This window comes from Cibotium barometz, chromosome 5, assembly GCF_041138505.1.
Source record: "Cibotium barometz isolate CiBa-2024 chromosome 5, ASM4113850v1, whole genome shotgun sequence".
Taxonomy (NCBI): Eukaryota; Viridiplantae; Streptophyta; class Polypodiopsida; order Cyatheales; family Cibotiaceae; genus Cibotium; species Cibotium barometz.
In genome coordinates, this window is record NC_141050.1 from 31156945 (window position 1) to 31229033 (window position 72089).

At 39.6% G+C, this 72089-nt stretch overlaps 2 pseudogenes; one reads left to right on the top strand and one right to left on the bottom strand.

The window, feature by feature from the left end:
• The first annotated feature begins 4085 nt into the window (after window positions 1-4085).
• On the top strand, window positions 4086-11542 carry LOC147638354 (uncharacterized; annotated as a pseudogene).
• On the bottom strand, window positions 5636-8667 carry LOC147638355 (uncharacterized; annotated as a pseudogene).
• Window positions 11543-72089: the final 60547 nt, after the last annotated feature.

The following is a 72089-nucleotide window of genomic DNA, read 5'->3' on the forward strand; positions in this document are numbered from 1 at the left end:
CTGATGAGCATACCCAGTATCGTGGGCTGTGGGCTTCCTCCCCGTAACCCGTTTGCTGTATCATAATCAACACAATTTGTAAGATTAAAACAATCATAGAATCAATGAATTAAGTAAACAATCAAATAAAGTGGCAAGATACTTACGAACTCTACCTCCCATGACTCGACACCGCCAGATCCGAAATGCGAAGATCCAATGGTCTCCATCTGCATCCGTCGTGCCTCCACATGCTGCCTGCTCTTTACGCCACCCTTTGCTCATTTCTTTGCCTCCTTCCACTCGCGTTTGTGCGCGCAGTGTGGCAGGTTTCTCGACAGGATAGCCACCCATAGCTACATTTAGCCCATCATCATACGCGAGTTTCTTAAGGTGAGATCTTTTATTACTTAAGATCTCCCTTATTCGCGTCCTTCCCCATACATCTGAGAATGTCGCATGTGGGGGATTAGGGTACCAACTATGTACAACATCTATCAGCTCCCCAACTAATCGGCTATTTTGATCTTTAAATCTAATAAAACAATTTCTATACAAGTTTGAAACTACCCCACGCATGTACTCCATTACCTCTTTCCCCCTCGCATCCATCACTACCCCGCATTTCCGTTGGCTAATTTTACTGTTGGCTAATTTTTTTATGCCTTTTGTAACCGTCTTGAAATCTAAATATTCTCCTATCTGAGTGTTATTGCACATGTCTGGCATTCCTTTGGCATCTTTATGTACATACAAATGTGTGACATATGTAAGCATGTCCTCCGGGCTTATGTCTCCTATATATCTTGTGTGTGGCTGCTTGTTGGATATCCCATGCAGGTGGCTCCCCATTTGTAATATTCAATGTTAAGTGGGGGGCTGATAGTATGCTGTTGTGGTTTGCCGGTGTATGTATGTATTGATCCAGGCAATCAGCCATAGCCTGTATTTTCCTGTGCATTCCATAGCCTCTAGTGAGCTTGTTTTTGACTGCATGATTCCACATGCGACCTAACCTGTATCTCTTTGTGTTGGGTTTTCTATTGGGTTTACATGAGCTGGTACCGTCCATGGGTAAAACGACTGACTCCTTTGATCAATTTGATGCTCCCATGTTAGTAACCATTGCATGGGTCTAGTGGGGACTGTGTTGAGTTCCATGAAATCCCCATACTCACCAAAAATGAAACATACACAAGTATTCCAATGTTCTTGTTGATTGTGCTCGTCCTCTACGTTAATCATGCCATTGTTTGAGACGATCCAATGCAACATTCTAGAACACCAAACTTGATGGCACCCAAGCTTAGTTGTGTTGTGTGTCACGACCCTGTGTTTTTCTTTGGACAGTATGTAGGTGTGCACGGGGATGTGGTGGATAGTGTGAATGGCATCAGATTGGAGTTAAAAAGGAAGCCCATGTGTGGACAACCCCAAGTGTGAAGGAGGCAAAGAGACTTTAATTTAAAAAGGTTTTATATCCTTTGGTGGGCAAAAATTAAAGTTATAAAGGTTTTAAAATCTTGGGTGGCCCAAAAGCTATTTTGGCAGGCTACTCCACTTTTGGAGGATGTGTTTTTCTTTTCTTTCTCATGCTTTTTGGGAGGCGCCTACTTAATCTGGAGTGTGCGCCTACTTAATCTGGAGTGTGCGCTTTTCTCCTGGAGAAGGCTGCTGCACAGGGGCTGAAGTGTGTGTGGGTCTCTCCCTCTCTTTGGTGAAAAGCTGCGCAGGGCTGCAGGATAGGAGGTGGAATGAACTGCAGGTGTGCTTCAGGGCTGCAGCAGAGGAGGGTGTGCGTTTTCTCTCTCTGGAAAGAGGCAGCACTGCAGTACATACAGGGCCGACTGAACCTCTCTCTCTCTCTCTCTGTGGCGACTGTCTGGATTGCACGTGGCTAGACTACACGTGGACTGAACAAAGAGTCGAATATCAGGTTGTCGGGCTGTTTGCAGGTGGCGCACAGAAGCTGAACTGCACGTGGGGGTTCTCCCCCACTTGCTACTAGTTGGGCTGAGTGCTGAAGGGGTACACATGCTTATGTGGAGGGGCTGGCGGCCTGTTTTTGGGTGTTTTTCTGTGTGCACAAAAGTTGAGGGCTGAATAGTAGGAGGGCTGAATTTGCGGCACATGCTCTTCTCTCTCTCTCTCGCTTGTGGTACACAGGAGGGCTGGACTGCAGGCGCTCAGGGTTGCATGCTCTTCTCCTAGGTGGCAAGAGGGCTAGTTTCTCTGGACATAAAGGCAGACAGGGCTGGTTTTTCATGAACATAGACATCATGTCGATAGCGTTCAATCGATGGAACTTTCAGCTTCTCTTTGCTTTGGTTCGAGACTGTTTTGAGATCAGTTCGAGGACAGTTTATGGGCCGTCTTTGTTTGGCTGCAAATTCAGCTATGTACATGGGTTATTGGCTGCAAGTATAAGGTCACCTGGTTATGTTTCTTGGCATGGGAGTGATGCAAGCTCGCATGGCTACGTGCTCATGGAGCAGATTGTTTTTCTTCTTGCTAGAAAGGAACAGAGGGACCTACAGTTATGGGCATCTCTATGTTGCCAGATGTTTCATGAGAGAACAAGTAACTAGATGTATGCTGTTGTTGGCTGAATGGTGCCATGAATGGTTCTGTATGGAAACATGACAGAAGTTTCAAAGGGAAACAGGCCTAAAGGTTTCATGTGGAAACAGGTCGTGGGTTTCTCGAGGAAACATGTTTTTGGGTTTCTCCAAGAGATAGGTCGCATGCAGGCAGAAGGTACATGAATGGACACATGTTTGGTACAACCTTGCTACTGGTTGGACAGGGAATCCATGACAGAGATGGATAGTACCCTTGGAAGGTAGAGAGGGTTGGTACAGGTGTGTCGACTGTATGGTATGCTGTGCTGTGATACGAGTTCTCTTTTGAGAGACAGTTTGGGAGTCTGTGTTGTGATGCAGAAGCATTGGATGTGTCAGGGTGTGATGCTATTCATAGGGTGAAAGAATTACTACGTTATGTGTCCATAGCCCAGTTTCACCAGTCGCCTTAGGGTTGCCTCCCAAGCCACAAAAAAATGGAAAAAATAAGGGAAAAAATACGGAGAGTGAGGATGCAACCACCAGAGGAATGGAGGATGGAGGTTTTGTATCTTAGCTTTTCATGAGAGTCGTCTCATGGCAAGTTATCATGTATCTCCTGGCTCGGGTTTCGAGTTCCTTTCCAGCCAGGATCTATTCTACACCCACGATCCGTCCATGAGAACTCCATTGTCTGGCCGTCCCCATTCTCCTTTATGTGTGGGCGTTTGTTTTCTACAGGGAGCCTCCTTTGACAGGAACAGGAGCAGCTAACTGCTGCTCCAAAGCAGGAACAGGTGAGGGTAGTTACCTCACCACGTAGGTGTCCAATTCAGCACTAAATCAGTGCTGTTTTTGCACTGTTTAGGGGCTATTCCAAGGCCCAGTTGATGCCAGATTTCAGAGGGACCTTGCTAGGGTCTACCAGGACAGTGTGGTGGTTGTACAAAGCTGAAAACAAGTCTGTACAGAAAATACAGCAAGCTGAAATTCACTGTTTGGGACTCAAATGTGTATGTTGAGACCTGTGGAAGTGAACTCAGTCAGTTGGGATTCATTCTGAGTTGTTTTGGGACAGTTTTAGTACTGTTATGCTGGCAAAATTCTTCCAGAACTTGTAAACTTTAGCAGGAATAGGTAGAGTGCCCAATTGCACTCCCACTTTCTATTTTCAATCTCTTAATGAAGAAATAAATACCCCAAGGGGTGCCGGACTTCGGGGCCAATCTGGTGTTGAGCGAGGGAGCGAGGATTTTGTTTGTGTGTGTGTCATAAAGTCCAGGTATTTAATTGAAAGAATTACTGTGTTATGTGTCCATAGCCCGGTTTCACCAGCCGCCTCAGGGTTGCCTCCCAAGCCTCAGGGTTTCACCGTGGGTAATCTTTTAGCCCTTCGCTCTCTTATGGTCAGCTGCCAATATGAGCCTTGGCCCGATTGAGCTCCTCTCCAACAATGTATTGAGCTCCTCTCTAACAATGTATTGAGCTCTTCTCTAACAATGTATCTTTAGTCTGACATATAGTTGTTTTAAATATATAGATACGATGAGTGACCACATCTGTAAAGTGAAGTTGTCGATCATCAAGTCTTTGCTACGAGGCACTGGACTTTCTGGAGATACATTGTCAGAGGCCATGAAAGATTATGTGGAGATGGATGATGCGGGTTTAGACGGCGTGATTGAGATTCTTGCGAGATTCAGTATGCCCGTATGACCTGGAGAGGGTACATCCTCCCAGCCACATGCAAGAGTGGAGACGTCTTGGCATGCACATACTACTACGCATCGATAAGCTTCTTGATTGATAAAATAGTAATGTCGTCCATTTTTTACATATAGAATTCTTAATATATATATCCTTTTGATGTCTTTGTTTGCTTAGGACTCCTATCCCAGTTACATCACATCACGAGAGTTAGCGGCTTACTCCTGATGTACCTCCTTGTACTCAGGTGACACTTGATTCATAGGGTAGTGGCCGTTCCTCCCACAGGTATATCTTTTATGGCGATTACGGATTAAATATCAAGTATTTTTTACGAATTCACATCTCAATATATCGTATGTTTGTATTGCGTGTAGGCATCAGTGGAGCGGCAGAGTACCACACCACCAGTGCCCCCACCACCAGTGCCAATACGCACGTGCACTGGGACTTTGGGTGTCACATGTGACATCACACCTGACGGGGGTATCCTTCAAGTCAAAGCCGGCATCGCCTTCTGACCACGAATGAGAGATCTTTGCATGTCATATCTACAGAGAGTTCATATACCATGGCAGTACGTATTATTTACCATAAAGAATATGAATTATAGTTTTTTATTTGAATTACTAACTGACTTTATTTTGCAATGCAGCGATCAACTCAAGGATGACAAGAAATATGTCATCAACACACTGGAGATGGAGTTTCGGGCAGGATGGAGTCGGAAGTGGTTGCTAAAACAAATGTGTAAACTCCTGAGTCATCGACGCGACAATGCACGATAAGTAGAGAGAGAGAAATGAAACAAAATGAAATGCTATATTTACGTCTTCAAAAGGCCAAAATGACCTATGAGACCAAAAAGTTACCACCAGAGAGCTCTGATACCAATGGGCAGCATGGGGTGTGTTGCGGTTAAGGGTAATGCGGGTAGTCTGAGGGTGTTGCTGGAACTACTGCCACGAAATGCTAGAAGACTGCTGGCTTCGATGGTCTACTGCTAGGCCAAGTCGATCCAGGGAACCTTGCTTGATTGCGGGTACTGAAGGTTGAGATGCTGATACTGGGGTTGAAACGTGAGATAGAAGCCTTGGTAGAGGAGGGGAATCGAATCCTTGGTAGAGGAGGGGAATCGAATCCCGATACGAACTTTCTTTCATTGAACTTGGAGCTAAAATTACCTTGTACACAACTAGAGTAAGAAAAACGAGTTTGAGGGGAATCGAACCCCGACACTAGCCATATGAGGCTATCACCACACGAGACTCCCCACTACCCACCCTTGTTAGTAAGTTTATAAAACAAAAAAAACAAGACTTCACAATGAATGATTTTGAGATTAAATCTTACCGAACATAGGCTGATCCGTGAGTTGATACGTAAGACTAATGGTCCTCATCATCATCTCTGAGATAAACCATCAATAAAATTTCATCTTCATTATCCTTGTTGACTTCTTCAAACTCCTCGATCGTTAAATTTGTGTTCACGTTCATTTCCTCCGTAGGCTCGACATCCATTGTTTCCTCCTCTTCGGTGTCTGTAGTGTCACAGTCTGGATCGTTGTCGTTCTCATCACCTACAATGTCATCATGATCGACGGATAGAAGAATTCTACACCTCTCTGAGGTCGATGTGTCTAGACTCGAGGATGTAATCAAATCATCTTGATCCGCTGTCTCAGAGTCAACGCTATCAAACAAGTGTCGACCTCTAGGTTGGACATGCACAACTTGCCACCATGGATGAGCATCTGTATTCTTGTAAAAGAATGCTTGTTTTACATGAGTTGGCAGAATGTAAGGCTCTTTTGTTGCACGCAATAACTTCGAGGAGTCGACGGACCAAAATCCGGACGGTTCTCTTTTCATTGTGGCATTATTGCCTTTATACCCGGCACGGAACCAATCCACCTTCAAAACCACCTGTCAAAATATACGAATCAAAACTTTAAAATTATGTATAGCTTTAAGAAATCTACATGTTATTGTTGCATGAAGAGAGATCTCATTTACCTGCTTGAAGATACGATATGATACTTCATAAATGCCGACTATGGTTCCCACGTAACCAAGTTCACTGTCGATAAGATTTCTGTCTCTTGAACTTGCACGTGATAATTGCTTAAAAGAGGCAACAACGCAAGAATCCTGAGTTAGACATAAGTCGTCGATAGATTTTATCTGAAGATGTCCATAAGCCCACATGTTGGTATACATTCGAGCCTACACCAAAACATAAATTTCTTAAAAAAATTTGAGATTCATTTGTTTAGTTCAGAGTTTTCAAAACCAAACAAGTTACCTGTTTTTCACACCCGATCATAAACTCTCTTTGTTCCGTAGAGATTGTCATGATCACTAACTGCACGTTGCATACGGGTGTATAACCAATCCATGAAAGTAGGTACGTCCCCGTCGTTATTTACATTGGTTTGACGTCTGGATCTCCTCTTTTTACATCTACCAACTCGTTTGCTTGCAAGTTCCTCCTCGTACTCATCAACGAATTGTTGCATGCATTCTCTATTATATAGAATGAAAGTAGAAATATCCAATTTATCTTGGATCTTAAGTCGAAAAGGGACTCCCTTACCGGACAATACCTCGTCATACATGGTAGAAGACGACTCATTTGTCCATACGCGTGGAGCTTCAAAATCGATTTTCTCAAGGTATTCACAAACGTAATACATGCATTCTTCAAGCATCCATCCCTCCGCCATAGAACCCTCTAGTCTTGCTTTTTGACGTACATAATCTTTCAATACTCCCATAAACCTCTCGACCCAAAACATCCATCGAGTGCTAACAATGCCAGCGAGCTCTATCTCGTCTACTAGATGGATTAGAAGATGAACCTAGATATCAAAAAAGGAGGTTGGAAATTCCTTTTCAGTAAAACAAAGAAGCTCTATACATTCACGCTTCTTTTGTGGAATTGACCCTTTCACAATCTCTTTAGATGTAATCCATCTATCAGTAAAAGAAAGAAGATATTAGAGATGTTATTGAATAAAGAAGATATGAAATAAAATTTTATACTAAAAATTAATGAGCGATAAATACCTTGCAAGTGATCCAAGGCGATATATCACATCTCAGACTCCTCTTGTAGTACATCCATCAATAACAAGGGGTAGAACATGCTACATACATGATTAATCCGATCAACCAACATACAAGAAAATAAATATTTCAAAGATCTGAATAGATTTACCTTCACAAAATTGTGCCAATCGTGTGTTTTTAAACCAGACAAGATCTTGTCATCTAGAGTGAACATGTTTCGACAAGATGCTCCATATCCTGTAGGCGTACGAATCGACTGAATCTTCCTGTTGATAGTCTCTAGCTCTTCTGTCTTGAGCACCCATGGGGCAAGCTCGTAGGTTGTCTCACGTCGAGTTTCATCATAAAGTGGCCATAGACTGGGCTTTGAGTTTTGATCCTTTAAGTCATTTCTTACAGCCGCTGTGTCTTTCAAGCCAACGAGGTGTTGCCATAATGTTTGACCAACATTCTTGAATATGTGCATGGGATCAAGAAGATGACATATCCTCAAATCCTTCGAATATTCCAAAGTATACCATATCGAAGGACTTTGAGCTACAGTACGTTTTCCTCTCACTCGCTACTTTAGAGCGTCATCATCATCGCCACTTATGATCTCCGACTCCGGATCGATAGCGGGTCCAACAGTCCACTTTAGATACCAATCCTTTGGTATCATTGGTATTGGACATCTCCCTTCTTCTACCTTTCCATTAAAATGTATGGCTTGCCTTCTGTCTCGTAGATAATGATCCTTAGATAAAAATCGTCTATGTCGAAGATATATATTTTTGTTGAGGTTTTTGCTATAAGTCGATCTCAACCAATCACCACAAATTGGACAAGCTTTATAACCCTTGGTAATATCCCTGCATGGAAAACATAACAAAGATGATTAGCGTAATGAACATCGTACAAACTTATGAAAGAATATATATATTTAAACCATTTACCTGAGCAAAAACCATATCCTAGAAAGTCGTGGATAGTCCATGCAAAAATTCTCCACGAACAATGAACTGTCTTTGACCGATGCTTCTAGACATATCCATGACATCAATCCCTCTCCACAAATCTTGAAGATCGTCGATGAGAGGAGCCAAATAAACATTCAGATCTTTAACTTGTCGTTTTCCCAGAATTAAGAGTGAGAGAATTAAATGCTCTTTCTTAATGCTGAGATACGGGGGTAGATTATAGTTAATAACTACCACTGGCCATGTAGACCATTTACTTGATCTCATTGAAAATGGATTCACGCCATCCAATGCTACACCCATCTTTAAATGGCGTGGTTCTTTTGCAAAATCTGGCCATCGCAGATCAATATGCTCAAATGCAGAACAATCTGATGGAATTCGCATTACTCCATCTTTTCTCTTGTGCTCCGCTCCCCATGTCATAAGCTTAGCTAATTCGGGACTTTGGAACATATGTTTTATATGCGGAGCCAGGGGAAAACGTCTCAATACCTTTCAAGGGACCTTACCTTTCTCCTCTTTATAACGAGGAGTTTGACATTTTGGACATGTCACACCGTCCTCGTACTGACCTCTATATAAAATACAATCGTTGGGACATGCATGTATAGAAGAATAGTCAAGTCCAAGACTACTTATCATCTTCTTCACCTCATCATGTGATGTAGGAAGGGAATTGCTTGTCGGCAAGAACTTCTGAGAGAGTAGCCTGCAAAGTCCATTAAAAATATGATCAATAAGAACAAAACATATTGTGATTACTCCTAAAATATTTAGATTAAAAAAAATGTTAGATTGTTACATACTTCAAAAGTGCTGAAATGGATATATTACTCCATCCAAAACGGTTTTGAAGATTCAGAATAAGTAAGCTTGCACTGGGTCGTGTCAGTTGGCTTCCTGCGTAGATACGCTTTAGAGCTTCTTCTCGAAGATACTTCTCGTTGTTATTAGGAATATCACTCGCACTATTATTTTGATACCAATCCTCAATAAAATCAGACATGCCATCGTCGTCATCAAAGATATGGTCCCGCACATTATTGAAGTCCTGAGAATATTGTTTTTTTAGTCTTGCATACGAATTAGGATCACTCCTGCGTAGGATCCTCATGCACTCTATTGACATGTGAGATGCGTCATGTGAACGTTGATTTGTGATATTGTCGATGTCACAATCCGGAATCTACATATTTGAAGGCAATATCAATAGCATGCTTCTATATAAAAGGAAATATAGGTACAAAACAGTTACAGACAATAAAAAATGATTATCAAATTAAAATAAAGACAGTAGAGAACGTGGTGTAAATTAAACTATAGAATTAGGGTACAAGAGATCCAAATAACATTAGGAAATGTATACAATGAAGCTCTAAATCCTCATCTAGTCACGATGCTCGTGGAGGTCTACGCCATCCATAATTGACCAGCAATTCATCACCAGCACGTAATGATCTAATAGCATTGACAACTATGTATCTTTCTACATCCCTGCTCATATGTTCTGGTTCATGACTATTCTCACACTCCACAAACGTGCAATTGGTTCTTGAACTCATCCCTCGACTACTATTGATTAAACCTGCTATGTCTCCTTGAGAGTAAGGTCTTCCATCAACATAGAGTCTTTGTCCTTCTGCATGTGTCATCCCTCTATCAGAAAGAGAGGCTACATTGAGACATAATCCATAAGTACTCATGCTCTGAATGTAGCAAGTAAGCTGATGCCATGGACCCCATCTAAATATAGGTTCACAGAAAGACATAAGGGTGACCTCTGAACGAGGGGGCACATGTAAATCCTGTGCAATAAAGAGGCCTCGTCGTGCTCCACTAATGGTAGATGGAGCAATCATGTAGCGAGTGTCCTAGAAGCTGAAAACCACTCCATCTAAAGGAAGTGATCCTCTCTGCCATCCTCCGTATCGTCTGCGATCATATGTCTGTACTAGAGAATGCAAACAAGTAGGCAATGGATGATCTCCACCCATCTCGGCCTCCAAAGCAGGAGGTAGAGGATGTCGAGAAACCTCGAGCTACAGCTGACAGGTGACCTATCCGTGCCGTGTGCGAGGGACATGTGCACCACTGATAGTGAAGTCATCCTCATCATCAAGTGAATATACCTACATATATGATATGGTTACATTATATATGAGACTTTGATTTATAAAATAACCAATAATAAAACTAAGGGAGAATAGTCACATACCATAGGTCGATGTCGCTCCTCAGGTGGTGGCGGTGCTCGCTCAAAAGTACCATGAGTCATCTCATGTGAAAAGCACTCCCGTCGTGGCCTCCGATATGTGCCACGACAACAAGCGCACCAGCATATAATAGACTCTTCGTAGTAGAAATCATCATAAACGGGTTCATGTGCAGTATTGAAACTCTGTGCACCCCAATCACCACGAGTAGGAGGTGGTGGTGTACCCTCTGATTGGTCCGAATCTGATTTTCAAGTACCATAAAAACACGAGTCATTAATCAAATGATCGAGAAGAAAAAAACAATGCATGAAAGAAAACACTGAAATCTAACAAGTTCTATGGTATGCAATATGAAAAATAAACAGATGCTACTGTATGGTGGTGGAGACAAACAAGAGGAGGGCTAATATGTGCATGGAGACATGGCAATACTTTCGCAAGGAGAGATGCCTACGCATCACTTTTCCTCAACAGAAGGTGCGTGCCTTTGCTAATGTATATTAGAATTAATTTGAACTTTGATGGATTGATTCTAAATATTCTCTAACCGATGTCATTTTGTTTAATGAAATTTACATAGATGGTAGCATGAAAGAGACTGCAAGTTGGTCACACATCTAGACTAGGCCGGCGGATGGGTCGAGATGGATTTGTGGTCACATTTGTGAGTATAAATCGTTCTAATTTTAACTTTCAAAGATACTATTATTGAATGAAGAAATCAATAAGTCTTTGGTTCTGTCTTATTAATCTAGACCAAAGACTATGGTCGTGCACCTACGGCGCAGGAGATGGAGTACGCTACATACTACGGGTACCGTGCTTTGCAGGCGACACTTCCGGACACACCTGATCCACTTGTGGGTATCACTGATTTATTTTGTGGTTTATTTTCATATTAACTGTAATATATTCTTATTTGATTTCACTAAGTAATGCAAGAGCAACATGGTGAGGAGGACATGACAGAGGTGGCTCGACACAGGAGGCCGAGGGGTGATGATGAGAGTCTGAGGCGGGCGGCGGCGGCGGCAGCGGCGTGATCCCGGGTGGGGACACGGGTGGTGGCGGTGGTGATGGTGGTGTTGTGGTTGGGGGCATGGGTGGTGGTGGTGGCAGTGCTGATGTTGATGATGATTCCGAGTCTGATAGTAGCGACTCATATAGTGATGGCTCACGTAGTGATACTTAGTGATCTATTTTGTATATGAGAGGATTGATCACCACACACTATTGTAGACACATGTACATATATTTGTTGATGATATATATTGACATATGTTCTGGTTGCATCGCTGAATTTGTCTATTGTCAAACAATTAATTATTTGTCGGTAAGTTAATTAGCCTAAGTATGTGCGAGAAGCTAGAACGTTATTTATTTATCTGTATGTTTTAAAACAAAACAAATCCTAAACAAGAAAAGAGGTGAGCCCACAATGTAACACATCAAAAGAAGCAAAAGATTGGCAAGCATCACCAATTTCTCAAAAGCTCTTGGAAAGCTAGATAGAGACAAATCAAAAACTTTATCGCAGTTCTAGTGACTGTTTTTCTATGTTAGGCTCTAATATTAACAAGCTTTTGATTTTCATATTTTTTGCAGGGGTCCCTAATTGTACGATACGTATCAACTCAAGCTAACTTTCAAGCTTAAAGATCCGAACCATGAAGTTTCAAAGCACGTGATTTCAAAGTACCAATTTATGTACCACGTACCTGTACCATGTAACCATTTGAAAGTACGAGGTTTCAACATGATACCCAACTTAAGTACCAAGTCTAACACTAAAAAGCTTTCTTTGTTCCCATGTTTATTGTTTAAGGTACCCCAAAGTTAGACCGACCAATTGATACCATATATCATGTATCAATTGCGAGTTCGAAGTTTCATTATGGAGTCTGATACTAAATCAAGTACCAAGCACCGAATCTAGTACCAAGTATCAAGTACCATGTACCAATTACTATGGACAATGTACCAATTATCAAGTACAATGTACCAATTACTATGGACTATGTGTACCAACTATCATGTACCATGTACCAATTACTATGGACCATGTACCAATTATCATGTCAATTACTATATGGACCATGTACCAATTACTATGGACCATGTACCAATTATCATGTCAATTACTATATGGACCATGTACCAATTATCATGTACCAATTACCATGTACCAAGTACAGTGCACCGAGTACCATGTACCAAGTAGCTTGAAAATAGTTATTATTAAAAAAGTTTTTAATTGCCGTTTTTTGTCCATCCCCGTTTTTCGTTCGCCGAGATTGCTTACATACATACATACATGCATGCATGCATGCATGCATGCATACAATGTGCATGCATACATACATGCATGTATATACATACATACATATGATATACATACTGTAAGGACCCTTTTTTGTTGGAGCTCTATATATGGCTCACTCTACCTAACTTGGTCTCACCTATATATATGTATCTTATCCTCAATATGAATCAGTCTTTGGGAGCGTACATGATGTGTCTCTTGTCTCGTCTCTTTCTCTCTACATTTCAACATGGTATCAGAGCATCTATGAGGGAAGCATCTATGTCTTCTTGTTAAATTCATGATTATAATTTCATGTCTTACAAGATTGTTCTTTGATTATGTGTTGTCTACATGATTTTATAGCTTAACTTGTTGTAATTAGAGTTGTTTCTTAATCGCGTCCTTAAAACCAAAATCGGTGCAGGTGCGTAGATTGTATTGTGCTGGTGAATCCTATCAAAAAAGTTTGTCAAATCGAGTTGTGAGTCAAAAGTTATGACAGTTCAGGCAAACTGCATCTGTAAAACAGCAAAACAGGTTCTTTGTGTGAGCACATAGGTTTCGTCTTCATCAAGTGTCTTTGTGAGCACACAGGTTTCGTCTTCGTCAAGCGTTTTTAGCAACCCGCCCAAATCTAGCTTCTTCGTCAAGCGTTTTTAGCAAACCGCCAAATCTAGCTTTTTTGTCAAGCGTCTACCAATGAATCTTGCGTCCCACGTCTCGGATTTTGCTATTTTTAGCAAAGCGACCAATCTAGCTTTTTCATCCAGCGTCTACCAATGAATCTTGCGTCCCACGTCTCGCTATTTTGAGGACTCTTTTCTTATTGACGTCTCTTATCTCTTGCAGTCGTCCTTGTCTATGGTGTGCAAATTTTGTGATTTTATCTTATACGTCTTCTCACAGATAGATATGGCTATGACTGTTCTCGTCAATGGTTTTCCTTCTGGCCAACGTTCTATTCCTTATTTTCAAGGCCAAGGGTTTCCCGGTTGGAAAGCAAAGATGCTGTTAATTCTTGAAGGCGATGAGCTCTCAGATGTTGTTATTGGCAATTCTCTATGTCCGTCTCAGCCTATTATTCCAAATTCTGACAACGTTCTTATCACGGAAGGCCCTGTTTTTGATGCATGGCGTCTTGCTTATATGGATTGGCAGAGGCGTGATAAAGCAGCTCGTCGGTATATTCTTTCTGCTCTTAGTGATTCTCTCATGCTTGATGTGTATGACTTTCCTACTTCCCATGACGTATGGGAGTATCTTATAGCAAATTTTCAGAAAAAGTCTGTTACAGAAACACTTTATTTGAGAGGTTTGCTTTCAAAGTTACAGTATGAAGTTGGTACTGCTATGACGGGACATATTGATTCTTTCAAATCTATTATTAATCAACTTGCTGCTGCGGGTGATCCTGTTCCACGAAAGCAACTTATTACAATTCTTCTTGATACAATAAAGGATCCGTCTTATGACAACATTGTTACCATTCTTTCTAACAAGGACGGTCTTGATTTTGACCAAACTTGCATATCTTTGATTGAGTATTCTCAACGTCAACAACGACGTAGTGTTGGTCATGATGCAGTTATGTTTTCACAACAAGAGGAGCCTCAGTCACAACAGTTGGAACGGGCCTTTAATGTGCGAAGGCGTTCTTTTCAACGAGGCAACCGTAGAGGTGGTCGTGGTGGTGGTAGTTTCTCTCGTCTCAAATTTCCTAACAAGCATTGTTCTTACTGCAATAGGAATGGTCATACTGAAGATGACTGTTGGGCACGTCAATATGATGAAGAACACAACATTACCACAAAACAACCACGTTTATCTAGAGATTCTTCTTCTTGTGATTATTGTGGAAAATCTGATCATCCCTCTTCCATGTGCTTTAAGCGTCGATTTGACGTAGATCGAAATTGAGCGTATGCAGCCGAGCATCATGATAATGTTATGCCTGAAACAAGTTGTGTTTTATGTTCAGTTCCCCCAGACAGAATACTTCATGTACGTGATGGTTCACTTTTCATTATTGATTCTGGTGCTATAGGAAATATGACATATGAATCTAAGTGGCTACATAACTATCATTCTTTACCTGTTAAGCGTGTTGTTTATCTTGCTGATGATACAACTTGCCAAGTCAAGGGCATTGGAGATTTATATCTTGGCACCTTGTCTTCTTCAACTCGAGTTTTACGAGGGGTTTTACATGTCCCAGAACTTCAACGTAATCTTCTTTCAGTTGCAAGACTTGTTGATCTTGGTTTGTTTGTTGGATTCGACCACACCAAATGCCGCATTGAGAAAGATGGACAGATTATTGCAACTGCTTCTTGTAATGGCAATTTGTTTGAGCTCTCTCTTAATGATGCTGTAGCAAATGTTGTCACTGCTCCAGGGGATCATGTTTGCAAGATATAGCATCATCGCTTTGTTCTTGCTGATTTCTCAAAGCTTCTTAATCTTCATCGTCAAGGTCTTGTACACGGAATGGATCTTAAAGCTCATCCTCATATGGGAATCTGTGAGTTTTGTGCTCTTGGCAAACACAATCGTAAACCCTTTCCTCTCTCGAATTCAGTTCATTCTCATGATTTGTTGGATCTTGTTCATACCGACATTTGTGGACCTTTGCCTCCATCGAGAACACAACATCGTTATATCACGGTATACAGTTGTTTTCTTGCTTCAACAAAAATCTGAGGCGTTATCTGTTTTTAAGCAATTTCACAAGGCTGCCGAACTTCAAACTGGACGTCGCCTCAAGAAACTTCGCAGCAATAATGGTGGAGAATATGTGTCTCGTGAGTTTGAGAGTTATTGTACGGACCATGGTATTCATCATGAACATTCAATTCCATATTCACCTCAACAGAACGGTGTTGCTGAACGTAAGAATCGCACTATTATCAATGCTATACGATGTATGCTGATTCATTCTGGGTTATCTCGTGTCTTCTGGAGTGAAGCTCTCTTGACAGTAGTCTTTGTTCAGAATCATCTTCCTACTACTGCTCCTTCTGGTAAGATACCCATCACAGCATGGACAGGTGAAATTCCTTCTGTATCTCATTTTCAAACCTTTGGATGTATTGCTTACATTCATGTTCCTAAAGAAACACGAGCAAAGCTTGATGCTCCTGGCCTTATAAAGTTATTTTTATTGGGTATTCTGACACTTCCAAAGGCTACAAATTCTATGACCCGTCCTCCAAGAAAGTGCTTGTGAATCGTGATGCTATTTTCAATGAACAGCTTATGGGCGGTACATGGTCCATGGATGATTCTGATGATACTAAATCTTTGCTTCAAGCTTTTCCATTCTTGTGTGATGATGAATCTTCTTCTATAGAGCAAATTTCCTCTTCACAACCATCTAAAGAGCAACTTTCCTCTTCACAACCATTGATTCCGAATGCTGTCATTGATGATGTTGACATTTTTATTGATCTGCCTATTGATTTTGAGCATGGTTCTTGTCATGTTTATGATGAAGATTTTGAGGCTAATGTTTTCTCTACTTCTGAAGATCCAGCCACGTACAGTGATGCTATATGTTCTCCACAAAAGGATCAATGGCAAGAGGCTATGGAAGTAGAGTATGATTCTCTTATCTCTAAAGGTACATGGATACTCACTGAGCTACCTCCTGGCCGTACTGCCATTAAGTGTAAGTGGGTATATAAGACAAAATTTAAAGCAGATGGATCCTTTGACAAATTCAAGGCACGTTTAGTTGCCAAAGGTTATTCTCAAGTTGCTGGCGTTGATTATCACGAAACCTTTTCACTAGTTGTTCGCATTACTAGTATTCGGGTTTTATTGGCATTTGTTGTTCAATTTGACTTAGAAATTCATCAGATGGACGTGCGCACAGCTTTCTTGAATGGAGATTTGAATGAAGAAATTTACATGGAGTAGCCAGAAGGATTTGTTATTGCAGGGAAGGAAGATCTTGTTGCTCGTCTTCATAGGGCTTTATATGGTCTTAAACAAGCTTCACGGGCCTGGTACATCAAGTTTGATCTTTTTCTTACCTCCCATGGTTTTCTCTCTTGCTCTTCTGATCCCAACTTATTTACCAAACACCAAAATGGTAGTTTTGTAATCCTTGCCCTTTATGTGGATGATACAATCCTTGTTTCCAATGATTTGGGATTTCTACACCAAAGTAAGCAGTTGTTATCTTCGGCATTTGATATGGTGGATCTTGGAGAGCTTCACTCGTGTCTTGGCATTCAGATTCAAAGGGATCGCAGTAAAGGTATTTTATTACTTCGACAGTCAAAGTTTATTGAAGATACTATTAAGAAGTTTGGTTTGGAATCTGCACATTCAGCAACTACTCCTTGTCTTGCGAGTTCCATGAAAAACACTTCTGATGGTGGTGGCCAGCTTGTTACAAATCAACCATATGCTAATTTGGTTGGATGTCTTCAAGTTGTTGGTTTGAACACTCGTCCTGACATTTTGTTTATTGCTAACTATCTCGGGCAACACCTTGCATGTCCTTCTCTTAAGCATTGGTCTTCAGCAAAGCGTGTGTTGAAATACTTAAAAGGTACTATAGATTATGGTTTGGTTTATCAACGACAATTCACATCCGACTCCATTCCATCTCTTTCTCTTTTGGGTTACACAAATGCAGATTGGGCCAACTCACATTTATCTATGCGATCTACTAGTGGCAATTGTTTCTTCATTAATGGTTGTCTTATTTCTTGGACCAGCAAGAAACAACGTTGTGTTGCAGTTTCTACAACCGAATCTGAATATGTTGCGGCATCACTTGCAGCTCGTGAACTCATTTGGCTTCGACAAGTGTTGACAGATATCGGCCATTCTCCTCTTTCTAGTACACCCTTGCGGTGTGATAATCAGAGTGCTATTAGTCTTGCAAAAGACTATGTCCAACATAACAAGTCAAAACATATTACTGTGCATTACCATTATGTTCGATACAAAGTATGCAAAGGCACTATCATGATTGAACATTGTCCAAGTGACCAGATGATTGCAGATATTCTTACCAAAGGTCTCAATGAGTCACGCTTCATTCTCTTGTGCTCAGAGCTTGGAGTTGCCTCGGGCTCACTCTTTCTAGATTAGGCTCTTTACTCTTATGGTAGCTTTGTACATATATCGTTGTAATCTTCTAGACACCATGCACTTTGCACATTCCACAATTGCTCACTATGACCTCTTGGTCCTTTTGTATATTTGTACATAGATGCACAATGCACTTTCACATCATTACTTCTGGTTCATATTTTCACATTTGTATAGGGGCTTGGGTTTTTCTCTTGTACTCCCCAAGGGTTTTTTCATCCATAGCTAGAGACCCTTGTTTGAGTGGGGGTGTTGGAGCTCTATATATGGCTCACTCTACCTAACTTGGTCTCACCTATATATATGTATCTTGTCCTCAATATGAATCAGTCTTTGGGAGCGTACATGATGTGTCTCTTGTCTCGTCTCTTTCTCTCTACATTTCAACATTTTTGATATAGACATGTATATACAAATTTTTGGCATAAAGACTTAATTTTTGGTTGTGTATATTTTGCCTCTTAGTAAAATAATATATTTTGAGTCAATTACTAACATGTCTGGGGCGTAATAGAAGTACGCCACCGTTTGCTTCTAGTCTTCATTTTGAAGGAAAATACGATCCGAAAGGAGCCGAAATATCTATATGAACCGGAATGCAGACTGGAATGGAGTTCCAAAGGCAGAGAGACGGGTACAGAGGAGATCCGGAAGAGTGCAGGATGGGAACCTTCTGCATACAGTACGGAAGAATGCGGGATAGGAACCTTCCGCAAGCCGTATGGAAAACCAGTCAGATTCTGTACGGAAATAAGAGAGTACGGGATACCGGATGAGAGAAGATGCCGGATGAGATACATACATACATACATATATGTATACATATACAATGCATGCATGCATGCATACATATGCATAACATATGTATGTACTACTATGTGTGTATGTACTATGTATGTACATGCATTATGTATACATATACAATGCATGTATGCATGTATATATGTATGTACTACTATGTGTGTATGTACTATGTATGTACATGCACATTGTATATGTGTATGTATATGTATATGTATATGTATATGTATTATATAGATATATATATAATATGACATATGTACTACATATGACATACATCCGTGCATATATATATACATATATAATGCATGCATGCATGCATTATGTATGCAGACATACATATGTACTATTATATGTGTATGTACTATTATGTATGTACATGCACATTGTATATGTGTATGTATATGTATATGTATATGTATTATATATGTATATGTTTATGTACATGTATTATATAGATAAAGTAAAGCTTGAAAATAGTTGAAGTTAAATAAAGTTTTTTGAACTGTCGATCTTTGTCCCATCCCCGGGATGGCCCTATCCCCTTCCCCGCTCCCGTTTGTCAGGAATGCTTACATACATACATACATGCATGCATGCATGCATACATACATAGATGCATGTATATACATACACACATGCATGCTTGCATTATGTATGCATAACATTAAACATATGTATGTACTACTATGTGTGTATGTACTATGTATGTGCATGCACATTGTATATGTGTATGTGTATGTATATGTATTATAAAAATAACGTAAGGCTTGAAAATAGTTAAAGTTAGAGTGTTTCAATTTCAAAAATTAACAATAAAAGAGAGCTAGATAGCGTTGTTTACTAGAATTCATGTTCGTTTATGCACCGGTGTCTGACCAATCTCCGCAAAAACAACGACAGCACGGAGTGCAATCACAATTGCAAGATAGCAAGCGACAAAGAGAGCAACAGTAGGTAGATCATGAGAAAAATGTAGACAACATTATGTTTAATGTAAATGAATCAACCGGTATATAAATTTTGTATTTGTCCATTTTTTTTCGTTGCGCGTCATCGCTTAAGCGACGTAATCGTACGATGCATCGTCGCTTAAGCAACGTTAAATAACTTTTTAAAGTTTCGTCGCTTATGCGACGCATATGCATCGCTACAGAAGTCGCTATTGTTGTCTCTTAAGCGATGTACAACAGCGACGCCTGTAGTGTGTTGCAGAAGGGGCAGAGTGGTGACACTGGGGCCCAATTCGCAAGCCTGTCCCATGTGGGAAGATTTAGGTGTAGCAGTTGCCAGAGAAAAACATTAATTCGAAAAGCTTCAGACAGGTAAATGAGGATATGAGAGAAGGTTTCTGAGGTGTGATGGCTCAAGTATCTCATCTTACAGGCCACAATCTTGAGAGGAGTGTTGCTTTTGTATTCGGAGACCCGCTGGAAATTTCAAAAACAAGAATGCGCAGTCACACATCAACAAATTGAGTTCTTCTTCTTCTTCTTTTGGGAGATAACTTGAATTGAACACACACAAATTTAGGTGGTGGGATTGTAAAAGGGTTACTTTCTTGTTTTAATAAATTGATTTTGAGCTCTATCTAACAAAAAGTGTTTTTGAAACTTTGATATATGAGACTAAAACTGGAATTCCCTCAAAACACACTAATAATAGTATTATATACAATTTTATCTATAAGCATTAAAAGAAGAATTTAATGATGTGGTTGTTATTGTGGACACACTTCTCTCCAAAAATTACAAGAGCCAAAAAACGGTGCCCCTTGGAAATGAAAATTTTATGAAGTAGGTATCGAGCATATTTCGAACTTTGATTGGAGCACTTTGGAAGTGAGAGGATTCTGATATATAGTACTTTACAAATAGAAATTTGAGCACTTTAGTTAGTACGCAGCATATCTTCTGGGTTTATGTCCTCCGTAGGCTCCTTTTCCCTATCCTTTAATTCAACCTTGGTTTTAATAGTTTGTTGTCCCTCGTTTTTCTTGGGTTTAGAAGGTTTTGCTTTTTCTTTTGGGTTCTGCTTTAAAGCATGTTCTGCTTTAAAGCATGTTCTTCTACCCATGTTGAGGTATTTTCTTTTGCATTCTTTTATTCAAGGTTACCATGGATAATTGCCCATTTTGTACACTTAAGATGTTAAGAGTTGTATTTTGTAAGACAAGTTGCAGCAACTCACCTTGGGCAATCTTGGAACATGTGATCAATGCCACATCGTTCACACATGGGTCACAAAGCGTCAGTGACTATGGGCATGGAAGTATTCCAAACTGTGTAGTCTTCCACCTTGTGAGGTCCACAACAATAGAAACACTAGAGTGTTTGATTAACTGATTCCTGAGCAGTTTCTACCCTTTGGGTTGTTTCTGTTTGGTGCAGGAGAGATAAAGGTTTTGAGTCAATTGTGGATGAAGTGTGACACTTTTTGGTATCATGACCAAAGGTTTTACAACATATATAGTATATAAAAATAGGTGCCTTGTATGCACAATGGGAATTGGGATGGTCATAGTGATTGCACTCAACAAAAGGCATTTGGTTCCTCACTTGTAGGATGTTTGGTTTTGAAGGAGCTCATCTTCTCTTAGAGATGCTGATTGGAAACTTTTAAGCAAGGCTGCATAGAATTCAGGAAATGACACCTCTGAGAGTAATCGTTCTTTACCCATTGCTTCACTTGGTTTAGAGAGGTTTGTAATTTGAAGGAAAATTCCAGGCAATGGGTTGTACCATCGACCAGGATTTCTCCCACCATGGCCCCCCCATCCAAAGATGTACCTGGAAGTTGTCGATGATGGTGAGGCTTTGGTGCAAATGTTCTCCTATGCATGAGTTTGGATATGCACTCATGGAGCAGGTGCTACATTAATTTAGCCAAAAGAATAGTAACCAATAAGCTTAACATATATATAATGGATATTGAAGATCATTGGGAAAGTGTTAATGCATGAGATGGCTTAATCCGTTAATGAGGCTTAAATCGTGAAAGTGTAGGTTCTTAAGCCGTGAGACTGTAATTCGTAAGAAACCTGAACTCGTGAGATTGCACGTTTTTTGGTCGTGAAGGTGTATTCCATGAAACAGTCTAATTCTGTGTTTTGGATGTGAAGGAATATTCTGTGAAATGGCCTAAACCCGTGAAAGTTAATCCCGTAAAATGGTGTTTCTGTGAAAGTGCAGGCCATGAACTGGAATTTCATGAGAGGTAATTCCGTGAAAAGGAATTCAGTGAAGTGTAATTCCATGAGATGGAATTCCGTGAAGTTGCAGGTTTTGACCCCGTGAAATGGTAGGTTTTGACCTCAATGGTTTTTTCATTTTAATTGATTTTATGGGTCATGTAGGGCATGACTTGCAAACAAGTTCTTGTGCACTTATTTCTCACATCTAGAGGGGTGACAAGAGCATTGTTATTTTGTCCTTGATGTGCTCATAGGTCTCCATTGTTGTAAATGTGGATATTGATTCTTGAATTTGTTGCTCAAATGTTGTCGAGGGAGCAGGTAAGACTGTTGGTTATTTTCTTGAACACACAAGCTCTTGTGTTGGTGAATGCATGAGAGCGGTTGAGTGATTTGCTTGTTGTTGCTTGGGCCTCCATTCTTGTCGAAGCTATTGGGGTTGAAGTCGGTGGTGAGGCTTTCTTCACATTGTTCAATTTTGGCAACCATATGATGGAATTACCATCATAGTATCCTTGTTGTTGAAGCACATGCACAAGCACCCATATTTGATGAACATTATAAACAGGTGGCGGATGTGCTTGGTGCTGAGGCTTCCTTCTTTGTGCAAGCTCTCAGGGGACTTTGTGATGTGCTTGGGAATCCAAGCTTTGGTATCTCTTTGGTAGTACTCTTGTGCTTGTAGTAGTGTTATTGGTACCCACACTTGTTGACTTGGTGAATTTCTTTATTGAGGAACTGGAGAGGAACTGGCATTGGCTTTTGTGGGCAGTGTTGTGTACTTTTCTTTTTCCTTGGCCTCTGAGTGCTGTGTTGAAAAATAGGCTTTGACTATCGAGGCACCCAAATTTGATTGGCACCTTTATAGCAGCCTTGAGCTACAAGTAGTTGCTTCTCCACCCACATCTTGATACTATTAAGATACCTTGATTGTGGTTGTCTTGTTGGAGTTTTCTTTTGGGTTGATGTGGAAGGTTTGGGACCTGTTATATAAATATTATGTGTGCATATACTAGGAGGCTAACCCTCATTAGACTTGTGAGCATGGGAGCATGGGAACAAGCTCTAGTGGAGCATGGGTTAGGACTAACCTTAAGGGTTAAGGTTAGGGTCTGACATCCAAGGGTCACACATGGGAAATGGAGAGTCAAGAGTCACTTGAGGGCCCTCCTATATAATAAGGGCATGGGGCGCACTCAAGGGAGGCTTGGAGGCTTAGGCTATGGTCTCTTGTGTAGAGGTCCATATCTACTCACCTACCATTTCACACTATAGCTACATGATATTGGATTGGAGTTATACCTCTTGATGGTACGGGACATCAAGGTAAAGGTATGATGTATTTCATTTATAATTCATATGTGCATCCCTTGGGCTCAGGGGGTGGGTGAGATTATGCTTGATTAATGCATGTTTATGCATAACAATTATCTAGAGAGATTTGAGGGTTTTAATAGTGATATCAGAGCAATCTCCAGTTAATTGTTGTTGATTTTTTAAAAGTAAATTTTAGTATTTACTAATAAAAATGTTATTTTGTTGATTTGTGTTGATGATTTGCACGTGATCATTGATATGGTGATTGGAACATGTGTTACTACAATTCAATGGACGAATAAACGTTGCGGGGGAATTTCGTGAGTTTAATGCTATTTTTTTCTATTTCTTATGGATTAAAATAAGCATTAACGTAATTTTTTACAAAAATACCACATATTTTATTATGGATATTTTTGGTAGAATGGATTTCCTAAATTTCTAGAATTTTTTCTTAATTTTTAAGGAAATTTTTAAGCATTTTTATGGTTAAAAATGTATTTTTTATACATTTTTGCGGGTATGCAATCAAATTTCTGTCAATTTTCTGCTGAAATTCAGGGGGCAGCATGTTGATGCATGGAATGATCTCCCATGTGCGTGGGACCCTCTTTGTCTCTCAATTCTGAATTTTCTTTTATTTTCTCTCGCATTTATAAACCACCTCTTAAAAAAATATTTTTTATTAATGTTAATCATAATTAAGAGTTAATTACGATTAACAAAATTAATCAAAAAATTAACCTCTCTGTTAACAGAGAGAGAAGAGAGAATGGAAGGGAGAAGAAGGAGAGGAAAGAGGGGAGAAGAAGGAGAGAAGAGAGCTTTCTTACTCTCTCCCTCTCTCAAAATTTTGCCCGCAGACGAGGGGTGTGGGGGGGGGAGGTTTCGCTGCATGCGGTGAACAAAATCGCCACCCGCCTCATATAAAAATTATATAAGCTTTATATTAAAGCTTATTAATACTGTTTTTTTTAATTTTTTTTAAATGAGTTTTTTATTTAAAAAAAAGCTTGAAAAAAGCCTGAAAATTATGAGAAATTATGGGATTTGAGTAAAAAATCTCTAGAAATTTCTATTTTTTTTTCTCTTAAAATTTTTGGCTTTTCATCTGCCGAAAAAGTTTTGGCCTTCAACTTTCCTCAAACCTTTTGGCTTTCCGAATTCCGGAAAAACTTTTGACCTTTCGTATTCCGGAAACTTTTGACCTTTCACATTCTGATTTTTTTTGTCTTCATTTTCGTGAAAATTTTGGCTTTCCGTATTCTGGGAAAACCATTGGAATTCCAAAATTTTTTGACCGTTCGTATTCTAAATGCGTTCGGGGTAATTTAAAATTTTAAAAGAATTCCTAAAAATGAGTGAAAAATTAGACAAAGGTTATTTTAAATTTCAGGAAAATGTGGGGTTGGTGTTTTGCCATGTGTGGTGTGTCCATTTGAGCGCCCGTGACCATTCAAAAAGACCCAAAAATTTTAAAAATCCATTTAAATTAAAAATTTTCAATGGATTTTAGAATTGTCGGGTGGAATTGGAAATTTCGTGAATGATGGGATTCTTAGGAGAAATTAGGAATACTCTAGAAATTATTTTTAAAAATCCTAAGATTTGATATTTATAAAATATCAATGGTATTTTGGCAAATTAAATTGCTAAAATTTTTCTAGAAAATATAGGTTTGGAATGCCATAAGATAGGTTTGGTGGAATTCAAAATTATTATATTTTGAGGTCCTAGAAAATTAAGAAAAATTAGGAAAAAATCATGATAATTCTTTTTCTTGAGAATTTAATATTTTTGAGGGTTATTTAATGTTGAAGTATGTTTTCACGTGCTGACATTAGATAGATGCAGGTTATTCGCATATTATTAATACGATTATACCTCGTATCAATGGATATTTTCAGTTTGGATTAATTCTAAACGATGTTTTCATGGTTTTAACCTTTATTTAGCCATTCTTTTTGGACATGTTCCTTAATTTCTTTTGATGGCTATAATTTGCGCTCAAAGTGTGTTTCACCTTTGACACTTTCCCATGACAATTTATTTTGCACTTGTTTAAGTGTGGTTTGTGCTTAATTTCTTAATCTTAAGACAAATTCTATCATGGGTTAGTTGATCGATTTATTCTGGTGGATTTTATTGGATGTTTTCCAAGTTTTATATGGACTCATCAGGTTCTGCCTAGATTACTTGTGTCTAGGGGTTTTTTATTGAGTGCTACAAACATGTGTTTCACTTGCTTACTTTGGAGTTTTGCTTGAACGACACCACATTCATATACTCCGGATTGATGAGTTGGCCACTAATTTTAATGCTTCTTTTGGCATGATTAATGACCATTAGATGGCATGCATTGATTGTTATGATCAACTACGGTGTTTATGGATTCAAGAGCTTCTATGCTTTTATCCATGGCTTTATAAGGATCTTTTTGATCTTTTGGATAATATCATGTGCTTTGAAGGTAGCATTTGCCTTCGTTTTTTTTGCACGTAATTTTAGAGTATATTTCTTGTACTCTTATACATATTCCAACTCGGATACCTAGTTGTTTATGTATCTAGGTGAGTTATTTTTTCTACCCTAACTTTATTGAGTTTATTGGGTAGTTATCATTAGAAAGGCACCAATAATTCAATTTCTTTTCTGATGATACACTCAAAAAGAGTTATTCCTTGATGTGGTTATTCCTTGATGTGGTCTTAGGAATATAGAGACAGATTTTAGTATATGTGAAAGTCTGGGATAAGGCCATTTTATTCCTTTTATACAGGATTTTATTCATATTTTCCTAGACGGCATACTAGGGAGTTTTCAAATTGTTAAGGTATGTATGGGTGGTATCATGGTGGTATGGGACGCTAGTGATCCCTCACATATATTATCTTATGGGATAATTTGGGCTCAATATTGTTGCTTTGCTTACATCACTTAGCATGTTGACCTCAACATTCAAAGATAATCTCATTTTCTAAATTCACTAGAAGTTAAAGTGTGGGCATTCTCTAGATAAACTTCTTTTATCTATAGCCTGCATGTTTTGATGAGGAAAATTTTGTCGGCATATTCACTTGTTGAAATCTCTTTCTTTAAAGTTCAAACAAGTTTATCTTGTTGTGTTCGGATAAGGAAATTTGGATTCTTCCTTTGGTGTTTCTCTCTCTAGTTTTGTACTTTAGGTGATTTACATAGTCAACCTGATTGTTTACGGATGGACATATGTGACTCATCGAGACGCTAATGACTCTCTACATTGATATGGGTAGCTCCGGACGTCGATTATTCCATATGCAGATGTGGGTAGGTCGGGGTGCCGACGAGATGAATCCCTGGTTTCTGTTGTTATAATGCGAGGTTTTCCTACTTTATTTCGAATGGTTTACAACGAGGAAGTTACTTTGAATGTGAATTGCTATGATCATCCGCTCGCAGAGTCTGATGGGCAAACATAGCATATGAATCAGATTGCAGAGTAGTATATGCTTCGTGCATATGTCTCTAGAAAATCATCATATTGGGAATAATATCTTCCAATGATGGAATTAACCTATAATAGTTTTAAACATACGGCTATTGGTTTTAGTCCGTTCATGCTTATGTATGGGTATCAACCCACGGCACCTATTGATGTCAGTCTTAAGGACATCGAGCTTGATGCATCGAGGTATTTCTTACGTGATATGTAGGAAATGCTGACCAAAGCTCGGGATTCTATCAAGAGTGCTCAAGATAGGGCACGGTTTTATGCTGATAGGGGACGCTCATCTTGGTCTTCTGAACCAGGAGCGTTGGTTTATTTTAATGTTCCTAAAGATTTTGAAACTTTATTTGAATTTAACTCCTAGATATTGTGATCTATTTCGATTTATACATCGGATTGACACGGTTGCGTATGAACTTAAATTGCCTCCACATGTTAGAGTTCATCAAGTCTTTCATATCAATAGATTGAAAGGAAAACTGGGAGGTGAGGATAACATAGTTACTCCTCAAGAACTCGTTGAAGTCAAAGATTTATCCTATGTTCCACATGAACCTGATAAGGTACTTGAATTCAAGGAAAGGAAACTTTGTAGTTGACTAATCCCCTGAGGTTTAAATTTAGGTGGAAAGATAGGGAAATAGAGGATTCAACTTGGGAGTCGGTTGATATTATTCAGTGTAGTTCTTCTTCTTTTCATTACAAGAGTGTAATGTTTTGAGAGAAGGGAAGTATGTTATATGCACATTAGGTGTGCATATACTAGGAGGCTAACCCTCATTAGGCTTGTGAGCATGGGAGCATGGGAACAAGCTCTAGTGGAGCATGGGTTAGGACTAACCTTAAGGGTTAAGTTAGGGTCAGGCATCCAAGGGTCACACATTGGAAATGGAGAGTCAAGAGTCACTTGAGGACCCTCCTATATAATAGGGGCATGGGGCACACTCAAGGGAGGCTTGGAGGCTTGGAGGCTTAGGCTATTGTCTCTTGTGTAGAGGTCCATATCTCCTCACCTAGCATTTCACACTATAGCTACATGCTATTGGATTGGAATTATACCTCTTGATGGTATGGGCCGTCAAGGTAGAGGTATGGTGTATTTCATTTATAAATTATGTGTGCATCCCTTGGGCTCGGGGGTGGTCGGGTGGATGACATTATACGTGATTAATGCATGTTTATGCATAACAATTATCTAGAGAGATCTTAGGGTTTTAACAGGGCCCTCCTTCACTTTGGTTGGTGCGGAGGCTACATGTTTGAGACTCATGGGAATTGTTGACGATGATGAGGCTAGAGTCTCATATGGTGCGGCTATGGTTCTCTACTTTGGTGAGGTTTGTCGATGAAGAGACGTGGGCTCCAAGGCTTTTCCTTTGAGTTCCTTGTTAGAGATAGATGGTTGCGTGGGGTGAACTTCTTTAGAAATGGTTGTTGATTGCGAGATTTTGGCATTGAACTTCGTTTGGTAAGGATGGGGTTGAAGGAGTAGATGCTTTATCCGAGTCGATCGTTGTCACAAATGGGAGGTCATTGTGTAGAGGGACTTATGTGGAAGAGGTTTGTAACTTTTTGCATTCAGCATCATAGAAATCCATTAAAGTTGGATCCTCTTCCTTGCAGTATGGTATTGTCAACTTTTTTTCATTCACCATCATGATGACTCTATCACTAACAAATCACAATGGTGCTTGGGCAGTAATAGTCCATTTATGCCCCAAGATCAAATCTACTTCCAACACATACTCAACCATAAAAAACTTACAAGTAAGGGGGTTAGTTTCAATATACATTGTATGTTCAAAGTACCCCAAACATGGCATCTTCAAGTCTTGTGTAAAGGGAATTCTTTCAGGATGTGCCACCATGAGTGTTGGTTTACCTAACAAATCCCATAGCTCGAGGGTCATGAGATCGTGTTCTCATGTTGGATAAAGTTGTTCTTGAGCTATGGTGATTTTATTTAAAATTTTCAATCCAACCAGAATCCTAGGGATCTTTTTAGTAAGATATGCTGGAAGTTCTAGCTCCTCTATGGTCTCATTCTCTCGTAAAAGCAATTGTACAATGTCTACATAAAAGGCATCTCTCCCACTTCTATGCAATCTAATCCCAGCATACATGTACTTTCACCCATCTATTGGCTGCTTCAATCCATTGTAATCTCATGCTATCATAATAGAACTTGACCATTGCCTACTTCCTCTCTCTCTTTGATCTCCTTTGTCTCTTGTGATTTCTTCACACATGCATACCTTCACATAGGGATGTTTTTATTTTGGGATAATGGGGGTGTCGTATATAGGGGAAGACCAAATTTGTCAGTCATCAGTGAAATTTGAAATGTAGGGCATGGCAAACCAAAAGGCAAATATTAAAATTCAAAGTTTGTAAAAAATTATGGGAGTTGGTATCTGCGTCGGTACAAGCACTAGTATAGTCACTGATACATTTAATTAATTATCAATGTACATACCGACGTCTATACCGGTGCCTAAAAAATTACAGAATGCCAGCGCGACTATTATTACTCTTTTGTTGAGAATTTTGGTTGGAGAAATAGGTGAAGACTCCTCACCCTTGGCGTTTGTTTTTCATGCTTCCTTCCTTCCTTGTTGCCATGGATTTACTAATTTGTGTGTGTGTATTTGTATGTTGTTGTGTTTTTGTTTTGTTTTGCAGGTTTATTTCTTCTTCTTCTTCTCTCACTACTCAAGGTAATAGTGTCAACGTGCATTGCCTTTATTTCCTTTGCCTTCCCCAGCTCTATTATGGTCAGATTTTCTCTTTGTTTGTTTGCTTGTGTTGTGTGTATTTGCAGGTCAAGTTCTTTACACAATCCCTTTCATTTTCTGGTATGGACCATAAACCCTTGCTGCTTATGTTGTTTTTTCTCTTTTTTCCTTGCATACAAGAGACCCCAAGATGGGAGGTGGGGAGATAGGAATGTAGATACTCGGTGATTGGCTAGACTTGGCTACTCCTTCCCACGGCCATGCATCGCCATAGCCAAGGCCAGGCCCTTGTTTTGCTACGACCTAAGCTTGGCTATGCCTTGCCATGGCCATGCATTGCCATAGCCAAGCCTAGGCCGAGAAAATGGGCTTCCCTTACTTAAATTCAATCCATTATTCCTTACTTAAATTCAATCCATTATTTTTTGTTAAAATTATCATGAAAATTACTTTGATCCACAAGAAATTGAAGTACGATGAGGGTCATATAAAATTTATATAATTAAATTATTTTAAACTTATACAGGCCCTCTCAGAGACCAAGTGAATTTTCTATAGAAGATTGGAAGAAATTCAAACGTTAAAATGCAATTTGACAATATGGCCACATTCTAGACATATTTGTCTAACTTCTCACCATTAGATCTTCAATTATGCGCTTCACATTTGCCAAGATCTGGGATAGAAATTCACATGTTACTTTACAAAGTAGCAAAAAACTAGCTAAATAGCCATAAAATTTCCAATACATCAAGTTAGCTCTATGCAATGTGTTACATTCATGTCCGAATTGGGATTATCATTGGACTTAGGATGCAGAAGTACTAAGCATTGTATGTGTGATACATACACTGCAGTAAAGAAAGTTGGAAAATGCAAATGCCAAAATTTCTGTGCAATGAAACAATTACTAAAATAAACTGGATTTCTGATTAGGGGGTGCCATTTGAACACCCACTATATGTATAATGTGCCCCAAACACCATGCCACTAAATTCCAAACATAACTACGAGAGATTGGACCTTTAAGTTGGGAAGATGCCTATTTTCAGGCTACTTTCAGGGCGCCCAACTATCAAAAGTGGTGAACCTTATCTTGCAACCACCCATTATCAACTTGGTACTTGACAAAAAATATTACACGTAGAGAACAAAGCTCTACATGATGAGGCTGAAGCTCAAAGGCTACGTGTGCAGAAGGAAAGAAGCATGTAGATTTGTGGGTTAAAGGAGGGTTAAAGGAGGTTTTTACCCGCTTGACCCATCAACTCGTAAGCCTCGATCATTTAGCACTTTGCATGATCGTGTTCGATTCATTGGGGATGGTAGATTTGGATATTTCTCAAGATTGAATAATCAAGCTACTATTTTCCATTATTAACACACAAATATGGCTGAAACTATGCTTGGTGTGTACAAGCAATCTGTGTAAGGACTAGAAGACCTCGTGATCTCACAAACTCAACATGTAAATGAGTTGGAAAGGCTACTTCAGTCACCTCAGGAAGAGGTAACAAAGCTTAGACGATCTCACAAACTCAACATGTAAATGAGTTGGAAAGGCTACTTCAATCACCTCAGGAAGAGGTAACAAAGCTTAGACAAACTAACCAAAAATTGGAGGAACATGCACTCCAAAACCCAACTAAAAAAAAGCACTCCTTTTGGGTTAAGAGTGAGATCTAGACAATTTAAAAGTGTTACATGCCTAGCCACACATGGGGGTGCTAAGAAGAAACGGATGCAGCTTGCTCAAAGCTACATGAATAGTGAGGGAGGTTTTTGCTTCGATAATCCTATAGATAGAATTTTTATGATCAAGTCTTCTGACATGATTGAAATGTTCAAGCTCTCGTAGTGTGCAATGCTTCAAAGGAAGGTAGTCAAGGAAGTTTGCAATGACTTTCGTGACTTGGTCTAGCCTGATAAGGTGGTCGAGGCATGTGACAAGGTTTCAATAAGCAGAAAGGGATAAAGAGCCATATCAAAGCTACTCATCCAAGGTATGAAGCCTCATCATCTTCATGTGTTCGGCCTACCTCGACTACATACCATAACAATGGCATGGCACCAATAAAATTTCGCTATTCCAGGGTTCATAGGTGAATACAAACACGTTGACGGTGTAATGATTGTAGAAAAGCCAAAAAATAAATAAACCAATATTCAAGAACGGCATGTATGATAACATATTTTACAGATGTTAGCAGGGTTCCATCAGCCATGGTGAAGTTCTATCATTAAACAATAAAAGACTGTGAGGGTAGTCTAATTTTTGTTATCAAGCTTGATGAGGCACAAACTCTCAAACATCAAAAAAATGGAAAGAATCAGTATAGGTCTGATGATCAAATCTAAAAACTATGCCCAAGGTAAGGAAGACCAGCCATTACATAACGCACAGTTAGAGATGGAACTATGGTACATAGGGGCAGCTGCTGTGCAGTGCCATATGAGAGTCATGATACTCTCAAATGGTTGTTTTGGCACACAAAAATTCCAAGTGTGATTGATACTCATAATAAAGGAGAGATGCTTGTGGTGGATGGGGTAAGAAACTTTACATCTGAGTGGCACATGAGTGCTGACTTGAAAGCATTGAATTGCATGTATGGGGTCTATGGTGGTCCTAGATGTGCAAACCCATGTCTCTATTGCATGGCAGGAATGAATAGTCTGGATTGGTACAACCCTACAATGGATTGTATGAAGCCTCCGTCTAGAGACAAGATAAAGCAAGTAATTGGTGATAAATACCAGACCAAGGCTAAAGGAAAAACAAAGATGAAGAGGGAAAGTCAACAAAAATAGCCAAATTCAAGGGTGAACCATGTATTGTGCCTAAGGATCCCAATTGGCATTCCATACTTCCTATAAAGCTAGAGAGAGTTCACATTTGTACTTTACATGCAAAAATTAGAGAACAGGATAAGCTATTAAAGCTTCATCTTGACTATGCTCATTCCATTTTGCCATCAGAGCTATCAGATGCATGTTTAGATCAATGTGAGATTTTACTCTCTAACATGGGCTTTTGTAGTGGACATGTGCAACTTAAAAAGGATGGCAAGAAATCAAGTACCATTGGTGATGTTATGTCAAATGTGTTAATGGGAGGAGCCAAAGCTAGAAGGTTCTTGTCAAAGTATGAAAACAAACAAGTTGGAACAATATGGGAATGTTGTAAATCTCTATGTGAGCACACAACTAACCAAGCTAGTGATCTAAGGAAGACAAAGCTTTGTATGAGGGTCTGGATAGAGCTTAATAATTTTATAAAACTCTTATCAAACTATGAAAACAAACAAGTTGGAACAATATGGGAATGTTGGAAATCTCTATGTGAGCACACAACTAACCAAGCTAGTGATCTAAGGAAGACAAAGCTTTGTATGAGGGTCTGGATAGAGCTTAATAATTTTATAAAACTCTTACATAAGCAAACAACTGAAGGCAATTACACAAGAGATTTTCAACATGGTGAAAAACCAAATGCACTACAAGAGATTTTCAACACATTGTACCGAAGGCAAATGCAACGATACAATGAAATTATTAAAAACTGGGTTAGTTTAACCAACACATGAACAATCATTGTTATTAACATCAATATATTATAAACACTCATCATGCTAATAAAGTGTATCTTTATGCATGACGGTGATTGAGAAGGAGAAAAAGTCAAAGTGATGTAAATTGTAATAAAAATTATTCTCAATATAAGTAGGAAAAGACTTTTAAAAAAGTCTTCTTATTTTTTGCTTCAACTATTTGTCTTCCTCAAAGAGACTCCCCTCCTTTTTGGGGCTTTCTTTGGGTAGCTGTTTACCCTCATCTTTGGATAACTATTTAGCCTCGTCTTCTTTGGGTAGTTTGCATCTGTACCTTCATAGCGTTTGGTGTTGATAGCCTCCAAGATCATGGGTATTCAAATTAGGAAATGCCTTTGCATATGCCGCATAACACAAAAAACACCCTGCCCTTCATGCCCACAACCCTAGTTCATATCCACAAATACGTATAGCTTCCTCCTTCTCTATCAACATTATCTTTTTTGCATTGTGTTGTATCCTTCCATATCCTAAATATGCTAACAGAACCTTTAAGACCATCAATAAAATGCGTGGATCATCTAAATATTTTGAGTTGTAAATAATCAGCACGCGTGGAGGTATCCTTGAAATATAGTGGCTAAGGGCCAAGTCTCTGCCCAACAAAAATTCATTTACCTCCACTTGGACCGAGGAATCCATCTTCCTCTCTTATCTCAAGCTATAAACAAACAAAAAAATTACTTTACAAAAATAAAAATCTTAAAAAAATGTTGTGTATTTATTCTTATAAATACGTTTTTGTTCTCATCGTCAACAAGTGGCCTATCCTCCAACAAGTCAATTGAACTTTATGGAGTCATCTCTTCTTCTGAGCATGGAATCGTTGGTTTCTCCCTTCCAATATTAGAAATTCCCATGCTCTCTTGAATAGCTGAAAAACTCTTCCTCTATGGGAAGAGTGTCTTCTTTTTCTTCAAATTTTCTTATGCACATTTCTATAGCCTTAGGTACACTGATGAAATTATCACCGGTTGCTTCTGTATCAAGCACTCAAAGTTCATTAGGGGCAATTATGTAAAAAAATTCGATGAAACGTGACATCCATCTACAATTAAACCAATACAATAATCCTCCCTTATATTCAACAACTTCTGGATATTTGTTAGTAGTACAAAACTTTGATTGTCCTCCTTTAGAGTGGGAAGGATGGTAGGCATGGGAGAAGGATCTCCTTCTCTCAATCCTCTATAGAAACATCCTTTTCTTCTAGAATAATTAAACTTGCTTTAAAATCTACATCATCAAAATCCCTGCTCATTATTTCTTCTTGATCTATATCCACAACCATTTCTATAGATCATGAATTTCTTCTTGATTTTGAATGTCCCCTAGAAATGCTTTAGGCTGGACATTGAAACTGTCAAGGTTGCTCTTTTCAGCATTCTCAATTCTTGATTTTACATGTAGATAAAAGGCAAGCCACATGATGCTAAAGAAGCTTGCATTATTCAAGCCATCTATATGCTTGGGAATGTCAAGATACATGCCAATCCACATGCTACTTGCTTCACCTTTATTGTTGCATTGGTGTTGATATTTTTTGGATGATGGAGCTTTGGAAGGGAAAGTATAGCATGATTACATGGTAATGAAATGATGGATTGTGCATGAGTTTATGTAAAGCATTGTGAGTGATCCTATCTACATTTTTTAAGTTCAAGTCACACCTATCACATCACTTTGTACCCCACATTTTATTTAATTGAATCTAGAATGTGTGAGGGTACCTCGACATATGGGGGAGAGGCCGGGGGGGAATGCCAAGATTTCGGTGTGCCATGATTGCCTTGGAAAATTGGTACCTCGGAGGATTAGGTACCATCGCAAAGACTTGGTCCCCACCCTTGGCTTGACAGTACTCACTAAGGGGATGGGAAGGCTTGGCTACGAGATTAGAAAGAAAATCTCTCCATCAACACTCAATCTTCATCATCGGCACATAGGTTACATGAAATATGCCATTGGTCAATGTATGATGCAGCTTAGGATATGCTTTTAATTCTATCCCAAATGCCAAGGGAGCATTGATTGTTGGATTGAGTTCATTGGGAATCTTGAGATTTGGTCCCTAATACAAAGGAGACTATGCCAAAAAAATTTAGAAATTACATGCATGGATTGGATTAAGGGAATTTTTGGACACATGTAAGGTGCTTTTGGATGCTAAAGTTGCTTGGAAGAAAGGGAGGAACATGCAGGAGGCAAATGGGTAGTTAAAGAGCACTTAAGCAAAATTTACAGATTCACAAAACCTTAATTCAATAAAATCACATTCGGCATAGAGTTTAGGTGATTATATAGACTCTTGTTACTCCCTTACACCTTCCCAACAAGTCTTCAACCTCTCCATTTTTCGACACAATTTGGATCCCCAACTTGCCATTTTTTACGGGAGGTCAAACATGGGCCCAATCAGAAACAAGTTATTTGGGATAAATGATATCATAAGATGGATGCACATCATTAGGGTTTTCCAAAAATCCATAGTACATCCAAATCCGATGTCGTACTTTGACCAAAAAGTCAAAACAGTGTATATCTGCACTTTGTCTTTGGTCAAACCCTCTTAGGCATAGTTAGCACTCATCATCACAAGCTCACACACCAAATTGCATCTAAATCCGGTGAGTTTTGAATATTCTATAGCCTAATTCCTATTTTTAGCAGTGTTGTACAAACCCTAAAATAATGAATATTAGGGTTATCCAAAAAATTTCTATTCTTGCATATTTGGACACTACGCAACAAGATCTATCCATAGAGCCCTAGATCATCAATTTTTGACACCATTTAGGCCTTCTACTAGCCATTTTCCATTTCAGCCATTATGCTAAGGGAGAATCCATCTAAGCAAGGGATGTGCTTCAAGCGATAAGGGAGGACATGGAAATGGTGAATGAGGATCATGTAGAGGTGATTGGTGAAGATGATATTAATTTAAAAGGTGACAACAACAATGCAAATACGGTACATGGAACAAATCGTATGCAAATTGGGCCAAATTTACCAAATGTGGCCAATGCAAATACGGTACATGGAACAAATCGTATGCAAATTGGGCCAAATTTACCAAATGTGGCCAATGCATCAAATCAGTTGGGAGGAGAAAATGTACAAGTGAGACAGAAGGCAAGCCATACATTTTGATGGAAAGGTAGAAGAAGGGAGATGTCCAATACTAATGACACCAAAGGATTGGTATCTAAAGTGGACTGTTGGATCCACTATCGATCCGGAGTCGGAGATCATAAGTGGCGATGATGATGACGCTGTAAAGCAGCGAGTGAGAGGAAAACGTACTGTAGCTCAAAGTCCTTCGATATGGTATACTTTGGAATATTGGAAGGATTTGAGGATATGTCATCTTCTTGATCCCATGCACATATTCAAGAACGTTGGTCAAACCTTATGGCAACACCTCGTTGGCTTGAAAGACACAGCGGCTGCAAGAAATGACTTAAAGGATCAAAACTCAAAGATGAAACTCAACATGAGACAACCTACGAGCCTGCCCCATGGGTGCTCTAGACAGAAGAGCTGGAGAATATCAACAGGAAGATTCAGTCGATTCGTACGCCTACAGGATATGGAGCATCTTGTCGAAACATGTTCACTCTAGATGACAAGAGCTTGTCTGGTTTAAGAACACACGATTGGCACAATTTTGTGAAGGTAAATCTATTCAAATCTTTGAAAGCATTTATTTTCTTGTATGTTTGTTGATCGGATTAATCATGTATGTAGCATGTTCTACCCCTTGTTATTGATGGATGTACTACAAGAGGAGTCTGAGATGTGATATATCGCCTTGGATCACTTGCAAGGTATTTATCGCTCATTAATTTTTAGTATAAAATTTTATTTCATATCTTCTTTATTCAATAACATCTCTAATATCTTCTTTCTTTTACTGATAGATGGATTACATCTAAAGAGATTGTGAAAGGGTCAATTCCACAAAAGAAGCGTGAATGTATAGAGCTTCTTTGGTTTGCTGAAAAGGAATTTCCAACCTCCTTTTTTGATATCCAGGTTCATCTTCTAATCCATCTAGTAGACGAGATAGAGCTCGCTGGCATTGTCAGCACTCGATGGATGTTTTGGGTCGAGAGGTTTATGGGAGTATTGAAAGGTTATGTATGTCAAAAAGCAAGACTAGAGGGTTCTATGGCGGAGGGATGGATGCTTGAAGAATGCATGTATTATGTTTGTGAATACCTTGAGAAAACCGATTCTGAAGCTCCACGCATATGGACAAATGAGTCGTCTTCTACCATGTATGACGAGGTATTGTCCGGTAAGGGAGTCCCTTTTCGACTTAAGATCCAAGATAAATTGGATATTTCTACTTTCATTGTCTATAATAGCGAATGCATGCAACAATTCGTTGATGAGTACGAGGAGGAACTTGCAAGCAAACGAGTTGGTAGACGTAAAAAGAGGAGATCCAGACGTCAAACCAATGTAAATAACGACGGGGATGTACCTACTTTCATGGATTGGTTATACACCCGTATGCAACGTGCGGTTAGTGAGATCATGAGACAATCTCTACGGAACAAAGAGAGTTTATGATCGGGTGTGAAAAACAGGTAACTTGTTTGGTTTTGAAAACTCCGAACTAAACAAATGAATCTCAATTTTTTTTAAAAAAATTATGTTTTGGTGTAGGCTGGAATGTATACCAACATGTGGACAACATCTTCGGATAAAATCTATTGACGAGTTACGTCTAACTCAGGATTCTTGCATTACATCTAGTTACCTGTTTCCTCATGAAACATCTGGCAACATAGAGATGCCCATAACTGTAGGTCCCTCTGTTCCTTTCTAGCAGGAAGAAAAACTGTAGGTCCCTCTGTTCCTTTCTAGCAGGAAGAAAAATAATCTGCTCCATGAGCACGCTGTCGTGCCATGGCACGTCTATGGTGTGAAACCATGCATGTGAGGCCATCAAATGCACATCCAGATGCATGGGGTTAAGTGCCATGACGAGTCATTATATGATGCCATGTACATATGTTCATATTGTAAATGAGGATCATTAAGATGAGCTGAGGCTGAGCCAGATCTAGGAGTTTTTGTATATGAGTGTGGTGGGTGATGGTTCTGCTGTTACTCAAAGCTCATGGGCAAGTTAGAAACATCCAGTTATATATGATGGCATGAGTGGCACGCCAAAGGGATAGATTAATGATGTTAATGGCTTCCCATGTGCATAATGTGTAGTAGCTTCTTAATGGTATCGATGGGTCAAATCAGTGAATACCTCTTATGGAATGCAAACATGAGGGCATGCCAATGCACAAAGGAATGTATTTATGAAGACATGGGAAAATACTTGAATGAACAATTGGGAATTCTATAAATCACATGGCCGATATGATGATTTATAAACTATGGAGGCATCAAGAGTAATGGAGATTCAATGGACATTACAGTGCCGAAGAATTTATTGAATGCCGGGGAATAAAATTAGATGAACTACTTTGCATTGAGAACCTTACCTTAATGCTAAGGTTAGGAGTATTACACTAAGGGGGCAGCAGACGTGGAATAAAAAAAAAAAGCGAATGTTTTTCTTTTATTGAGATTTTCTGGATATTAAATGGAGGCAAGCGCAGCCCTTTGAAAATGGAAATGCCGATTCTTTAGCTGCAAAAGTTTTTGAGGCACCGCATTTGTTGCGGGAAAAAGAAAAAAATCAGAGGGTAATAGGAGGCGCATAACAGAGTTTGGAGGGAACGTCTGCAGAAAGCGCAAACCAGAGTGTTGTCGACCAGACATTTTCATTTGAAGGCTACATCTTCTGTTCATAGCTTGTAGGTGTTAGAAATGAAGGGTGAATCGAGTACTACATGAAGATATACTTTTTGGAAAAACCATTTTCATAGTCTGCGCTGAAGCGACTGCTGCTTCCCGCGTTTCTCCATCGCATAATCAGCTTTGAAGCGACTTTTTGAGACTAGCAAAAATAAAATCAAAGTGTAAATCCACTCAAACGTTCAGATAAGTTTATTTTTTTTACTACTTTATTTGATTTAGGAAAGGCGTATGACTCATAAATCCTTAAAGGATTTGGAAAATGAGTAAAGCTTGGTGAACAAGCTAATGGTTTTTGGAACTTGATGTTTTGTGGGAAAAAGGTATCCTCTTAGCACATTTAAATCACGGGAAGTTGGTCTTGCTTTTGCTTGATTGAGTTTTGGAAATCATGAGCATGTTATGCCATCTTTTGCTTGTGAGATGTTAGAATATTAAGGCAGGTTTTCAGGTGACTAAGAGCATCTTGAAATGATGGTTTTGATGGCACTGGATGTAAAGAATGTAAATGGTCACATGTATATTGGAAAAATTTGAAGGTTTTGTTATGCCTACATGTGAATGGTTCAAAGGATTTGGAGAAAGGAGTCAGTGAGTAAAGGAACAAACACTTGGTATGCAATTTTGTGCAATCATCAGGATGAATTCAAGGATGTATTGAGGTGAATCAACACATGTATATGTCATTGAAAATGGTGATGTTCAATACTCCTTGGGAAAATTTGTGTGTGAGTTTCCTTGTTAGATTTGGTACCCACTCTCACAGCTAGAAGTCTCGTACTTTCCTGGCTGTACGGCACACATCACGACAGCTTTTTGGTGAGCCCGACGTGAAACTGCTGGGGTGAGAGTGTGGTGAAATATATAGGGAAGCTATGGCTGAGAATTCTGAGGGTCAGGGGGTTCATTTTGACCCCGGAGTTATGAAGATGTTTCAGATGTTTACCATGTACATGCAACAACAACAAGCTGCTGAAAGAGGACAAATTTCCACGACCAAAGCATTACAATCAATTGTGAAAAAGATGGATCAATTTGATGGGAAGGACATTACAAAGTACCTGCGCAATTATATAAAGGAGATGGAGCTAAACAGGGTGACTGAGGAGGATATGGTTCGAAGTTTCGAGCTGGTATGTGTTCCTGAAATAAGAGAGTGCATAAGAGGATTGCAGACAACACATGGTGGCAAAAATTGGGAAGAGTTCAAGCTTGCTTTAAAGGATGAATATTTTATGGAGGATTCTGAGCGAGTGACCAAACGAACTTTCTTGGAATGGGTCACAAAATCTAAAATGGGAATTTTTGCCACAGAATTGCTAAGAGAGTTTGAGAAGCGCTATGCCCAGCTATCAAGGATAGAGCGTGCAACTTTGGACAGAGAAAAAACAGAGCTCTTCTTACAAGCAGCTGGGAAAGATCTCCAGGAGAAATTGGAAATCCTCCTTGAGGATAAGGATACAGAGTAGGGATTAAAGAGTGATTGGAATGATGTTGAGGATGCAGTCACTATGTTAGCAAAGCGGCAACGGAGGAGGGATAAAATGGTGATGGGCTCTGCAACCCCCATAACTGCTGTTACCCCTAAGAATCTACCCAAACCAGCTGCTACAATTCCAAAGGTAGATGGGCCGATGGATGAGCTTATCAAGGGTATGCGTGATCTAAAATTGAAGATGTCCAGGATTGAAGAAAAAGGTTTACCATTGGGGCAGGCTTCTATGCAAAGGCCTCAAAGCAAAGAAGGGTTTACATATAGATGCATATGGTGTGATGACCCAGAACATGCAAAGAAGGATTGTGCTAGCTATAAAGAAGCTCTCAAAAATCAACTTGTGTTTTTCAAAGATGGGAAAATCCATCTTACAGAGACTGGTCTTCCATTGAGTACAAACTTTGGGAAAGGAGGGATGAAAAAGCTGGTAGAGGATCCAAATGTAAGGGTAACTATAGGGGATGTGAAAGATGATCAGAACTTCTTTGTTCAGGAGATGTCATCGTATCCCCTCATTCTTGGGCAACCCTACATTACAGCTGTAAGGATGGAAACAAAGGTTTTGGATGATGGTTCAGCATATGCAAGAATAAGGAGTAAAGATGGCAAAAAAGCTGTTCAGTTTTTGACAGTTTGTATTAACCATGAAAGGAATCGTGAGTCTCTTCGGGCACAGTCACTTCCAAAGATAAATAGAGAATTCATGAATTACAGGGAGATGAGGGATTTTGGCCAGGTGCCATTGTAAGGCGGGATTCCAATGGTACAAGGAAAAATGAGTTCTCGCAGGACTCAATCAATGTAAATAGTTTTTCAGCAAATTTTCGGGGATTCTCCAGCTATGGGTCACCGGTTTTTGTAAAAAGCAAGGATTTGAAGCATGGCATGCGAAAACATATACAACATGAACAAAAAAGTTTTGAGCAGTGTGGTCTTTTGGGGAAGAATGAGTTTATTTCAGGGGTGCTTGATGAGGTGTCATTTGTAGATACTATGGATGTGCTTTTTGATATGGGAAGAGCATGTTTACAGGGTGGAAATGAAATGATAGAGGTGTCATCTGTGGAGATGTATGATATAATCCAGGAATTTGAGGGGGTGGAATGTAAAAACATGAATTGTGAGATGGATGCTCATGTTGATACAAAGTACAAAACAGTTGCAAAGAAGGTGAAACCAGTTGCCTTGCCCTTGCCACCAGGAAGCAAGGAGAAGATAGATGAAGCTTCTATGCAACCAAATCTTAGAGATTCGAAGAAAATTGGGCATAAATTTACTCAAGAAACTCTAAAAGAGCTGAAGATTGGTGAGAAGGATTTTCTGTTGCCAGTTGAAAGGGAATGCTTTGAGGAGATGCTTGTAAAACATGGGAAAGCCTTTGCTTTTCAGCCGCATGAGATAGGCTGTGTTGATCCAAGTGTAACAGCACCAATGGTGATCTTTATTGTTCCACATGTGCCCTAGAACCTGCGGCCAATTCCAGTACCAAAGGCTCTCTTGCCAAAATTGATGGAATTACTAAAAGAAAAGATCAGGATGGGAATCTTGGAGCCATCATGTGCCCCATATTCCAACAGATGGTTTACTGTACCAAAGAAAAATGGGACATTGCGCTTTATTCAAGACATGCAACCTGTAAACAAAGTCACAATCAGGAATGTGGGAGCAGGTCCGATTGTAGATGAGTTTGCAGAAGCATTTGCAGGAAAAGCTATATACTCTATGGGTGATCTGTATTCGGGATATGATCAGTTCCAGCTGGATATACAAAGCAGGGACTTGACCACAATGAGAACTCCTTTGGGATTAGTAAGGATGTGTACCTTACCACAGGGAGCCACCAACTCAGTGGCACATATGATGAATGGAATGAATAAAGTCTTACGAGACTTCATACCACAAAAAACTATGCCATTTTTGGATGATGTGCCAATAAAGGGCTGTGATGAGAAAGACAAAGATGAGGATTTGGATTCAAAGGGGTGCCGCAAGTTTGTGGCAAATCATATAAAGGATTGTGACATGATTCTATCCAGGCTTGAAGAAGTGAATCTTACTTTATCTGGGCTGAAATCAGTATTTGGAGTTGGTGAAGTGCTAATAGTGGGACATCTTTGTAGTACTAGTGGACGCCGACCTTGTCCAGCCAAGATAGATGCAATACAAAGAATGAAAGAGACATGCATTAATGTTACAGAGCTGAGGAGATTTCTTGGAGCATGTGTCTTTTATGTTATTTGGATCCCACATTATGCACATGTAGCAGATCCTCTTTATCAACTTTTGAGGAAAAATCAAAAATTTCTGTGGAGTGCAGTACATATTAAAGCTATGCGGAAGCTGAAATGTTTGCTCCAATCATCACCCACTCTGAGAAAGGCAGATTATGAGTGTGGCAGGCCTGTGATTGTTACAGTTGATACTAGTCCTACTGGGATAGGATGGGCAGTAGGGCAAGATGATGAGGATGATCATAGGTATGTAATTAGATTTGGAGCAAAGGTATTAAGCTTTCGGCAATGAAAGTACCCACAGATCAAGAGAGAGTTATGGGGAATAGTCACTGCTCTAAAATGTGAAAAAGAGTATCTTATTGGGGCATCTATACTTGTGGAAACAGATTGCTTGCCACTTCTTGGGATGATAGCAAGTTGTACCACTCCAGATATTGCTATGCTTAGGTGGATTGCCTATATCAAGTCACTAAATCCTGAGTTTGAGCATATTGCAGGAAAAGATAATCCAGTTGCAGATATGCTATCAAGAGCCAGGTATGAAAAAGAGAAAGAGATGATAAGTGACATTGATGATGTGGGTACAAAGTTCTATACTACAGCATATGCAAAGGGGGACCATACTTGCCTATCAAATGCACTTGAGTCTTTTATTGAGGAAATATATGAAGGAGATTGGTTGCTTATTGGTCAATATTTGAGTACTCTGACAAGGCAAGAAAATTGGTCTGACTCAGAATTTAAGAGGATCCGCAGAAAAGCATATGGTTATTTCCTAAAGGATGGGTACCTCTGGAAGCATCCTAAGCAGAGGAATGCTATGCCACAGAGAGTCATATGTGATAAAGAGACTCAAGGAAAGCTTGTGAAAGAATTCCATGAGAGTCTCTGGGCTGGACATAGAAGTGTGTGGGCCACCTTTACCAAAATAAAGGAAAAATATTGGTGGAAAGGAATGTACAAGGATATTTCCCAATATGTGGAAACATGCATGGTATGCCAAATGTACTCAAATGTGCGGCATCGTGATGGCTTGCAACCAACCTACCCACCTGCCATGCACTATAAATGGGTAGTGGATCTAGTTACAATGCCTTTGGGAATTTGGCAGATGCGGTATATAGCACTTGCAAGAGAAGATTTGACAAATCAGGTAGAAGGGCGTGCTCTTAGAACAAAGAGTACGGAAACAGTATGCAAATTTCTCTTGGAAGATGTGATCTGTCGGTATGGTTGTGTTGGGAAAATAACAGCTGATAGGGGTGAGCTAGATGTTGAAGAAGCAAGGGAATTCTTCTCTAGAATTGGTATCAAACTGTCCCTAACATGTGCTTACAATCCTGAGGGCAATGGGAAAAGTGAGCGAGGACATCCTCCAATCATTAAAGCTTTGGCTAAGTCATGCAGAGAAAGAATGCGAGAGTGGCCAAAGCTGCTACCATATGCCTTGTGGGCTGACCGTACAACTCATAGCTTAGTGAGACAGGATACATGCCTGCAAAATTGATGTATGGTCAGAAGCCAGTGATGCCAGTTGAAGAAGCAGTTCTAACTTGGAATGTATTGCCCTGGGTGGAAGGATTGAGCAGAGATGACCTCCTTGCATTGCGAAAAAGACAGTTGGAGAGGAGGCCTGAAGATGTAGAGCTTGCTAAAGCTCGCTTGAAAGATGCAAGGTTGAAAAATAAAGAAAGATTTGATAGTAGACACAAACTCCGGCCAAAACCTATTGAAGAAGGTGATTGGGTTCTAATGTATGACAGTAGCCTTGACAACCAATTCACTGTTCAAAGAAAATTTGCAAAAAGATGGTTTGGCCCTTACATTGTCAAGCATGTGCATGGAAATGCCACGTATACTCTGTGTGAGCTTGATGGAACACAAATAAAGAATCTTGTGGCAGGCAAAAGAATCAAGATATTTAAAAGAAGGCATGATAATGATCCTTTTGATTCACAAGAGACTCAGGATGAGAGGCTTGACACTGGTAGTATGGATATGGTTGAAGAGGAAGAGAATGATCTTCCTGGTAATGCAGAAGATGAAGACGACATCCAGTTATATGTGGACCTTGATGATGATTTGGCACATACCAGAGGATGTGCAGGTTTAGAGGGGGTGGATGTCGTGCCATGGCACGTCTATGGTGTGAAACCATGCATGTGAGGCTATCAAATGCACATCCAGATGCATGGGGTTAAGTGCCATGACGAGTCATTATATGATGCCATGTACATATGTTCATATTGTAAATGAGGATCATTAAGACGAGCTGAGGCTGAGCCAGATCTAGGAGTTTTTGTATATGAGTGTGGTGGGTGATGGTTCTGCTGTTACTCAGAGCTCATGGGCAAGTTAGAAACATCCAGTTATATATGATGGCATGAGTGGCACGCCAAAGGGATAGATTAATGATGTTAATGGCTTCCCATGTGCATAATGTGTAGTAGCTTCTTAATGGTATCGATGGGTCAAATCAATGAATACCTCTTATGGAATGCAAACATGAGGGCATGCCAATGCACAAAGGAATGTATTTATGAAGACATGGGAAAATACTTGAATGAACAATTGGGAATTCTATAAATCACATGGCCGATATGATGATTTATAAACTATGGAGGCATCAAGAGTAATGGAGATTCAATGGACATTACAGTGCCGAAGAATTTATTGAATGCCGGGGAATAAAATTAGATGAACTACTTTGCATTGAGAACCTTACCTTAATGCTAAGGTTAGGAGTATTACACTAAGGGGGCAGCAGACGTGGAATAAAAAAAAAAGTGAATGTTTTTCTTTTATTGAGATTTTCTGGATATTAAATGGAGGCAAGCGCAGCCCTTTGAAAATGGAAATGCCGATTCTTTAGCTGCAAAAGTTTTTGAGGCACCGCATTTGTTGCGGGAAAAAGAAAAAAATCAGAGGGTAATAGGAGGCGCATAACAGAGTTTGGAGGGAACGTCTGCAGAAAGCGCAAACCAGAGTGTTGTCGACCAGACATTTTCATTTGAAGGCTACATCTTCTGTTCATAGCTTGTAGGTGTTAGAAATGAAGGGTGAATCGAGTACTACATGAAGATATACTTTTTGGAAAAACCATTTTCATAGTCTGCGCTGAAGCGACTGCTGCTTCCCGCGTTTCTCCATCGCATAATCAGCTTTGAAGCGACTTTTTGAGACTAGCAAAAATAAAATCAAAGTGTAAATCCACTCAAACGTTCAGATAAGTTTATTTTTTTTACTACTTTATTTGATTTAGGAAAGGCGTATGACTCATAAATCCTTAAAGGATTTGGAAAATGAGTAAAGCTTGGTGAACAAGCTAATGGTTTTTGGAACTTGATGTTTTGTGGGAAAAAGGTATCCTCTTAGCACATTTAAATCACGGGAAGTTGGTCTTGCTTTTGCTTGATTGAGTTTTGGAAATCATGAGCATGTTATGCCATCTTTTGCTTGTGAGATGTTAGAATATTAAGGCAGGTTTTCAGGTGACTAAGAGCATCTTGAAATGATGGTTTTGATGGCACTGGATGTAAAGAATGTAAATGGTCACATGTATATTGGAAAAATTTGAAGGTTTTGTTATGCCTACATGTGAATGGTTCAAAGGATTTGGAGAAAGGAGTCAGTGAGTAAAGGAACAAACACTTGGTATGCAATTTTGTGCAATCATCAGGATGAATTCAAGGATGTATTGAGGTGAATCGACACATGTATATGTCATTGAAAATGGTGATGTTCAATACTCCTTGGGAAATTTTGTGTGTGAGTTTCCTTGTTAGATTTGGTACCCACTCTCACAGCTAGAAGTCTCGTACTTTCCTGGCTGTACGGCACACATCACGACAACGCAGCCATGCGAGCTTGCATCACTCCCATGCCAAGAAACATATCCAGGTGACCTTATACTTGTAGCCAATAACCCATGTACATAGTTGAATTTGCAGCCAAACAAAGATAGCCCATAAACTGTCCTCGAACTGATGTCAAAACAGTCCCGAACCAAAGTAAAGAGAAGCTGAAAGTTCCATCAATTGAACGCTATCGACATGATGTCTATGTTCATGAAAAACCAGCCCCTGTTCGCCTTTATGTCCAGAGAAACCAGCCCTCTTGCCACCTAGGAGAAGAGCATGCAACCCTGAGTGCCTGCAGTCCAGCCCTCCTGTGTACCAAGCGAGAGAGAGAGAGAAAAGAGCATGTGCCACAGCTTCAGCCCTCCTCCTACTATTCAGCCCTCAACTTTTGTGCACATAGAAAAACACCCAAAAACAGGCCGCCAGCCCCTCCACATAAGCATGTGTACCCCTTTAGCACTCAACCCAACTAGTAGCAAGTGGGGTAGAACCCCCACTTGCAGTTCAGCTTCTGTGTGGGCCACCTGCAAACAGCCCGACAACCTGATATTCGACTCTTTGTTTAGTCCACGTGTAGTCTAGCCACGTGCAATCCAAGCTGACAGTCGCCAGAGAGAGAGAGAGAGGTTCAGTCGGCCCTGTATGTACTGCAGCGCTGCCTCTTTCCAGAGAGAGAAAACGCACACCCTCCTCTGCAGCCCTGAAGCACACCTGCAATTCAGCCCACCTCTTGTTCTGCAGCCCTGCGCAGCTTTTCACCAAAGAGAGGGAGAGACCCACACACAGTTCAGCCCCCTGCGCAGCAGCCTTCTCCAAGAGAAAAGCGCACACTCTAGATTAAGTAGGCGCCTCCCAAAAAGCATGAGAAAGAAAAAAAACACATCCTCCAAAAAGTGGAGTAGCCTGCCAAAATAGCTTTTGGGCCACCCAAGGTTTTAAAACCTTTATAACTTTAATTTTTGCCCACCAAAGGTTATAAAACCTTTTTAAATTAAAGTCTCTTTGCCCCCTTCACACTTGGGGTTGTCCACACATGGGCTTCCTTTTTAACTCCAATCTGATGCCATTCACACTGTCCACCACGTCCCCGTGCACACCTGCATACTGTCCAAAGAAAAACACAGGGTTGTGACACACAACACAACTAAGCTTGGGTGCCATCAAGTTTGGCGTTCTAGAATGTTGCATTGGATCGTCTCAAACAATGGCATGATTAACGTAGAGGACGAGCACAATCAACAAGAACATTGGAATACTTGTGTATGTTTCATTTTTGGTGAGTATGGGGATTTCATGGAACTCAACACAGTCCCCACTACACCCATGCAATGGTTACTAACATGGGAGCATCAAATTGATCAAAGCAGTCAATCGTTTTACCCATGGACGGTACTAGCTCATGTAAACCCAATAGAAAACCCAACACAAAAAGAGGTACAGGTCAGGTCGCATGCGGAATCATGCAGTCAAAAACAAGCTCACTGGAGGCTATGGAATGCACAGGAAAATACAGGCTATGCCTGATTGCCTGGATCAATACATACATACACCGGCAAACCACAACAGCATACTATCAGCCCCCACTTAACATTGAATATTACAAATGGGGAGCCACCTGCATGGGATATCCAACAAGCAGCCACACACAAGATATATAGGAGACATAAGCCCGGAGGACATGCTTACATATGTCACACAATTGTATGTACATAAAGATGCCAAAGGAATGCCGGACATGTGCAATAACACTCAGATAGGAGAATATTTAGATTTCAAGATGGTTACAAAAGGCATAAAAAAATTAGCCAATGGTAAAGCACCCGACACGCTCCATTTTAATTCGGAGATGCTTAAATGGACAGGTAACCGGACACGGCAATGGATATGTGGGCTTCTTAATAAAGACATCACACAAGGGCTGCCCATAGATTGGCAAAAAATTGGATCAAAGCACTATTCAAGAAAGGAGATGCAAATCAGCCCACTAACTATTGCACTATCATGGTGGGGTCTTGTATGTCAAAACTCTTGGGGAGCATTCTGGAACAAACCATAAGCTCATGGGCAGATATATATATATATATATAGAGAGAGAGAGAGGGAGAGAGAGAGACGAACGCTCTCTCTCTCTCTCTCTCTCTCTCTCTCTCTCTCTCTCTCTCTCTCTCTCTCTCTTTGCTTCGCTTCTATCTCTTCCGCCGCGCCTTCTATCTCTTTGCTTTGCTTCTCTCTGCGCCCCCGTATCCCCACCCGCCTTCTCTCTCTGCGCGTCTTCTCTCTCTCTCTCTCTCTCCCTCTCTTCGCTGCTACTGGTTTCGCTCCACTTTCCCACCCACCCCTGGTCAGGCCCCCAAGGCAGGAACATAACTCTCCCTCCCTCTCTCTCTCTCTCTCTTTCCCACTGCCCATCTCTCCTGCTACTCATACGCACCTATGCACCTATTGCCCACCTGCGCACCTTAGTTGTAGGGTAGGGTTGTAACCCACCTCCAAGCACGTAAGGGCTTGCACCTCATGGGGGTGGGGTTCTGAAGAGCAACCTCTCAAACAGTCTAGCAGTTTGACATGGCCAGCAAGAAAACCTTCTCCGAAGAAACACTTATCTCCCCTCCTACGAAAAACCATCACCATGGGAGCAGTACCTCCTGAGCATGATTCAACATCTTCAGCAAACAAATTCAGCCTTGCAAAATGAACTACATCAGACAAAACAACATCTTTCAACCCTTGAGAAACAGATTAAGGAACAACAACACGAAAAAGAAAACAAGGAGGAAATCACACAGGTAAATTTACTTGATCCACAGCCTTAAAAAATTCTCATTAAAGAAGTAATATCACAGATTAATGAAGAGAACGAGCAGCAATGGATTGCAAAAGAAATTAGGGTGGGTGGTTTGTCAGAGGGTTGGGAACAGGTGGAGATATCGGAGGGACGAGGAGATTGCGAATGATACTTATGTCCTGGAATGCGAGATTCTACAAAGAAAGCTGTGCAGAGTTATCCCTTTCATCGACATTGGAAAACATGTGGTTTTGAGGTACGCAGATATGAAAGACAAAATTAAAGGTCACTTAAGGGAACGAAGGTGTGGATGGCAGATGAACTCACAGCGACACAACTAAAAAATAGGAAACAAGAACTCAATAAAGTATACGAAGCAAGGAAACAAGAAAAATGGGTAGTCTACCATAGAGGTAGAGCTGTTATTTTGCAGATTTCAGGACAACCAAACATGGTAGTAATGAAGAGTAGCTGCTAGAGAAATCCTTCATGTTATCTAGGATTCTCCTACGGTCATGTAGGGAATTTAAACTATTTTTAGTTTTATCTCTATTTTCATTTTGTTGCCCCCAAAGTGGAATGTAATCACATGGATGTATCTGATTAATCACATGAATGTAATCACAGGACGTTAATATAGTTTTCTTTCTTTCTTCTTTCTCTCTCTCTCTCTCTCTCTCTCTCTCTATATATATATATATATATATATATACACGAATGCTCTCTCTCTCTCTCTCTCTCTCCCTCTATATATATATATAGAGAGAGAGAGAGAGCGTGCGTCTCTCTCTCTCTCTATACATATATATATATATATGTATACATATATATATGTATACATATATATATATATATATAGAGAGAGAGAGAGAGAGAGAGAGACGCATGCTCTCAGTTGTCACACACATACATACATACATACAAACACACACATACATACCTCTCCGTGCTCTCCCGCCGGGCAGTCGAAGAGAAATGAGGTTCTGGGTGAGCGCGGGAGTATTAAAATGCGTAGCGTCGCTTAAGCGATAGCAAAAAAAAACATCGCATAAGCGAGGAGTTTTTTTTTAAAATTGTAACGTCGTTTATGTGACGCTAGTCAGTCTTTGCAAGCGTCACAAAAAACGTCGCTCAACAACATCGCATAAGCGATTGAAAAAAAAAGCATCGCATAAACGACATATTTTTTTTATATAATTTTTTTACATCGCTTAAGCGACGCATTCGTCATCGTTTAAGCGACGGTGTATATTTTTAACACCCTCGCTACATCCCCCAATGGCTAGTAGTGTTACTTTACTTTGAATGTGCGGATCTCCCGACAAACTACTAGTGAGTTGTGAGAGGAAGTAGACCACCTCACATCACTAGAGTGGAGTTGGATGAAGAGACTTCAAGTCATGATGCTCTCACAACTCAATGTAGAGAAACCTCTATCCTAAGATCATTATGGTCTAAGAGTAATTTGTGGCAGCACCCACTGCGAGCCCGGAAGTATAATTTTCTCTTTAGCTAGCCTTATATTCATCCCTTAAGACCTACTCGAGCAACAACAAATGTTGTTTAGCCATCAGCTCGGCCTTCCAAAAAGATTAAGCGTTGTAGAGCTTGGGCCATGCCACCATTCCAGGAGGAGGTATGTGCTACTTGAGGCTAGCAAGCCTCACCAGCTTCAAACATAGCCTCACTAGCTTCCAGGAGGAGGTACGTGTGCTACTTGAGGCTGGCAAGCCTCACTAGCTTCAGTAATCCCTTAAGACCTACCCGAGCAACAACAAATGTTGTTTAGCCATCAGGTCGGCCTTCCAAAAAGATTAAGCATTGTAGAGCTTGGGCCATGCCACCATTCCAGGAGGAGGTACGTGCTACTTGAGGCTGGCAAGATACATTTCAAGCGCCCAGATTTGTCTTTTTGACATATATAGGGGTGACACCAAGCCACCTATAGGGGGCATTTTTTAAAGTGATCTCACCCCTAAAGATGGCAATACAACAAAATAGCCCTGTTAAAATGTATCCTAAATGTCTTTCATGTCGGCACACTCGAGGTGAGAACATTTTATGGAGGCCAGGACTAGAGGTGAGGTGCCTTCTTGTTTAAGCCTTCAGAGGGCAGCAAAGCCCTTCAAAACTTCTCGATTAGGCTTGCTTGAAAATAGGTCATTGGTTTGAATTTTGTTCTAAATTTCAGACATAAATACATGTATTTGGTCATAGAAACTGATCATATAAGATTTACGAGCTAATAGAATGTTGTTTGTAATAGCCCTTATGACCTATTGCACTCTTATCAGCTCTTAAGAGAACTTATGGGCTGCCAAAGATCTTCTATAAGATTGTATCGTATGAGTTCTTATCATGAATTTGAGGGATCTTATCAACACTCATGCGTATACAAGAGTTCTTATGTTTGTAATATCCCTTATGAGCTATTGCACTCTTATGATCTCTTAAGAGAACTTATGGGCTCCCATGATCTTATATAAGATCTTATCGTATGAGTTCTTATGAGATCTTATGACATTGAGAGCTCTTATCAACACTCAAGAGTATGCAAGAGTTCTCACAGGAGTATACAAGAAGAGTTCTATACAAGATTTCTCAAGAGTACAAAAAGTCTCAAGAGCTTTTATAAGTTCCTACTAGATTGTACATGCTCTTGGAAGCTCGAAGGAGATTCTATCAGCTCATTTGGCATAAATCATAATCAAATATTATCAATTTTCTAGGTTATTAAACATTTGAGCCTAGGACATTAAAGTCTTATTAATACTAGACCTAGAAAACCTAAAAGTTTTATATATTTAATACATTATTTCAAGGCATTTGAACCTAATAGAGGTTTTTATTACCTCTCTTATGAGCTCAAATGCAAGCTAGGAGAAGAAAAGAACACTCATATCAGACTTTACCATTGCCATCGCTCAATATTTTGCATTCTACATGTTACTATAAACTTGGACTTGGGTATTTCACATTCTACATGTTGCTAAAGGTTGGATTTATGAGCATCCTTGAAAATGTAACTATGCTTTGCATAAGCCATGGTAAAAAGCTCTCTCATTCTCCAAATTGTTTAGTGTTCAGCATCATCACAAAGTTTTGTAACAATTATATACACTTGGAAAGTTCATATTCATTTCCCAACTTAACAAAATCCAACTTGAGAGTTTACTCGCAAAAAAGATTCAAATCATCAATTCCATCATGCATAGCACGGACTATGTGATGATGCCTTGCAAGAAACTAGGATTGGCCACTCAAAGCATGGAGTGACAACATGGATGTGGGTCACCATCCTAACATCTCAAGAGGGAGAAGTTCACCATGGAAAAACTTAGAGTTCCAAAAGAGTAAGTGTACTCATGAAAATGTATATGATCAAAAAGGTACAATGCCCATGAGCCCTATGTCTTATATATCCCAAGGCCCCCAAAGGTACACATGTAAATGACCCTAAGCCCAAGTACCTAGGGCCCATCTCCCATGTGCATGTGCAACCAAATCTACTTCATTACAAACCATCCCCTCCAATGATTTTATCCTCAAAATCGAAGGGTGGTCATGTACAAAACATATACAAGAGGCTATATACAAAAGCCAAAAATGCACTCATGGCCTAGGTGTATCCGCGATCAAAAACATGTCCCCACGATGCTTGCCCGGATCAAACAGAAAGGATAGGAAGATGTCGTCGACGGTGAGGATAATGATAATGATGCCTGGATCGAATGGAAATCCAAGCCATGCTTGACCCATGACCGTATCGATCCTACCTCCTCCTGGATCAAATGGATGGTGTAATGCACCACATCCACCGATGAGATGTATCCAATATCCCCCTAGGTCAAAAGGATAATGCACCCTTGCATAGAACCCTCTGGATACATGATAGTCCATATAGAACCACCCACTCAGATCATACGTGAATACATCATGATGGCATATCAATCCCACATACACAATGCTCCCCAAATGATACATTATCTCCAAAAGTGAATGCTTGCCAGACTTTGTTTGTGTAAATGCATAGGCATCCATGCACATCAAAGGAGAATGCATCAAACTCCATAGCATGCTCCATCAAATGTGAACCCATGTCCTCACTACATCTATCACCATGCATAAGTCCATAGGCATGATCCACGTCACAAGTGACTACGTGGGCATGATCCATATGTATCGCATGACCCTCATAGAGCTGACAATGATAGACTCTCCACTCATCTCTCAAGAAAGAGTCATAGACTAGGTTCCCATAGATCCTCCATAAGGTACTCAATAGCTGCTTAGTGCTAAATGCATAAGTAGCCTCATCATCGATGTCATCCACATTGATGATATCATCCACATCGATGATGTCATCCACATGCTTGTTAGCATCATAGAACTCATCCTCATCATACATAGCATGTGTATGCACACTACCATCATCCACATCAACATAGATGCTATCCTCATCACTTAGGAATGATGGTAGATGAGTCATCAACACCTACATGAGCATCATCATCAAGATGACTAATGTCACCACACGACCAAAAATGCATGTGTCTCCACCATGTGTGTAATTATCATCCTCATGTGCAAGTCCTATGTCCAATATTGCATCCTCATAGGCATGTACATCATCACATGAGTCATCATCCCTTGTGTCAACAACAATTGCATGCACATGTCTTCATGATCTCGTGGCATCATATCATAAGATGAAAATGTATCAGTCAAAGCCCCTTATGTAAGTAATCCAAGCATTTCCATTTTTTAGTTGTGTATTCTCATTGACCACCACCACAAACACATTAGTGATGACTTGTCGAGAAAGAACCGGTGTCGAGATCTCCTCATTTACTTGCTGTCCACAAATTACAGCAAGTGTCTCATCCACTTCAACACCCACAATGTGTGCATAAAGACCCACATAGTCATACTCAATGCAATGACCAAATGTGATAGTGAATGGAAGTCCTTGTTTGTCCTTATTAGTAAAGCCAACCTCTTTTAAAATAGAGTGTATAGTAGCTCTTCCATCCCCGCTCAAAGTAAGAGGTAAACCAAGAGATGGTACCAAGAATTCATATACATTGATCAATGATTTCTTGCCTTCACTAGTAGTGGCTCTACCATAGAACTTAACACATTGATTTCCTCCATCCATGGCTTGTGAAGAAGAAGGAATTTTACCATTGTTATCCTCAAACTCATCATCAAGATCTTTCTCAACATGAGGTCTTGAAGCACCGCCTCGATGAGTATTCCTCTTGAATGGAATATGAACATCACTCCTAGGGAATCTTGAGCCTTCATTCCTTGAGTTTGGAAATGCATGACCCTTGCCTTTGGGTTCATTAGATGTGTACGAAAACATCGGGTTGTACATAATACCATAAGTAGAATGAGAACTTAGGTGATGATTCTCTTTGTCTTCAACATGAGCTTGAGGAACATGTTGAGATGATCCACCCTTATGTAAATCCATGCTCTTTATGTTTTCACAAATGCCCTTAATCTCTTGCATCATGTTATTTACAAATGATTGCATCATGGTTTCCATAATGCTTTTTATCATCATCATTTGTGGCATGGCATTTGTTATAATGGTCATCACTGGTACATTTTCTCCTCCCAACTAATTTGATGCATTGGCCACATTTGCAAAATTTGGCCCAATTTGCATACGATTTGTTCCATGTACCATATTTGCATTGTTGTTGTCACTTTTTAAATTAATATATCTTCACCAATCACCATTCACCATTTCCCTGTTTTCCCTTATCTCTTGAAGTCCAATCCCTTGCTTAGATTGGCATAATGGCTGAAAATGGAAAATGGCTAGTAGAAGGCCTAAATGGTGTCAGAATTTGATGATCTAGGGCTCTATGGATAGATCTTGTTGCGTAGTGTCCAAATATGCAAGAATATAAATTTTTTGCATAACCCTAATATTCATTATTTTAGGGTTTGTTTAACACTGCTAAAAATAGAAATTAGGCTATAGAATATTCAAAACTCACCGGATTTAGATATAATTTGGTGTCTGAGCTTGTGATGACGAGTGCTAACTATGTCTAAAAGGGTTACCAAAGACAAAGTGCAAATATACTCTATTTTGACTTTTTGGGTCAAAGTCAACCACTTAGGTTTGACCATACTGTGGATTTTTGGAAAACTCTAATGATGTGCATCCACCTTATGATGTCATTTGTCCCAAATAACTTGTTTCTGATTGGGCCCATGTTTGACCTCTCGTAAAAAATGGCAAGTTGGGGATCCAAATGGTGTCAAAATGGAGAGGTTAAAGACTTGTTGGGAAGGTGTAAGGGAGTAAAAATAGCCTATATATTCACCTAAACTCTATCCATAATGTGATTTTACTGAATGAAGGTTTTGTGAATCTGTAAATTTTGCTCAAGTGCTCTTTTGGTACCCATTTGCCTCCTGCATGTTCCACCCTTTCTTCCAAGTAACTTTGGCATCCAAAAGCACCTTACATGGGTCCAAAAATTCCCTCAATCTAATCCGTGCATGTAATTTTTGAAAAATTTAGGCATAGTCTCCTTTGTATTATTAGGGACCAAATCTCAAGATTTCCAATGAACTCAATCCAACAATCAATGATCCCTTGGCATTTGGGATAGAATTGAAAGCATATCCTCATTGCATCATACATTGACCAATGGCATATTTCATGTAACCTTTGTGCCGATGAAGATTGCGTGTTTATGGAGAGATTTGCTTTCTAATCTCCCAGCCAAGCCTTCCCACCCCTTAGCGAGTATTGTCAAGCCAAGGGTGGGGGCCAAGTCTTTGCGCTGGTACCTAATCCTCTGAGGTACCACTTTTCCAAGGCAATCATGGCACACCAAATTCTTGGTGCTCCCCACCCCACCCCACCCCACCCCCACTCCCCCCCCCCCCCCCCCGCGGCCTCTCCCCCATATGCCGAGGTACCCTCACAAATTCTAGATTCAATTGGATTAAATGTGGGGTACAAAGTGATGTGATAGGTGTGACTTGAACTTCAAAAATGTAGATAGGATCACTTACAATGCTTTACATAAACTCATGCACAATCCATCATTTCATTACCATGTACTCATTCTATACTTTCCCTTCCAAAACTCCATCATCCAAATAATATCAACACCAATGCAACAATAAAGGTAAAGCAAGTAGCATGTGGTATCTTGACATTCCCAAGCATATAGATGGCTTGAATGTCACACCAATGATTGAAGAAGCATCAAAATGATTCCAATGGCATCCAATGGTATATGGAATTCATAAAAAAACTCCTAAACTTAAGAAGAATGGCTTGATCAATGGTCCATTTGAAGCATTAGCTTGCTTAATGACACCATTAGTGAACCTAATGATGATTAGACAAGGCTAATGACAAGCTGAAGTGGCCAATACCAAGGGATTAGGGTTTTAAATCTCAAACCCTAAATCACTTTCTAAATCAAGGAGAAATGTGTAAAATTACCCATGGTGGCAAGTTCTCATGACTTTCTACGGAGAGGAAATGTATAGGCTGAAGGTCTGTTTCTTTTACTTGTCCCATCCCTCTCGCTCAAAGTATGGTCTCTTGCCTCTCTTACCCAATGCAAATATCACGCTCACAAATCTATGGTTCTATGAAATCCTAATTATAGAAATCAAACTCACATATCTATATGGTGCTCGTATCTATGCTCAGTGTATCAAAGTGCTAACTTAATCAAATCTCTACATATAAACGCTATATCAAAGTTCCAAAAATAGATTTCATATGCTCAGTACTAACTAAACTGCCCACATTTCTATTTGTAAAGTAATAACTATATGCTTAGTACTAAAGTGCTGAAATTTCTATTTGTAAAGTAAAGTTCCAAAAATAGATCTCATATGCTAAATAAGTACTAACTAAAGTGCTCAAATTTCTATTTGTAAAGTACTATATATCAGTATCCTCTCACTTCCAAAGTGCTCAACTCAAAGTTCCAAATATGCTCGATACCTGCTTCATGAAATTTTCATTTCCAAGGGGCACCGTTTTTTGGCTCTCGTAATTTTTGGAGAGAAGTGTGCCCACACTAACAACAACCACATAATTAAATTATGCTTTTAATGCTTATAGATTAAATTGTATATAATATTATTATTAGTGTGTTTTGAGGAAATTCCAGTTTTAGACTCATATCAAAGTTTCAAAAACATTTTTTGTTAGAGATAGAGCTCAAAATCAATTTATTAAACAAGGAAGTAACCCTTTTACAATCCCACCACCTACATTTGTGTGTGTTCAATTCAAGCTATCTCCCAAAAGAAGAAGAAGAAGAAGAACTCAATTTGCTAATGTGTGACTGCGTATTCTTGTTTTTGAAATTTCCATCGGGTCTCTGAATAGCAAAAGCAACACTCCTCTCAAGATTGTGGCCTGCAAGATGAGATACTTGAGCCATCACACCTCAGAAACCTTCTCTCATATCCTCATATACTTGAAGCTTTCTGAATTAATGTTTTTCTCTAGCGTCTGCCACATCTAAAGCTTCCCACATGGGACAGGCTTGCGAGCTCGGCCCCAGTGTCACCACTCTGCCCCTTCTGCAACACACACAAGGAAATTGCATTCCACGTCTTATGGGCATGCCCAAATGCCTAGACGCTATGGAGAGGCACTAGGAGTTGGTGGCTAGAAAGCCGTATTACTCAACACTAATTTATATGGAAGCATGCGTTATTGGGAGACACCAAGCTCTTCAACCCAACCCTAGTGTGCATCTGACCTTGGATTCGCTATATTGTTCTCTATCAACTCTGAACATCTAGAAATCAGATAGTATTCCATCGATGCCCACACATGCGACGTCTTGAGTGGAAAGTTGACTCTTTTGTAGCAGAACTATGGGTTTTAAGAGGCTTGTACAAATTAGAGCTTCTAGATAGTCCTAAGATGCAGTTATTATCACCTTTGTGATATTTTCCCTTTTTGTAACTAAATCTTATTAATATGAACTCATCTTCTCTTGCAAAAACAAAAAGACTTTTTCTCAGACCCAATACGGCACCAAAATATTTTTGTGTTTCCATGAAATATATTCAGTGAAATTTTAAAAAATAAGAGTATTTTTAAAGATTTCATTTTAGTATGTAATGATTAATGCTTGAAAAAGTCAATGAAATGATGACCTCCATATCCGTTCTTTTTAAGGTAATGGAATGATGACCCTCACCCATATCCTTTCTATTTACATGCATTCACCCATATGCTTTCTATTTGCATGCATTCACCTATATCCTTTCTATTTAAGGTCTTCCAGTTCTCTATATAAAAAAAACCTTAAAAACTAATAGAAAGAAAGAGAGAAAGGGTGGGGGTAAGGTTGTATTAATTAAATGCCATGCAACTACAAAAAGTGTGTGAATATACACTTACGTAATGGAATCCACATGTTACAAAGCTCAGAATCAAGTTGAAACAACGAAGTGTTGAGAGAGACGGAGAGAGACGAGACAAGAGACACCACATACGCTCCACAAAAATGAATCATATTAGTGACAAGTCACATATATATAGGCAAGACCTAGAGTGAGTTAGGGCTAGCTATATATAGCTCCAACACCCCCACTCAAATAAAGGTCTCCATTGCGAGTAAAAAAACCCTTGGGAGCACAAGGGAAAAACCCGAGCTCCTACATATAAATGTACAATGCCACCTTAGAGTCCATGTGCAATGTGCTTCTATATACAAAGTACAAAGAATAAATGTGCATGATGTGAAGTAATGTGTGAAGTGTCCTAAAGTCTATAGGCTATGTACAAGTCTAGACAAAATTGACATGACGTGAGATGTGCTAATCTCCAAAAAGAGAGGCCGCCGCAACTCCAAGTTCTGATCATAAAAGTGTAAACCGAGCTTCATGGAGTCCTTTGGTGAGAATGTCTGCAATCATTTGATCAGTTGGACAATGTTCTACCATTATTGCTCCTTTCCTTACTTCATGTTGAACATAGTGATAATGAACTGTAATATGCTTGGACTTGCTATGTTGCACATAGTCCTTGGCTAGACTAATAGCACTTTGGTTGTCACATCTAAGAGGAGTGCTTGAGAAAGGAGAATGACCAATATCAGCAAGCAATTGTCGAAGCCAAACCAATTCACGAGCTGCTAAAGATGCAGCTACATATTCAGACTCTATAGTAGAAGCTGCTATACAACGTTGTTTCTTGCTATCCTAAGATACCAAACATCCATTGATAAAGAAGCAATTACCACTGGTGGATCGCATGGACAAGTTAGAGCTTGCCCAATCAGCATCTGAATAACCCAAAAGATTAAGAGAAGTTGATGAAGATATGTCTTCTTGACGGTGATATACAAGTCTAAAATCTGTAGTGCCCTTCAAGTACTTCAAAACATGTTTAGCTTGAGACCAATGTCTTGTAGATGGAGAGGACAAGTATTGTCCTAACAGATTTACTACAGCTGATAGAATATCAGGACGAGTGCTCATGCCCACAAATTGAAGACAACCAACAAGATTAGAATAGGGTTGATTTAAAGCTAATGCTTCAGCCTCAATATTTACAGAAGTACTCCTAGTAGAGCTTACAAGACAAGGAGTGTTTGCCGAATGTGCAGTAGCCAATCCAAACTTTTGAACAATATCTTGGATAAACTTTGTTTGACAAAAGAAGCAAAATACCATTGTTGTGATGATACCTTTGAACTTGAATACCAAGTCATGAATGGATGTCACCAAGGTCCACCATATCAAAGGCTGAGGATAAAACCTTTTTTACTTGTTGCATGAAAGATAGATTATTAGACACAAGTATAGCGTCACCAACATAAAGGGCCAATATCACAAAATGGTTATCCACACTACGCTTAATATAAAGATTTGGATTAGAGAAGCAAGAAAAACGCCCCTGCGATGTGAGAAATTGATCAATCTTGATGTACCATGATCATGAAGCTTGTTTTAGTCTATACAAAGCACGGTGGAGTTGGCATACCAGATGTTCCTTCCGAGGAATTGTAAATCCTTCAAGTTTCTCCATATATATTTCTTTCTTTAAGTCTCCATTAAGAAAAGCCGTCTTAACATCCATTTGATGTATTTTCAAATCAAACCGAGTTGCAAAAGCTAGTAGTACTACTCGAATGTTTGTACTACAAACTACGGGTGAAAAAGTGTCATGATAGTCAATCCCTGCAATTTGTGAGTATCCCATTGCAACTAAACGAGTTTTGAATTTATGAAAGGATCCATGTGCCTTTGTTTTAGTCTTGTAAACCCACTTACATTTGATAGGAGTACGATCAAAAGGGAGACTGGTGGTAAGAACCCATGTACCTTCAAGATCAAAGACTCATATTCAGCTTCCATGGCTTCCTTCCATTGTTCCTTTTGTGGAGAGGACATGGCTTTTGCATAAGTTGAAGGAGAAATAATGGTAGAACATTGTCCAACTGATCAAATGATTGCAGACATTCTCATTCAATGAAAGTTCAAAGAGATTACCATGTCGAGGAGCAACCGCAATAGTGGTGCCATCCTTTTCGATGCAACACTTTGTATTATCAAATCCAACAAATAGACCAAGATCCACAAGCCGTGCAACAAAAAGTGAGTTTCTTTGTAAATCAAGAACATATAAAACTCCTCGCAGTATTTTGGTTGAGGAAAAAGTTCCCAAATACAAGTCGCCAAATACCCATTACTTGGAAAGTTGTATTATCAGCAAGATAAACCACTTTCTTGATAGGAATTGGATGATAATTGTGTAACCATTGCAATTGATATGTCATGTTGCCAGTAGCACCACAATAAACAATAAAGAGAGAACCATCACGAATATGTAGTACCTTTTCTGGAGAGACATTATAATGAACCAAACTAACCTCTTGTGATGAACATTGTCTTCATCATGAGGATTTTGTTGGAGTAGCATAAGCTTGATTTCGAGCTTCATCATAATGCCTCTTGAAGCATCAACTGGATGAATGCCTTGTGCTCCCACAATATTCACAGGTTGCAGAAGAGGAAGAATCCCTTGATAAACGAGGTTTCTTATTTGTAATACTGTGTTCTTCATCGTACTCTCGTGCCCAACATTCAGATACCAAGTGACCAGTTTTGTCACAACAATAAGAACAACGCTTTTAAGGAAATCTCAAATGAGAAGAATTACCTCCTCTTTGGAAGCCACGAGATGTAAATTGGGAGGAGGAAGAAGAGCGTTGCTGAAATGGACGTCTCCAGGACAGCAAAGGTTGTCTCTGATTCTGTGTACTCTTGGGCAATCATGACCATTTCATGGGTTACCGACGTCTGACGATCATGACGTTGAGAATATTCAATCAAAGAAATACATGTATGCTCAAAGTCAATTCCATCCTTGTTAGATAATATAGTGACAATATTATCATACAAAGGATCCTTCACCGTATCAAGAAGATGTGTAACCAATTGAGTTCGAGGAATAGGATCCCCTGCAGGCAGAAAGTTGATTCATAATATCTTTGAATGATTCAATGTGACTAGACATGGATGTACCTGTCTTGAATTGAAGCTCGCCGAGAAGATTACGGAGATACAGAATCTTTGTAACAATTTTCTTCTTAAACATAGTGATAAGATAGTCCCATATAGCATATGACGTGGATAACGGATAAACATCTAGCATGAGTGAATCGTTAAGGGCAGAAAGTATATACCGACGAGCAGCCTTATCATCACGAGCGACGAATCTAGTGTGCATGATTAATTTTCCACTATTCAAAAATAAGACTTCGATAATAATAATATCATTCTGAAGTGGATCAATAGGTTGAGGAGGGCATGCAAGAATACTAAGAACAATATCTGCTAATTCGTCTCCTTTCAAAATATCTGCTAATTCGTCTCCTTCCAAAATATCTACCAATTCGTCTCCTTCCAAATATTAATAGCATCTTCTATTTCCAACCAGGAAATGCTTGGCCTTGAAAAAGAGGAATAGAACGCTCCCCATAAGGAAATCCGTTAACAAGTATGGTGTTTGCCATGTTGGGTTGTGAGAACACATACAAGATAAGATCGCAGAACTTGCAGACCATGTACGAGATATGAGAAACGTAGCCAAAAATAGGCATACACCAAACGACGAGCATAAAGTGATAGTGTAAGAAATAGAACGTGAACCAAAATTAGAACTCTAAAAGTGGAGACCCGTGTCTCATGCACGTAAGCAAACTTAGAGGTCCATAAAAGATGAAAATAATAATAAGAAAAAGCACCGTATTATGACACAACTTGCACGACAAGTTTTGTATCTAATTGTAGCTTGTACAGCAAGCATCCGTCTAAAGCTTTCAAGGAAAGCTTTGATGATCAAATCCTGCTTACGACTCAGAGAAAACTACCTGTTTGCTCTCACAAAGAACAGTTACCTGTTTTACTGTTTTAGAGATGCAATTTGCTTGAACTGTCCTAACTTTGGACTCAGAACTCCAATTGACAAACCGTTTTGATAGGATTTACAAGCACTGTACCATCTATGCACCAGTTACCTGGTTTTGGTTTTAAGGACGTGATTAAAAACAATTCTAATTACTACAAGTGGAGCTATAAAATCATGTAGGCAACATATAATCAAGGAACCAATCAACCCTACACAAAACTGTTACCAAAAATCAATCTTGTAAGACATGAAATCATAATCATAAATTGAACAAGAAGACGTAGATGCTTCTCTTATGATTATAATCGCTCTGATACCATGTTAAGAGATGGAGAGAGACTAGAGAAGAGACGAGAGAAGAGACACCACATACGCTCCACAAGAATGAATCATATTAGTCACAAGTCACATATATATATGCAAGACCTAGAGTGAGTTAGGACTAGCTATATAGCTCCAACACGAAGTAACCCTTCTACAAGTTGCAAAATTTGACATTATATTTGGCATTATATTCCACTGGGTCTCGGAACAATTCTTGCGTTTGACAATTCTAGCATTTGCTTTTTGCTTTCTGCTTTTTGCCTTTCCTAGCTCTTCGGTGTAAAAGCACACATTTCGCATCCAACTTATAAGAAGAGCTTCTCTGGCAGGCTCTTTACTCGACCACCCACTCTGCAGGTGATGAATATCCGTGCCCAACTAATCAGCGAGCCATTACAGCACTGGATGTCCGATGTCTCACGAGGTGGCCGGTTATTTCAAAGTGGGGAGCGGCCTGGACATCCACTACGTCTACGACAATCGCTCGCACATGCTGGAGGTGAAGGGATCCGTCCACGATATTGATGGCCCCCTTCAGCTACAGCCAAGTACTGATCGGGTGAAGATCAACTGCTATTATAACATTAATCAAGGCGTAAAAGTTCATGGCATAGGAATTGGTGGAAGAAGCCGCCATGAGGATATTGATGATGCTCCCATTGATTAGGACAAAGAAGATGAGAATTTGAAGGAAATCTCTCAACAGTGTGATGATATTGTTGAATAGGACGATCTCGTTAAGGAGCAGCAGCAAGAGTTTACGGCCAAGATAATTAATGATCATGAGATTATTGAAGATAATCATCTCCAGGAAGGAGCACTAGAGGAAATCTGCCAACAGCATGGAAGCCCAGTGCTACAGCTCCACTTGCTCGGAAATGATGAGAAGGTCGAGGTCAGCACCACCTGCATACCACAATCAAAAAAAGAAGAGCAGGATGCATGGAAGTATGTAGGAAGGAAGAAGAGAGGGAAGAAGCCCAAGAAAACAGAGAGATCCAATCCTAAACATGATACTAGCCATAAGAACAATGTTGTTATAGTACAATGCGGCAATCATGAGATTGACATCAGCAATGAGATTGAAAGCAATGCAACAAAAGCTCAAGGCAGTAGCAGTGATAGCAATGGTAAACAAGGCAGCAAAAGGCCGGCCTCACCCCCAAGCTGTGTGAATTTAGGGCAACTACAACAGGGGAAGAATGTCAAAAACCATGCCTTCTTCTCCACAGATCAGCTACTATCCTTGATGAGGCAAGCCGATGGGGAATACTTGGAATCTTCTGATGAGAAAGTTTTGGTCGACGCAGCAGTGGTATCTTGTGATTCTACAAAAGAGGAATATTCAGATGCTCTAGAAACACTGAATAAGCACAAAAAGAAAACTAACAAAAAGAAGAAGAAGTGGAACAAATATTTGGATGCAAGAGAATCTACAATAGAAGAGGAATATTCAGATGCTCTTATAAAGACACTGAATGAGCAGAAGCAACACTCCTCTCAGGACTGTGGCCTGCAAGATGAGATACTTGAGCCGCTCACACCTTAGAAACCTTCTCTCATATCCTCATGTACTGTTGGTGTTCTTAGAAGACTGTATTTTTTCATGGGAAGGTACTAGGAGAAGAAGACAAGAACACAATCATGGCAGTGGACTGAGACGAAGTGAACACTCATACCGGACTTTACCAATATTGCCATGGCGCAGGCATGTATTTTGCATTCTACAATATATTGCTAAAATGAGCATCCTTGAAAATATATCTATGCTTTGCACACAAGCCATGGTAAAAATCTCCCTCATTCTCCAAATTGCTAATTAGTGTTCAGCATCATCACAAAGTTTTGTAACAATTCATTTCCCAACTTAACAAAGTCCAACTTGAGAGTCTCTGCTCGTGAAAAAGCTTCAAATCATCATCATCAATTCCAACATGCATAGCATAGACTATGTGATATAACACACACTTGAACAAGAGTAGGTCCATGTATAAAGCCATGTCACCATACTAGTCTTTAGCACTGTGTCATGTCTTAGCTAAGAACAAATAAGATTATATAAATCCATCAGTCTAATACATTAATGGCATGTTAAGTTTCCCTTAAAAGTATAATTTTTGGTGCGGTTTTTAATAAGACAGTTCCACTGTACTAAAGAAGAAGGGCAAGGATCTTCACGTCCGCTAGAGACAGAGCTCAAATGACGAGGTTATGTACACTACTTTGAATGTGCGGATTTCTTGACAAACTACTAGTGAGTTATGAGAGGAAGTAGACCGCCTCACATCACTAGAGTGGAGTTTGATGAAGAGACTTCAAGTCATGATGCTCTCACAACTCAATGTAGAGAAACCTCCATCCTAAGATCATTCTGGTCTAAGAGTAATTTGTGGCAGCACCCACTCCAAGCTCGGAAGTATAATTTGCTCTTTAGCTGGCCTTATCTTCATCAACACAAAGTTAGCAGAGTCAGTAATCCTTTAGAACCTACCCGAGCAACAATAAATGTTGTTTAGCCATCAACTCGACCTTCCAAAAAGCTTAAGCGTTGTAGAGCTTGGGCCATGCCACTATTGCAGGAGGAGGTACGTGCTGCTTGAGGCTGGCAAACCTCACCAGCTTCAAACATAGCCTCTTTCACGGGCCAAGGATACATTTCAAGCGCCCAAATTTGTCTTTTTGACATATATAGGGGTGACATCAAGCCACCTATAGGGGGGCATTTTTAAAAGTGATCTCACCCCTACAGATGGCAATACAACAAAATAGCCCCATTAAAATGTATCCTAAATGTCTTTCATGTCGGCACACTCGAGGTGAAAACATTTTATGGAGGCCAGGACTAGAGGGGTGAGGTTCCTTCTCGTTTAAGCCTTCAGAGGGCAGCAAAGCCCTTCAAAACTTCTCGAGTAGGCTTGCTTGAAAATAGGCCATTGGTTTGAATTTTGTTCTAAATTTTAGACATAAATACATGTACTTGGTCATAGATGTGACCTTATGAAGTCATGTGAGCTCTTAGTACTGATCATATAAGATTTACGAGCTAACAAAATGTTGTTTGTAATAGCCCTTATCATTAGGAATTTTTTGGACCCAAAAAGGGCCTCCTAAAAGGATTCCTAATTTTAAGGGATTAGAGCTTAAAAAGTTGGGCTTAAGGGAGACAAAGGCTATGATGACCCCTATTTTTTGCCTTGCCACATCAGCCATACCCCCCTAGTTTCACTTTTTAAAGGGAATATTCTCACTCTCTCTTACTTTTTGACTTTTCTCATACTTTCTTACTTTTTGAATTTTTTATCTTCACTCTCTACAAACTGAATCTTTCTTGTCAGTTTGAAATCCCCTTTCTCATTAACTCCCACCATATCTCCCTTCCACATCAACAAAACATTCTCATATTTAGGTGGGCCCCAAAAAGTGATTTTTTTAAAAATTTTTACATTTTGAGGTGGAAAAAACACCACCCAACCAATATATATGAATTTTTTATCTTCACTCTACTCTACAAATTGAATCTTTCTTGTCAATTGAAATCTCCTTTCTCATTAACTCCCACCATATCTCCCTTCCACATCAGCAAAACATTCTCGTATTTAGGTCACTAGAGGTTTAGGGCCATACCGACGCTAGAATACCGACGCAAATGTCGAGCGTCGGTATGTATGTCCTAAACTTGGAGTATGGGCGGGTAATTTTCAAAAGGGAGTATATACCGACGCTTATACCATAGCAGATATCGACGCTTATACCGTAGCAGATACCGACGCATATTCCGATGCCCGTAACTTTTTTACAGCCGAGAACCTCTCATTCTCTATTTTGCAAGGCTTGGAATGTCAAGACAAGGTATGCGTGTCTTTCCCCTCATCTCCCTCAGGCGTTCGCCTTATTCCATCATTCGACCCACTCTTGATGTGTGTGTGTGTGTGTGGAGAGAATTAGTGAAGTGTGTGTGTAGATCTCCCTCTCTCTCCTTGGGCGTTTTGCCTCTCCCCATCTCCTCATCTTCTTATGTGTGTGTGTGTGTGTGTGTGTGTGTGTGTGTGGAGAGAATTAGGGAAAATGTGTGATGTGTGTGTATATCTCCTTCCCCTCTCTCCATCCTTCTTCTTACCTTCTTAATTATGTTTGGAGAGAGGATTTGTATGTGTGTGTTGTGAGAGATGTAGAGAGTGAGAGAGCTTGTGTATGTGCATCTATTACTAATGTATGCAATGTGTGTGTAGGTTTGTTCCTCCCACGTGTGTCCTAGCTTGGAGATCTGCTTCGAACGTGCACTATCCAATCCACATTTGAGAGGTAAGCACATTACCAATTATGTTGTTTTATTACTTCTCTTTTTGTTATGTTTTAATTTGTTCTCAATTTGTAATTATTAATTGAAATTATGAGTAGTTTTATGCACATATATGCTAATATTAGCATATATGTGAGTGCATAAGAAATTAATGTATGTGCTTATTTGTCTTTACACACACACACATACACTTTGCAAGTGAGTGAGAGAGAGAGAGAGAGAGAAATTTTCTTTTTGGCGCATACCCAAGGCGTTTCAGTCTCTTTTTCGACTTGAAATCTAATGTCTAAGACATGCATGTCAACGCTATGTCTATATGTATATACTCTAATGTATATGCCTAAAGCACATATCCATAAGCTAATGTATATGCCTAAACATCACTAATGTATACTTGATCTCCCTCAACGGCTAGGGAAAAGAAGCCCATTTGACGCTTTAAATGTTATTTTTAAAATCTCCCTCACGGCTGGGGAAAAGAAGCCCTGTTTTATGGTTTACATAATGCTTAATGATTTGTGTAATGCGTAATGATTTGCATTTAATGAGCTACATATACATGTTATCCTGCTAGATGGAGCCTCTCAATCTTGAAGAGAGAATAGCGCGTGTCCATGTATGCGACGTAAGTACCAAATATTTCGAAAACGAAGGATTTGCAACCAGCATATTCATGACGCTGGCATATTTCCAATGGAGCGCTTACAAAATTTACGGTTTCAATCGTACAACCAAGCAAGTGTGCAACCACATCTTGATGACATTGTGCCTATGAATTCTTATCCCTAACAAAGGATGAGAATATTAAAGGAGGGAGTGACAGATGGAGCTCAATTAACAGCACCCGAGGGAATGGAAGAAGGTCCAATGGAGGAAATGTTGGATGCCTTTCTCGAGCAACAAGAAGGTGTCTTCGAGGAGCATGAACATGAAGATCATCAACCACGACATTCTCAACGGTCAAATTATGAACCAGAGGAAGAGGTCATGTATAAACTTGCACGCCTTCCACTATACAATGGTGCCACTATACAATGGTGCCAAGATATCTGTATTGCGTACATCTCTTACGATGCTAAATTTACATTCAATTTTTGGATGGTCTAATACAAGTGTCACACTGAACTCTTCAATTACCACCACTCTGGAGCTGGTGTGTCACATACTCATAACGTTGCCATGGCACTATCTCTTGGTCACTTGTATCAAGATCTACCATCTGTAGATGTGCAAGTGAACCACATGATGTGCAATTGCTCTCCACACAAGGCATCCTATGGAACTGGGCATCCTCCGTGCGTGCACACAAAAGAGAGTGGATGAAATCACGAGGACTACGAGGCAACTCTCTATGCCCACTAAGAGAACGAAACACATCATAAAAAAGTTTGAACTCAACATGGTAGCGACAACATGTGTCACGCTGACGTGAGTACCCCACAAACCAAGGCTTACACCCCTAAATGACCTTTGCCCAATTTTAAGCTCTGGATACAAAGCCACAAACTAAGAATACAACTCAGTTTGGGTCATTTCAAGAAAGCAAGCACCGTGCTCACTGAACACTCCTCTTGTCACTCTCTTACGCAAAGCTTTCTTGAAAGCTGGCGAGGCACGACAATTCTCCTCCCAAAAACTTTCTAAGGTTCTAGTGGTTTCATCTAGTAGGCGATCATGCCTAGCTACACGACCACTACTCGCCCACAAAGCACCAACCTCATTGGCATCTAAACTTTGTCATCAGACCCAACTCTAAGTGCGTGTGGTGCCATGGAAAGGATGCGAGATGTGGCACTAACCTTACCCTTCATTTGGGAGGTACTTATGGCTGCCACAATAGTCCGTCGAGCAACCAAAGCGTCTGCATAGTTCCTCTTCTTGTTAACTATATAGGAATGATGAACACTTTGTAGCACCGCCATGCCAGCTCTCCTCTCTCTTTGACCTACAATGTCGGAAAGCACCCTGCAGTTGGCCATGTTGGGCAGATCAATCAAAGCATCAACCACACATGCCTGTGATGAAGGCATGAGGTCTTTGAAATAGGAATGGAAGATTGCATGGGCACGACGATGCATTAGGAAAAAGGGGAGCTCATTTTGGGGCCTTTTAAAGTTTGGAGAAAATGTCACGCAACCAATCAGGAGAAGGCCAACGTAACATAGAAAATCCACAAAAAAAGAGTGAAAAATAGAAAATAGAATAGTACTTTATGGTGGCAGAAGCATGCGAGATGAATAGGAGATTTGTGTTTGATTCTCTTCTCCAGCATGTCTCTATCATGAGATTTTAGTCCATCTTTGAGCGTAAGAGTCTGTTTGAAACTTCCCGCTCGTGACAATCCAATTTCCTTTCTTCTCAGACTTTCGAGGGACTATTCTATCTTCGACAAGCATCTCTCCTTGCCATAGATTTGTTGTAATTTGCTCTCTTCAACATTTCACCTGTTGTGGAAATCTTTTTGTTTTTTTTCCTTTAAGTCAATCTGCATTACTTAGAATGTTAGATTAATTGAAATCTAACATCATACTATCTTTCTTTTGTGTTGGTTTCTATTAGGGGTGTGTTAGATTCGGAGCCTGAGATGGCACCCAGAAACAATGGACGCAGCATTAGAAAACGTTCGGTGGGTTTAGATGGTGAAGACTCTGTTGATGTACGAAACATATCTTTGCCATGAAGGCCTATCACACAGATTTCAAGCATAGAGGTTTCCAATATTGTAACAGCAAATGCTAGTTGGAAAATGTTTGAGGTGGGAAAAGGAGCTTGGGTAATAATGCAACCTAAGAGGATCAGGAAGAAGAGCAAAAAGCAACAATCAACGAGTACTTTCCTGACATCTTGGAAAGGCAAAGTAAAAGGTTTTAGAGTGAAAGAAGGCAAAAGATGTGTAAAAGAGATTCTGGTGCAGCATGTTTATATGCATCGAGAACTTCAATTGCGAGAATATCCAACTTATCTTCCACATGATAGACCAAATTGTAAACACATAATATAACTTAAATTATTTTCAAGACACAATTGTTTCTCTCTTTCTAACTAAGATGATCTTTCTGAATGTTTCAGATCTGTATCCTTCATCATACGAGGAGTGGCAACTAGTGGAATGCATTTTAAGATTCTTCAATGTCATACATGGCACGATAGGAGAGCTACAGTACAAAGGTAGATCTATAAGAGACTTAGCTAAAGTGGGTATTTTTTTCTATGATCACTTCTACCAGCTATTGGACCATGCTCATTCTTATGGCATATTGCAAAGGCAAGATTTTTGGGAATGGAATATAATAGACCGGCTTGTTCCCGATGGAAGTATAATAGAGGCATATAGAGCCAAACTATATGCAGAAGTGCAGCATTCATTGAAACCAAATATTGCAACAAGAATAGTCAAAATCACAGTTTTTATGCCTGTCAATGTTTTCATAGATATTTTTCAAGAATATTCAATCAGAGTTTGTAAGACTATGTTTTCTTTTAAAGCAAAAGGCTGTGATGACATTCCAAAATTTTTGGATGATGGTTGGGATAAAATTATGGCCAACACTATGTATTGTGAGGTTGTCCATGACAATCAATCTCAAGTACATGTTTGCCTCCCATAATTTTATTTTCTCATTTTACTATAAACGAAGCAGGATGATAGGTACACAACTAGTACCAATGGAACAAGATGAGAGCTCTTCATGTCTAGAAAATGATATTATTGATATAGATGTTGTCGAGAATGGCATTTTAATAGCATCCATCACACGTAGAAGATACTGCACACTCTCTCGATTACACAATGACATTATAAACGAGACTGAAGGGAGTGTGTGCATGGGATTTTCATTCATTTTAAACAACAAAAAAGATAAACTGAGTTTCCTAAAGTACTCATTCAAGATTGGCAAAATTGTTTTATCAAAATTTTAATTCAAAAAATGTAGACATCTCATTTTCAAACTGTGATTTTGTTTCAGATACTGCAAAGAAGAGAAAACAAGATACAATGCAGAGATATTGCAAGCAGAATAATTCAGATAGTTCAATCATCTTGAACTCACGTACAATAGACAATTCATATATACTTTTAATAGACAGTAAAAGCATTCTTAACATTTTCAAACCAAGAAGTGATCCATAGAGAAAAAGTAATTGCATTTATCTTTGCATTTACTGTTGTTGTTCTTAGATGTACAGAGGAGGGTATATCTACAGATGTACAAATAATCCTATATTTGGGTTTCTAGCTGAGCCTGGCTTTGGTCCAAAGACTTAGATAAAGGCTCCTTGTCGATATGGCTCTCCCTCGGCTTCTCCTTTTGCTCCCCAGTTACATCCGAAGACTTCATATTTCGTGGGAGAGGCTCATCTTCCATTTTCATCTCCTCAGGCACCTTAGAAGGCTGCTCCTGAACTTTTTGGAACCCATCAAGAATGTTATCATTTAGATTGAAAGATTTCAAATCATCTTTCTGCTCAGTAATCACTTCTACATCAATATTGGAAGGGGATATTGGCTCGTTTAGAATTGGAGGAGATGCAGGAATAGGAGAAGCAAGTCGTAGCAACCTCAAAATTGTATTGGCTCTGAAACTATAGACATAGTCACAGCCTTCTTGCATCTGCAATAAAGAAAATATTATTTTCAGAAACTGACTGCATTTATGTTAAAAAAATTTATGATTGTAAATCTTTTGACTTACAAACTCAGGCTGCTTCTCTCCAAAGTAGGAGTCGAACATGTAAATCTTTTGACTTACAAACTGTTGAAAATACAAGTGAATA